Consider the following 72,089-nt stretch of genomic DNA (forward strand, 5'->3'; position numbering starts at 1 on the left):
AATGAGAGTAGGAGTTGAAGCCATGGTTTCCTTGATCTCTTCAAAACTTTTTGAAGCCATGGTTGCCTTGACACCGTATAAACACTTGTCTAAGATGACCAAAAAGCTCTGCTACATCCTTTGAGTATACTATGATATCATAAAGGTATACTAACAAAAACCTCTCAATCATATTTTTGAAGGCCATCTCCATTGCTTTTTGAAATGCAAATCTACATTTGTTAATCCAAAAGGCATCTTGCTATAGGCATAGGTAACCCATTTGGTAGTGAAAGTAGTTTTGTATATGTCAGCTTCCTTGACTAACACTTGATTATAACCTAAGAATCCATTCGAGAAGGAGAATCTCTCTAAACCACTAACTTTAGACAATATATGTTCCATGGAAGGGAGAGGGTAATGATTTTTAATGGAGGCTTGGTTAAGATCCCTAAAACTTGCATACAATCTAATCTCTCCATTCCTTTTCCTAACATTGACAAGGCTTTCCACCCAAGAGGAGTGCTTGATAGGGAAAATGACATTGGCTTCAATTAATTTGGATAGCTCATTTCTCATTAGGGGCTCAATCTTGAGGTTTATTGGCCTTTGTTTTTCCCTAATAGGCTTGACATTATCCATTAGATCTATAGTATGTTGAAATAGATTAGGGCCAAACCCCTTCAAATCATCATATGTCTAAGAAAATATATCATTAAATTCTTGACATAGACTAAAAAATCTTTCTCGCTCAGTTTCAGAACATTCCTTTCTTATATTTAGTGTCCTTCCATCAACAACTATAATTGGCACATGGTCTCCTTTATTTGTAGCAAGATTTATGCCTCTCTTCCACACTTGGTCATCAAGGTTGAAGACACTCTCTAAGGTAATGAGACCCTTAGGTAATTTATTGGAGCTAAGGTTGATGATTTGATCACCATATTGGTCATGCAATCATGACTAATTTCTATTTGAGAACTCTACTTCATTCTACAAGAAACTCACAATTTGTGCATCAGACTCAAAAACCTGCCAATTGATATCATTATCAGGGATGGTGGAACTGACCACCATTGTAATATTTTACTTCTTCTCATCTTTGAGGCTCCTTGGGACATCATAAGATGCACCCACTATTGCAAGTCTATTAGCATGCCTATTTTCTTTTCTAGGAATGCTTTGAATATTAAACACACTAAAACCTTCAAGCAAGTCCCACACCCTATGGTTGTAAGATTTGAGCAAACTATTCTTAGTAACATTTTGATTCCTCGCTTGATTGATCACTAGCTCACTATCCCCATATGAACTCAATGCTTGGATTCCTCTTTTTTGAGCAAGTAAGAGGCCCAGAATCAATGCCTCATATTCAGCTACATTATTAGTACAACTAAACTGAAGCCTAAATAAGTAGTACCTTTCTAGTGCAAGAGAAACCAACATCACACCAGCTCCTAACCCATTTTTATTTCTTAATCCATCAAAATACATACTCCACATCTGACTTGTATCTTCTTTGGTTTTCATCAAATTAGGGACAAAAGCATCATTTTCTAATATACAATAAGTGTCCAGGCTAGTCTCTAAGGTATTTAATATAGGATCAAACTAATAAGCATTAGCACATTTTCCCAAGAGGAAATTAGGTGTATCAGCTAAAGAAGTGGTAGGCTCATTTGTTGTATCATTTTCATTTATTTTTGGGATGGTGCAATTCATGTTGATGAGATTAGGAGTATAGGGCTCAATATGATGGAGGGCTAATCGTTCTTCTTTGATTGAAGGCTTGGTTCCATATCTAGTTCTAAAAAACATATATGACCAATTAGAAGATATGTAACCACCTATTTGAGTAGTGAAGTCTCTTCACAAAAAAATGGAAAAATGTGGCTTCACCTCAATAATTGATATATCCTAAACTATAGTGCAACCTAGACATGCATGTAAGGCCATTTCAACATTACTAAGGATTCCCACAGTCTTGACAATATTACCATCTATTGCAACACCTCCTTATAAATAGGTTCATATTTCATTTCTAAGGTATTAACACCACATTTGGGCATTACTAAACTACTAGCCCCAAAATCAATCATACAGTTATGGACTAGCTTATCTCCTATAAGCAAAGAAACATAAAAAGGAGGGGTCTAACCATTTTACTTATTTCTACCTCCCTTGATGGTTGTATTTGTAGAAGTTGATGAAAGCCAACTTCACAGCTCACCAAGATCACCTGCATGCAAATAACCTACTAAAGAGAATCCAAATAAGGGTGGAACTTGGAGAAACTAAACAAATTGAGAGAGAAGATATTGCAACAATGAAAATAAAATTGCTATACAATATGCCTTGAAAATGAGTAATGAAATACAATGAGAGAGCCTGAATATGAAGGCCTCAAGGAGACTTCTAGAACAAGCTAAAAGATGCTAGGAGATAAGAATGACAATTAATCATACGTCCACAAAAAGTGGAATGTCCTTGATCAAGGTGAGGAGATAAGTATGACTTAGATAGGAACAAACTCCCGTGTTGTCAACAACTCCTAGACGACAACTATTAAATAAATGCATTAACCTAAGTAAACTTAAGTAAAAGCATAATTAATAATTATTTACTCGAACACCCCCTTTAAGTGCAACTTAGGGGAATGCACTTAAGCTCACAACAGCTAAGATGAAATGCATAATGGGTCCTGACAACTAGGCCATGTTAGGTACCCTGTTAGAATTCTTTAGAATAATTGAGAGGGGGCGGTGAATCAGTTATGCAAGGTCCAAATGCCCTAATAATACTTTTTCACAAATTATAGTGAATCCATAAAATTTTCATCCATCCAAGCTTAAATCAATCATCCTTAGCAAATTATAGTAAATCAATATGCAGAGATAAAAAATGCAAGATCAACACATGACACAATGATTTACATGGAAACCCAATTTGAAAAAAACCACCAGTAACATGCTATTTGATTTTCACTCTTCTAAAGTGATGCCCTATTAAAGGCCTGCCCTATTAAAGACTTACAACACACTGTTAAATGTGACCTTGTTAGAGGATTTCACCATACTGTTAGGAATGGGCCTAGTCAAAGGACTTTAGAAGATTCACTTGGAATGTCACCCTATTAAAGGATTTACAACATGGCTATTAAACCAACCTAAGTCCATAAGATTTAAACTATCTGTTACAATTGCTAGAGAGTAACAATAATGACTTTTTGATCTGATATGACTTACAACATATCTTGCAAATTTTAGATCACACTTCAGTTCAGTCCTGTTGCTTGGCTTTAATCACTTCAGCTTTGACAACTTGTCATCTCAAGCTTCATCTCTTTAAGTCTTCTTACTCATCATACCAATGCAACCATATATGTGGTCATCTGTTGAAGTAGAGTAACTATGCTTTCTTACTCCTTAGCACCTCCTTCAGCACTTTATGCTTTCATGCTTGACCTCTCCTCACTTTACTTCGTAACCTTATGACTCCTTAAATAGAAATCTGGATTGCCTTTGCCGCTCGATTCTCCCTCTCCAACTTTAGGGTTTCAAATGGATTAGATAAGATACAATGTATCTACCCCATATTTTTCTCTTATCTAGAAACTTCGTCTAGAGTCCAGTTGTATTCTTCAAAAATGTTCTACATGGTTTTCTATGCCACCAGCTCATCACTCTTATCTTCTATTTAATTCACAGAATTCAAGATAATAACCTTTTCAGCTCAGATCTGATGAATCTTTGATTTTTGAAATAATGCAGCAACTTGGCACTATTGGTTTACTGATGTTTGGCATCTCTGTGTTACTCGGCACTTGTATTTTCTCAACACCTGATTTTCGCTTAGCATCTAATCTTTACTCGGCATCTGATCTTTACTCAGAATTTGAAGATCACTGGGGATCTAATATTTACTTGGCATCTGACATTCACTCAGCGCTTGTTGTCTTGACTTAGCACTTGAAGATCACTCGGCATCTGAAGTTGAACTTGCTCAGCTTCAACTAGAAATCTGTTTGGCACTAACTTGCTTTCTCGGCTCTCTCTCTCTAATGAACTTAGTTGACTTAGCTAAAAGCTTACATCTTTGATATGTTTTAGTGTGCCCATTCTCTGTGTCTTAGAGTATGTCATCAATACACTTTTTCATCAATGGCTTAGCTGATCCTTGTACTTCATTACAACATCATAACTTCAACCTTTCTCTAGGTGTTCTAGTTACATCTTATTGATTGTCTCCTCCTTGTCAATCAACCGTTTGATAGTGTTTGGATTACTAAAGCAATTGTCATTCATGCAAGTAGCAAGTTTGACATCAATGACAAAACAATGATTGAGAATATTCTTTACTAGTTCCATTACTTCCATTACTTTTTATATATGATCTCTTCAGTCATTTCCAACAATCTCCCTCGTGATCTTTTCAATCAGTTCCAACAATCTCCCTCTTTGGCATTAATGGCAAACCAAACTGATCAATTGATCAACTTAGTTACCACCAAGATTGTATATGTTATCTTGACTGCTGCATCCATACTACTAATCTCATATATCTCCCTCTTTCATATATATCTCCCTCTTGCTTTGTATTGATCAATTTTTTGTATATTTCTCCCTCTTTGACATAAATGCCAAAGATGTAGCATCTTTATAATGCAAAATATAAGCTTTGGCTCTTATGTTTTTCTCCCTCTGTCACCATGCTTGTGACTGATTTGGAGTTTATGCTCCTGTTGTCATCCTCTGCATCATTCTTTTGATATTTCAATGATTTGTTCCTATTGGTGCAGGACAGTTACCTCATTGCTTTAAACTGCTTGAGTTAGGGGTATTACCCCCAACTTGCCTCTAAGATATTCATAAGCATCCTTGGGCAATGGTTTGGTGAAGATATCTGCAGTTTGTTCCTTTGTATGAATGTACTCCAACTTCACTTGTTTGTCTTCTTCCAATTCTCTGACATAATGATACTTGATTGCAATATGCTTGGTTTTTGCATGCATTACTAGATTTTTGGATATGTTTATAGCACTTGTGTTATCACAATAAAATTTCATAGGTTTGGTTACCTCTTCTTTCATACCTTTCAATAGATGTGTGAGCCACACAATGTTTGTGCAATTGATTGCTGTTGTCACATATTTTGATTCTGCAGTGGACTGGGATGTGCATGTTTGTTTCTTGCTAGTCCAAGTAACTAGCCTTTTACCTAAAAATAATGCACCTCTAATTGTGCTTTTTCTGTCATCAAAGTTACCTCCCCAATCTGCATCTGTATATGCATTGAGCTCAAACTTCTCAAACCAAAGTTATCAGTTCCTTTGAGATGCCTCATTATTCTTTTTACTGCTATGAGATGATTCTCTTTGGGATTAGTAGAGAATCTAGCCACTATTCCAACTGCTAATGCTATGTCTGGTCTGCTATGTACAACATATTGTAGTTTTCCAATGATTGATCTGTACATTTTTTAATTGAATTCAACTAATTCATCATTTTTGGATAGCTTATTTTTTGTTGCCATTGGTGTGCTGACTTGTTTGGACTCCTCCAATCCAAACATTTTAAGTATCTCTTTGATGTACTTTGATTGTGTCACAAATATACCATGTTTTAGTTGATGTACTTGCAATCCAACAAAAAATTTGATCTCTCCAAACATAGACATCTCAAACTCATGTTTCATTTTGTTAGCAAAGCCTTTGCAAAGCACTTCCTTTCCTCCAAAAACTATGCCATCCACAAAAATCTTAGATATAATAATATCCTTACCTTCTTCTAATTTGATGTACATGTTGTTGTTATCATCAGTTCTTTCAAATCCTATTTGTACTAGATACTTGTGAAGTCTCTCATACCATGCTCTGGGTGCTTGTTTTAGACCATAGAGTGCTTTATGTAATTTACAAACCATATCCCTATTGTTCTCATCAACAAATCCCTCTAGTTGTTCAATATAGACTTCTTCTTCTAGTATACCATTTAAAAAAGTAGACTTTACATCCATTTGATAGACTTTAAAACCTTTATATGCAGCATATGCAAGTAAAGTTCTTACTCCTTCCATTCTTGCAACAGGAGTGAATTTTTCTCCATAGTCTAATCCTTCTTCTTGAGCATAACCCTTGCATACTAGTCTAGATTTATTTCTAGTAATCTCACCATTCTCATCTTGCTTGTTTCTGAATACCCACTTGGTGCCAAACACTTTTTTGTCAACTGGTCTGGGAACCAACCTCCAGGTTTTGTTCTTCTTTATTTGATCAATCTCTTCTTCCATAGCTTTATACCAGTCATCATCTTGTAATGCACTATATACTGTCTTAGGTTCAAGTTTGCTGATTAGACATGATTCATGTCTCAGTCTGTTCCTTGGCATTGGTCTTGCATCTTTGTCACCAATTATCTGTTTAGCAGGGTGATGTCTTTTTACATATTTGGATAATTTTGGTTTTGTCCTTGCTTGCATGTTTGATCTTTCATATTCAGGATCACTATGCACTTCGTTGTCAGGTTGTTCTTCATCTATTTCATGTGTATTGACTTTAGAATCAGATTGTGCATTTTTTTCATTCTATAACTCAGCTTCTGAATGTAACTCGACATTCACTGGTTGTGACTCGGCTGAAATTGAAATTTGTTGTTGAATTTCAATTTGATTGACAGCATCCTCGTCAATAGGCATTTCTTTATAAGAATACACAAAGGTTCTGTATTCATTCATTCTCTTTGGTTCTTCAGCTTGGACTTTTGTATGTTCATCAAAGTTTACATCCACACTTTCCACAGTTTTGTTAGAGTTAGTATTCAAAAACTTATATGCTTTACTTCTAGTGGAGTAACCAAGGAATATACCTTCATCACTTTTTGCATCAAATTTCTCATTTCTAGCATCTTTAAGGATAAAGCATTTGCAACCAAATACTTTGAAATGTTTTACATTGGGTGAGTGACCATACCATAATTCAAAAGATGTTGTGTTTGTACCTTTCTTGACTTGTACTCAGTTCAGTGTATGAACAACTACACTTACAGCTTCTCTCCAATATTTTAAAGAAATAGTCTTTTCCATCATTAATGTTTTGCAACAGTCAATCACAGATCTATTTCTTCTTTCAGAAATTCCATTTTGTGGAGGAGTTCTAGGAGTTGACATTTGTCTTTACAAAATATCTCAAATTCATTTGATGTGAATTCACCACCTCTATCTGATCTCAGGTATTTCAAACTCTTTCCTGTTTCCTTTTCAACTCTAGCCACATACTACTTAAACATTTGAAAAGCATCAGATTTTTTTTTAAGAACATAACAGTCATCATCCTGGAATAGTCATCCACAAGCAACATTATGTATTTATCTCCTTTGTAGCTTTGTACTTCCATTGGACCACATAAGTCAATATGAACTAAATCAAGTACTTCTTTAGATGTATAGTTTTTTCTTTTGAAACTTAACTTTGTCATCTTTCCTAGCTGACATTGTTTACACATGATATTGTCAAGTTTTTTAATTTAGGTAAACCTCTGACTTTCTTCATTTTACTGATATTGACCAAATTGTCAAAGTTGACATGACATAGCCTTCTATGCCATAACCACTCATCATCAAATTTTGCAACAAAACAAGAAACATCATCCATATCAAGGTAAAACATATTACTTCTTGTTTGATCTCCTTTTCCTATCAATTTACCATCAATACCATAGATTTTTGCAGTTTTGTTTCCAAATTCTACTTTGCATCCTACATTGCCTAACTGTGAGACACTCAGCAAATTGTAGTTTAATCCTTCAACATAGTATGTATTATCACATGAAATTTTTTCTATAAATTTAATGGAACCTTTTCCTTTTATTTGACATGGAGCATCATTACCAAATCTAATACTATTACCATCATACTGAGTAATGTTAACAAACTTACTTTTGTCTCCTATCATGTGATGTGAGCATCCACTGTCTATGATCCACCTGTCATTTTTATTCATACATGTTACTAGTGATGTAGGCTCTTCTTCATCAAACTGGTCCTTCATGGCTACATAAACAACTTCATCATCATTATCATCAGAATTCTCTTCAGCAATATAACACTTCTTGCCTTTGTCTTTGTAAGCTTTCTTGTCATCTTCTCTTCTATATTTGTATTTGTTGCCTTCCTTGTAATCCTTTTTATGTGTACACCTTGCAGCAATATGTCCTACTTCATTGCAATTGAAACAAATGATAGGCATCTTACTTTTGAATTTTCCTTTACCTCTGTGAAATCTTCTAGCTAGCAATTCTTCCAATTGTTCCACATCTTCCTCATCAGTGCTACTGTCACTGTATACATATTTCATTTTTTTTCCTTTCTTTGATTTCACCTGTTCAGCATCTTTTAGTGATAGCTTAGCCTTGAAAGCAGATTCAACATTCTCAGGTCTGTAGTTGTCGAAGTTAGATAACTCAAATGCAGTGAGTCTACCCACTATTCCTTCAAAACTTAGATTGTTTCCTGGTACACATCTTATTTCTTGTATTGCTGACATTCTAATAGCATAGATAGGGAGCAAGGTTATTAAGAAATTACTATTAATAGTATCTTCATCCAATTGACCATTCAAACATCTTATTGCACTTACCACTTCCTTTATTCTTGCGCCATATTGAGCAACATTCTCGTTTTCCTCCATTTTCATATCATCAAAATTTTCTCTGAGGCTTTCTCTTTTAGCTCTTTGGACATTCTAATCTCCTCCATAGATGTCTGATAGGGTTTTCCACATCTTGAATGCAGTGTCACATCCTTTGATATCATCAAATTTAGCATAGTTGAGTGCAGACGCAATTTCTAGCATTGTCTGATTGTGTTCCTATTTATTTTTCAAATCTTCTGTAGTAAGAGTACCAGTTGGATCAACATGTTCAAAAATAATTGAATTTTGGGCATAATCTCCTATGGATCCAAGATGTAGCTTCATCAAACTTTTCCATGCAATAAAGTTGTCTTTGTTGAGCTTGGGGACTTCTCTCTTAGGCATTTTGATCTTTCCTGCTTATAGTCCCTTTAAACTGAATCAGTAGTTAAGCTCTTATACCAATTGTTAGAATTCTTTAGAATAACAAGGAGGGGGGGTGGGGGTGAATCAGTTATTCAAGGTCCAAATGCCCTAATAATACTTTTTCACAAATTATAGTGAATCCATAAACTTTTCATCTATCCAAGGTTAAATCAATCATCCTTAGCAAATTATAGTAAATCAATATGCAGAGATAAAACATGCAAGATCAACACATGACACAATGATTTACGTGGAAACCCAATTTGGGAAAAAATACCAGTAACATTCTACTTGATTTTCACTCTTCTAAAGTGATGCCCTGTTAAAGGCTTACAACACACTATTAAATGTGACCTTGTTAGAGGATTTCACCATACTGTTAGGAATGGGCCTAGTCAAAGGACTTTAGAACATTCACTTGGAATGTCACCCTGTTAAAAGATTTACAACATGGCTATTAAACCAACCTAAGTCCATAGGATTTAAACTATCTATTACAATTGCTAGAGAGTAACAATAATGACATTTTGATCTGATACAACTTACAACATATATTGCAAATTTTAGATCACACTTCAGTTCAGTCCTTTTGTTTGGCTTTAATTACTTCAGCTCTGACAGCTTGTCATCTCAAGCTTCGTCTCTTTAAGTCTTCTTACTCATCATACCAATGCAACCATATCTGTGGTCATCTGTTGAAGCAAAGTAACTGTGCTTTCTTAGTCCTTAGGACCTCCTTCAGCACTTTATGCTTTCATGCTTGACCTCTCCTCACTTTACTTCGTAACCTTATGACTCCTTAAATAGAAATCTGGATTGCCTTTGCCGCTTGATTCTCCCTCTCCAACTTTAGGGTTTCAAATGGATTAGGTAAGATACAATGTATCTACCCCATATTTTTCTCTTAACTAGAAACTTCATCTAGAGTCCAGTTGTATTCTTCAAAAATGTTCTACATGGTGTTCTATGCCACCAACTCATCACTCTTATCTTCTATTTAATTCACAGAATTCAAGATAACAACCTTGTCAGCTCAGATCTGACGAATCTTTGATTTTTGAAATAATGCAGCAACTCGGCACTATTGGTTTATTGATGCTCGGCATCTCTGTGTTACTCGGCACTTGTATTTGCTCAGCACCTGATCTTCGCTCGGCATCTAATCTTTACTCGGCATCTAATCTTTACTTGGCATCTGAAGATCACTCGGCATCTGATATTTACTCAGGATTTGACATTCACTCGACACTTGTTTTCTTGACTCGGCACTTGAAGATCACTCGGCATCTGAAGTTGAACTTGCTCGGCTTCAACTAGGAATCTATTTGGCACTAACTTGCTTGCTCGGCTCTCTCTCTCTAATGAACTTAGTTAGCCTTTACAAATGACTTAGCTAAAAGCTTACATCTTTGATATGTTTTAGTGTGCCCATTCTCTGTGTCTTAGGGTATGTCATCAATACACTTTTTCATCAATGGCTTAGCTAATCCTTCTACTTCATTACAACATCATAACTTCAACCTTTCTCTAGGTATTCTAGTTACATCTTATTGATTGCCTCCTCCTTGTCAATCAACCATTTGATAGTGTTTGGATTACTAAAGCAATTGTCATTCCTACAAGTAGCAAGTTTGACATCAATGACAAAACAATGATTGAGAACATTCTTTACCAGTTCCATTACTTCCATTACTTTTTATATATGATCTCTTCAGTCATTTCCAACAATCTCCCTCATGATCTTTTCAATCAGTTCCAACATACCCATGTACAAATGCAAAGAAATGCAACCTCTAAAAATAGGGAAAGAGAGAAAACCATATGGGAAAAACCCTCCCCCAAAAAGAGGTAAGAAACCTAGTGAAGGACTGAAGAAGCCTCTAGCTAGTGGAATGTCCTAGAAAATAGGAACAAGAGAAGATCATGAAGAGCATCACTAAAGCTTGAAGAAGTCACAAACTCTATCAAAAAGAAACTGCTGATCTAAAGATCCTCCATGGAAAATAAAAGGCACAAACTGAGAGTTTATATATGGTAGATGATCCATCTCACCAAAATGCATAGGTAGCCAGCCACTACAATCGCCTAGTGTATAGGATTAAATACTAAATACATAGCTGACATTGTCAAACCATCAAACCAAGGAAGCATTAGGTAGCCAACCATTGTAATCGCCTAGTATATAGGATCAAATATTGAATACATGGCTCACATTATCGAACCATCAAACCAAGGAAGCATTAGAAACAACAGAATAACTCCCCCTTAATGCAGACAAGGTGAGATGATAGACAATTGAGAAAGTGGGCCAAAATCCTCTATAGAAAGAACTAAGAATAGTAAGAGAGAGGAAGAGGTACAAACACCTATAAAGGCACATGTCACCAACACATCATGGGGCTCATGGAAGGAACACTCACTTGACAAAGGAAGAGGGCACAAAAATGGCAACAACTAACCCCTCCATGGCACTTTATAAAATAGTGCAAGTACAACTATCTCAAAACAACATTCATGAACCCAAAATGCAAGAGTGACACTTTATGTTAGTGTGTTTGCATAAAGATGCTTACAAATGATATCAACAATGATTAGAAAGGGAAAAAAGCTAATACAACAAATAGTACAATCGAAAACAAAAGATCCTATGCCATGAAAATGATCCTCAGACCTAGAACACCCAAGATATCCACCATAAAGAAAAAATGCCAAAAATATGATAGAAAGAGCATGGGGTAGAATCTAAAGGAAATGACAACATTTTTGAAAAGATGAAAAAACTAGCTTTCCAAAAATATAACGTTTTCAAAATGAATATGGGATACAAAAGATATGCTTGCTGGAGTGAAAAAATAGAACTTTAAACTTTGACTACAAAAATGAGCAATAAAATTGCATCAAAACCTAAAAAATACCTACACCAATGTCTCTGTCTCAAAACTAGCTTTTCGATGCTTCTTTTGAACCGAAAAAATACCTCCATATGGTCAATTTATGGCCAAAAAACTACAAGTAGGTTAAAAAATGGACCTAGAGTGCTTGCAAGAGAGGTTGATGATGTAGTGCTAACATTAGCAAATCACTGGTTTAAAATTGATAGCCCGATGGTTGTCATGGAAAGAAAGAAATTGCCACATGGTGTGCCACATGGCAGTACCATGTGGTAGTATGGTTAACTATGTGATGATGTGGTTGGGGCCACGTGTTAGGTGCCAATGTGGCACCTATGCCACATGGCACCTGAAGAACCTGCCAACTACGCAAGTAGCAGCGGAGGTGGGAAAAGGTCACAGAGTGAAGCATTGGTGGAGAAACCCTAGCAGAGGTAGAAAAATCTTGTAGCATTGTGGGCTTTGATAGCCAGTAGGAGGCTCGAAAGTGGTAGTCAAGCCCTAGTGTTTCTATGGTGGCTCTGTTAGCTATGGCAGTGCATAGGCTGTACACTAGCAGGGCTGCGGTGGTTGTTGGCCGGTGCCGCAGTGGTGCAGTTCTATGTATTTGTTTTGAAAAATCATGTTTGTATGATCTATATGGCCTATCGAACAAAAAAAAATTCCTCCTAGATCAACTGTGTCCAAAATGGACAAATTTTATATGGGTCCTGATTGTAACAGACCTTTTGAACTCACTAGAAGTGTCCATTTTGGCCCAAAGTGCTCCTAAAAAATGCTCTTCCACCAAATTGAAGGAAAAAATCACAAACAAACTAGGGTTTGTGTCTCCGAATCGTGACTTCAAAAAACTTTCAAACTAGAAGTAGTAGGGAGGCTCTGATACCATGTAGAAGTTGATGAAAGCTAACTTCATAGCTCGCCAAGATCACCTGCATGAAAATAACCTGTTGAAGAGAAACCAAAGAAGGAAGGGTGGAGCTTGGAGAAACTAAATAGACTGAGAGAGAAGATATTTCAACAATGAAAATGAAATTTCTATACAAAATGCCTTGAAAATGAGTTATGAAATACAATGAGAGAGCCTGAATATAAAGGCCTTAAGGGGACTTCTATAACAAGCTAGAAGATGCTAGGAGATAAGAATGACAACTAAGCATATGCCCACAAAAGGTAGAATGTCCTCGATTAAGGTGAGGAGATAAGTATGACTTAGATAGGAACAAACTCTTGTGTTGTCAACAACTACTAGACTACAACTATTAAATAAATGCATTAACCTAAGTAAACTTAAGTAGAACCATAATTAATAATTATTTACTCTAATAGTATCAGACTTGTGGCATTCTCCATGCTAGGTGGCTAATCTCTAAGTTCAATGCTTTCTAGCTCCTACTGAAGTAACCTCCTTTGTGATAGTATAGTAGTTATAGCATCCCACATAGAAATGTTTGTATTGGTCTTCCCCATTTGATCTAGCACGCTAAAATAAACATTAGATGTTCTAGTAGGAGCCTTAGAAGTAGAAGTTTGAGGTGGGACAATTTGTGGGTTATTCATATTATCTCTGCTTTCACCTTGCTTTTGTTGTTGAGAAGCATTGGTGGGCTAATTTACATTTTGATGTTGTGTGACTACTTGTACATGTGGTGTTGCACTTGATGTGGAAGTTTGATTAAGAGGTTAAGGAGCAACATCTTCAACAACTCTTCTCTTGCTCCTAGTATTGTAAGCACAGGAATCTGATTTACATTACCATGCTCTTCCACCAAGTGGTTCATAAAAGAACAATCATCCTACTAAAAAGTATCATTTGGTTGATTGGCATTGTGTTGCTTGCAAAACTTTTTCTCTGGTATAGTTAAAGCCAAGAAAGATTCTACCTTCTAACACATGCAATATCCATAGGAGTAGTTACAAGAAGGGAAAAAATCTTGATCTTGGGCAAGGTTGTTCTGAGGGACTAAAGCCCTATTTAGGTTGATGTTTGAAGATTGGGGGTGGTCAATAGGTCTATTATGATTGTGAGGGTGGTCGATAGGTCTATTTTGATTGTAGGGGACATGACTCTGGTTTGGAGGTCTACCATGAACAAAACCTTGACTCTGGAGTTGGAGAGGCTTATTATTTTGAGCTTGTTGCCTTTTCACGGTCACCAACTCATTTCCCATTTTTTCCACTATTGCACTATTATCCTCCATCTTCCTTTCTTGATCCAACATCCTTATATCTACATTCTACATTAGTGTCTACATCATAGCCTCAATCCTATCAACTCCATTAGAGGATGTAGAGGCTATTGGGAGCACAAAAAAAGGTTGACTTATAGAGGAGACATGAATAGGGGCTACAGTGGGCTAATGATTAGGCATGTCAAGGAAGAAAGACATTGTGGGTCTTGGAGCTAACTTCCCTCCTTGTATGAAAATAGTTTCAGCTCTTTTGGCAACCTCATAAGCATTTGGTAAAGTGTCTCCTCCCATAGATTGCAAAGTAGTAGCAATATCACTATTGAAGGCTTGGAGATAATACAAAAATGCATTACCAAGAGAGGGCTTCACCATTGTAGATATTCTATCCCATGTCTTTTGAAATCTATAATTGAAATCAGTCATACATTCATGGGGGGCACTCTTGATAGTTGTCAATTTCTCTAAAAGTGATAGGTGGTCACTTTTGTCCTCAAAATGCTTGCATAGGGCTGCTCCTAACCTACCCCAATCAGTAATAGAGTTATGAAGCAAACCTCTATACCATTGTAATACCTTTCCTTTCAAGGATGAGGCTAGAAGTCTAACTACTACATCATACTTGGTAATACTATGAATATCATAGACATTAGACACCTCCTAAATATGCTTAATAGGGGAGACAAAAGTTTCGCCAATAAACTCAGGTATACTCTTGAGAGTTGATACCGGTATGTCATGCCTTTGGGCTAATAAAAGGGGTCTCCCACCATTAAAGGTGGCAAAAGCATGAGCTCTAGCCATATAATAAAGTGTTCTATTGATATGAGAAAATGGTATTCTAGGTTGAGACCTAACAATAGAAGGAGTGGAGGTAGATCTTGTAGGGGTATGTGTTATTGTCACACTCATAACTGGTGATAATGATATTCTAACCATTCTTCTTGGACTAGAAAGAAAAAATCTCTTGATATTGAAAGTTTCCTCTGGAGGATGCCCTTGTGTGTCTCTTCGGCATGAATCCAACAACTTTGGTCTAGAAACTAGATTGTGTTTGAAGCTTAGAGTCACCAACTACTTCTGAACAATGACCCTCTTGAAGGCTTTATACTAAAGGTAGTACTATCTCCTCAGCATGAACCAGGAATCTTTTCTCGATGCTAGTGAACTTTAAATATTTCTAATATGAGCTCTCACTGGGTGCACCAAAAACTATTGTCACAAAAGCTTGCACCCTTGTCCAAAGTCTTACCTAAGGACAACCTTATGAAACATGGAAACAACCTCTAAGTTGTGGGACTTGAACTATGAGGTTGAGTCTCTAAACAAGGCCGACTTCCTCTACTATTAGGATGCACTTAAACTATTCTTGAAGAGAAAAGGGAGAAGGAATACATGAAAGTAACTACCTAATCTATTCTAAACAGGTGATGCACCAAAATAGGGTGTTTAGACTAGTCACTGCCCATACATGCATAGTGCTATTATTATGATAGTCCAAAGATATATGGATTTAAACCTGCTTTAATCTGTAAACTACATAAAGATCAAGCAACCACATGAGTGACAGAAGGAAAATACTTCACTTCTTATCATTCACAGGCGAAAGAGATTACAAATGTTCACAATATGTCAAAGAGAGGAAAACAAGCTTACATAATACGACGATGGTTGAAAGAGATAAGGAAGAAAGTCATATAACTCAAAGGCAAAGAGGGAATTGATAGTTGCATGTCAAGGAAATTCAAGAGAAAATAGAGAAGATCCGACCCTAAGAAAGAGTAGAATATTTCCTTTATAGTGCAAGCATAACTTAGATGACTTCTATTATAAGACAAAAAATCAACCACTACAATCAAATCTCCAGAGAATAATCACTACAAAATTGAAAAGATCTGAGTATTGCTTATATCGATACATGTAAAGATCACTCCTCACCAAACAAATCTCTGAGAGGTCAGGAGCGATAGTCATTTAATCTCTAACTAAATGAATGGATCAAAAAAATTTAGTGGAGTATCTCTTTGTATTTATCAAGCCTAGGGATCGATGAAAGTGGTTACAAGGAATCAAAAAGATCAGATTCATCATTCAAGGAACTACTTTCACTAACACCAACTTCCAACTTGACTATGACCTTGGTCAACTAAGGTTTGACCATTTAGTCATGCTACATGGACCAAACATTTCTCACCATTATGCCACCCTATCAGTGGTCCAATCTTTATGCCTTGCATTTGACCATTCGCAATTGCAACCTCACCACCACCTTTTAATAACTATTACTTCCTATGAAACCACAATCTAGCGATCATCATTTCCTTGCCACCTACATTAGCATTCTTTACTAACCATTGTGACCTTTCAAAGGTTGAGATTAGACCATATTTGCACCATCGCCCTCTTAAATTGATGTTACTGTCTGACCCTTTCGATCAAGTGAAACAAAGGGAACTGCTACTTCATAACTCAAACCTTAACCATTTCTTGACTCGTGGTGATCATGCACTGACTGTAGATTTGGATGATCTAACGATGCAAGATATGTTTGAAGCATTGAAGACCTACCCTTTTTGCATCATTGTAGCTTAAATTATAGCATGTCAATATAACAATGCGATCAAGCGAATACAAAGCAAAGTGCACCTTCACCACCTTGACCTTGGTTAAGGCTCATCAAACTACGACCATGCGAATCACATGGTCACAACTTAAAACCTTCCAAGGTGTAATATGAAATAAAGAATATGGCCAATGCTAAATCATTTCATAAGAAACCCTTGGTGACCATTGGGTGAATTATCATTTAAATTTGATTTTCTAGTGGGACGGTATTTTAGTTAACAAAACCCATAGACACATAATCAATCCAAAATCTTAAAAGTCAAAAGTCAAATTATAGGTATAAGTAGTTTTAAACTATAATTCTTACTATCAATTAGAACTCATTGAACATGTGTAGGTAGATCACACTTAGAGAGTTCTAATGTGCATTACATTATCACCAATAATATTTAAGCAACATAATATTAACATCATCACATGAGTGGTCATAATACATGGCTACTTGTTAGGTCTTCAATTAATGAATTAAACTATTAAATTGTTACACAAAAATTGAACAAAGGAGAACTATCCTATTCTAGTAGGTTTTAAGTGTTAGGAAAGAAAATATATTGTACAATAATTTCAATGTAGTTTAAATCTAGATATGAAAGTTTTAAATATATGCACAATGTTCATTTCATTGTAGAAGGATTAAATTAGTGAAAGTGGATATAACCCTATAAATAAGGAAACAAATTTAAGCATTAAAAATTAATTTGGTTGAAATCTTAGAGAAAATGTGACATGATGAGTCTTAATTAACTCATAGTGACAAGTCAAATGATATAATTTGTTATGATCAATTCATCATCTAATGCAAAACTAAATATCTAGCCTAAAGCTGCATATAATCTCATTATGGTTTTAGATAAACATTACTTTTTATTATATTTTGCATTACACATGCACACAATTAATTACTAATAAATCTAATATGAACAATGACATCTAATCTAAAAAGGGTTTAAATAGAATAAGTGTCAAGAGAATAATATTTTTAAACACTTCTACATAAATTTATCTAAATTTGTATTAGTAGAGACATTATATGCTTAGGAAAGAGCCTACAACACAACCTCTCATGTGAGAAGTCTTGGGTTCAAATTTCCTTAACACATAAAAATAATTCATTACAATAAATAGCAATAATTAATCTAGGCTTGGTTGTTTACCGATAATAATAAGAAGAGATATTATATGCTAAAAATATATAATTATATTGATAAGTACCAAATTTCATTAATGAAGACATGATTTTCTTATTGCCAGTAGCAAATTACAATAAATCTAAGACATAAGCTTATAGAAAATAAATAGAACCAATCAAGATACAACTTTATAATACAACTAATCTACAAGTTATTCATAAATTAGAATGTTACAATATATTTTGATATTTTGATATGGTCATATACAATAAAAATGTTGAAGCATGTGTCCTCATATACAACATTCTTCACACAACCAACAACAACATAGGCCTGCTAAGCTGTAATCACAAACCCAAATAACAAATGTAAGAATATAACTTTATTTTATTCATAGAATAGTTGCAAATTATGAGTGGAAATGAGAAGCACATACCATCCTTCAATAAAGCCTTTCTCTCCTCTACTTTGTGTTTTGACAGGACCCACTTCTACATGTTGTGATGGTGGAGCTTGAGTGGGATACCCTAAAAGAAAGAAGACATGTTTTATAATGTTTGTTAAATAATAATAATAATAATAAATCTATTACAAATGAATATTACTTATAATTTATTAATATAAATTTAAAAATCAATAATATAATATTAGTAATCCTACAAAATATTCTACTTTATAGATCTTAAAATTTGTAATTATAATTTATTAATAATTTTACAGTATGTAATAAAGTTAAAACAAAAATGAATTATCACTCTTGAATATTTCATTTTTGTTTATAAGATCTTTGAAGACAAATATGTATTACACATAAGTGAGATTGATATTTCATTTAGATAATAACTTTCTTGTTTCTTATTTATTAATTTATTTCGTATAGATTTATATATAATTCAGAATACGGTGAGTGATAAAGGAAAAAAAACATAATAGACACAACTTGGCACATAAAAATATCTTCCATAAAGAAAGAATCTAAATAAAACTAGTTGACTATAATACTTGGAGTGGAAGAGGTTCCTTATCTTCAAGATATTTTACACAATTCCTAAAACATCATGAACAATAGACTCCTAACCAATAAAACATCCTCCTCTTTAATAATATCTTCTATGGTAATATGATATTATAACAAATACTAAATATGGATGAAAATCACTCTTTTAAATTTGATTAATTATTTAATTTCAATTGAATGGATGTTTTATATTACACCTTCCAATTTATTATTAAGATAAATGGCCAAAAAATCACTATAAAAGTAACATAACAAGGATCAAAGTCTTGTTGAGTGCAAAGCTTTGACAATATAAGGAATGAAGCGAGGATTGCAATGGATAACCACACCGTAAGAGATAAGGTTAGGATCATGCAATGGATATTGCTCAATTTCTGACACCATAAGGAATGAGATTGAGAGACCATGCAATGAATACCACACTATAAGGGATGGCATGAGGGTCTGCATCATAAGGGATGAGGTTTAGATCATGCAATGAATACCACACCATGAGGAATGAGGTAAGAATTGTGTAATAAATACTTCTTAGATGTTGCTCAATTTTAGACAGCATAGGGAATGAGACTGGGATCATGCAATGGATACGACACCATAAGGGATGAAGCAAGGGTCCATATTATAATGGATGAGGTCTAGATTGTGCTATACCACACCATAGTGAATGAGGCAATAATCACCACTATAGACACCCCTCAATCTTAGACACCATTAGTCAGAATTGTACAATAGATAACTCTAAGTTATTACAACTCTTAACCTAAATAGTTTTAGCCTACAAACTAGTGCTCCTATATTAGAACTAAGATGACTTTATAAATAAAAATTCCTCCAACATGATAAATCACAACCCTCACACATATATTCTTATTGTTTAAGACCTCACACTTAATATCAGGATTATGGGCATCCTTTTAATTGTGAAATCTTGCCTAGCTAACTTCGACCCCCCATTCTCCACTCGAAAAAACACCATTTCTGACACACAAGAATAGAAAAGTATTTTCTTCTCACACAATAACTTGTGAACTATAATTTCGAAATTCTTCTTGACGGATCTGAAGTTTGATTATTCCTTTGGCAGTTGCATAGACCATTAATGACCATTCACTGCAGATTGAAAAAATCTTATATAAAATACTACAAAATGAGAGAAAAGAAGGGCAAAACAGGTTTACCTGGAGGAGGATATCCTTCTGGATAAGCTGCTGGTGGAGTCATAACAGTGGGCTTCTGTTGTTCAGACATACTGATTTCACCTCTTCACTTACAATATCTCTTCTTCAATCGGGTTCTCTCTTGACCTTGTCTTCTTCAATTGAGTTGGGTTTTCTTTGTTCTCTTATTTGTAATGCAAGATGAAATAATCATCACAAACACCCCTTTCTTAATGTCAAAGATGGTGATCTGGAAAGTGTTAAAATCTACCAAATACAATGAAATAAAGTTGTTTTCGTTTGACACACGGCCATATAAAAAGAATTTGAAAGAGACAATATGTCGGCTGGTTGAGGTCATTTTCAATAATGGATCCAATGGGGTTGTAGCGATGAGTTGGGAGTAGTTATTTGTGGGATCATAGCGTGAATTACAAGCTGAATACAATGAAATAGCGTGGCCCCTTCATTGCCTTAGCATGACACCATTTAGATTCCACTGGCTCTTTTCTCTTTCATTATCTGTCCACTAAAGTTTAGTCGGTGATAGCATTAGCTGGAACGCGTTTTCCTTGCTATTCAAGCCGCATATGTGTAATGTTCAGTATTAGCATACTTAAAAATTTAATTCAATTTTTTTTAAAAATAAGTCAAGAGGTATCTAATTTCAAAATAAATTATTGTATTTTTATATATATATACTATGTCTTGATATTAATATTTATCACACTAGAAAATTCAGCAAATCAAATTTAGACAATGGTTTATTTCACCATGTACAAATTTTTAAAAAATCATATTCCACAAAAATCATAGCAATAAAAAATGCATATCTTATCGAAAAAATCAAATTAAAAAATATCATAGCAATAAAAATGATTCGAGACTCTTGATCTGCCTCACTGGAAAAAATGATTTGAGACTCTTGATTTGCCTCATTTTTACTTCCATTTCCTCTCTGTAATTTTCATGATTTTAATTATATTTAGTCTATTTCTACTTTATTTTTCAAACATGCAAATGGGCGTCAATGCAAATGGTTGTCAATTTTTTTCAAAATGAAAAATGTTTACATTGAAGATTGTTGCCACTGATATATATATATATATATATATATATATATATATATATATATATATATATATATATATATATATATATATATATATATATATAGGTCATTCCTAAATATCTAAATATTGTCTAAGTAGTGCTCGGTGGCATATGTAGCCTTAGAAGTTTGTATTCTGCTTTTAGTTTTATGTGGTTTATTTCATATTCTATCCATTATAGTCCTATATATGGCAGTTCTGATTGCCATTTGCTATGATTGCATAGGATGCAATTCTTGATAAATAGTTGTTTAAATATACTTGAAGAAACTAATTGCATGCAATTCCAATGAAATAGGTATAGGAATTAGAATGGTGGCACCACATGAACCAAATTAAGTTCCGCCAATGATTATAATAGTAGGATTTGCATTTAATTCCATGAGTAACAACTATTTAAACTTTCCGTCCATTTGCATGTAAAATATTAGATTCCCAAAAGCTCTATAACTTTACTTAAAGTAAAGTGATATGACTAAGAATCACTTAATAACACAAATGCTTTAGCTTTATAGGAAGTGTCTTACTTTGCTTCAAAAACTGGAAAGCAGATATACTTGATAATGTTAACATGAGAGAGAGAGAGAGAGAGAGAGAGAGAGAGAGAGAGAGAGAGTTAGCTTTTTTTTAAACTCATTTTCCTTCTATCCAGGATCACATCACGGGGAGTAATCCTTTTGCTAGCTTGTGCACTTCATTCTTTCACTTTCCATCTAAAGCTTTTAACACTGCATCTTCTTTATATCACAATCGCATTTCTATCACTAACTTTTCCAGAAGTATTTCTTGAGCATCTCTGAGGAATATTCACACTTTAGAGTAACTTGACTTTCTATTTTCAAGGCCTATAGAGAAGCGACCTTTTTCATTTCCTTAGAATGGAAAACTCCTTTCTCAACAACATTTCCCAGACTAGAGCACAACTAATAACACTTCATTCTTGCACTTCAATCTGATAGCCTTGAAGCTTAATCTTAAGCATGCCTTATTGATTATGAGCCCATAAATGGTTCATTCAACATCGTGCTCACACTATTTGATCATTGGGACTGAGATTTGGCTTAAGTTTATACAACATCAGAATTAGAACAAAACAACTTGGCTTCCATGAGTGCATAGTATAAAAAACTCATTTGCATGTGTTCCTTCGTAGGGCTTGATCTTATCTCCACAAATTTGAATGAGATTCATTCTAGCTTTGATCTCCAACATGACATAATCATTTTCTCAGCTTGTTGATCATTGTCACAACTTCATCTTTTGAATTCGCACTTGATGTATTCACTCAAGTAGAAAAATAGCTCGTAAGCACAAAATTCGTGAGAAATGAAATGTTAGGGAAAGATAGCATATTATGAAATATTAATAACTTACTTCTCATCAAGAGGACTCCGGAACACATCTCAGCCATGCCTAGATCACCTAGACCTCGAGTGCACCAAAAAAATAGGAAACCCACTCACATGGTGGTTAAAGGTAATGCAAAGGGGAACTAACAAACAAAGAAAGTAGATTACCTCAAGAAATATGAGAAGTGACCTAAAGGACACCTAGAAATCACACTTGGACACTGATACAATGGATGGTGGTTGGTAAAATGGTCCAAATAGAAAGAGCAAGTAATATGCAAGTTTCAATGTATTTTCAAAGGGATGGAATGACATACAAAGCCTCCAACACCAAGAATGTTTAACACAAACCTAGCCCTATTCCAAGGTGATGGAAGTGGTCTTAAAACATCCAATCCAAGATGAATCAATAGGTTTTAGGGCCCTCAACAAGACCCAACACTCCAAACTCAAAACTAGCCTTTCTAGGCCTTAAACCTTAAACCATAATAGCAGCAATTGTTTTTAGCCCTTAACTCCAATGCTTTCGAAAGGACTTGGAAAATAAAAAATAGATTTGGATAACCTTTTTAGAGATACATAACATATATAAAACTTAATGGTGGTTGTTTTGGACCAATATGGTCGTTCTACACAATAGTCCTATCTTTAAACACATAAAAGAGGTCACTTTACAAAGGGAGTATATGATAAACTTATCCCCAAAGTTTGAAACCTTCTATAGTCTCATAAAATGATTTGAATCAAAAGAATCTACAATCAATTTGACTCAATAAACCCTGCAAGTGCAAAAGCCCCAAATTGTGCTTCAAAACCCTCAAAAACTAGGGCTTCTTCAATCTACACTTCCCCAACTCTTTCTCCAGCAACTGATGGATGGAACACCTTGTCTCTAAAATTTATGGATTAAATCCAACATAAAAGAATCCCCTCCTTAAGGCAAAACTCCTACTGCTGCAGCAAACCAAGAAATTCCAATGAAAATTGTTTCAAATCAGCATGGTGATCACCATTAAACTCTATCTCCTTCCTTAAAATGCATGTAATAGGGTTAGTAGGGTATAATGAAAGTGTGGTTAATGGTATTCCATTAGAATCAGTCAAACATTCATGGAATGACCATTCTTGCAAGATTTTTATCAAGTTTCTTCAAGAAAATTTGAAAATGTTGTTTGTAATCAACACCAAAAAAATGTAAGAACAGTGAAGAGCTTCCAAACCAAGTGTGTGATTCAGTGTAGAACCATAAAACAATATTCTTAATTCTTGCAAAGTCCAATAGGCTTCAAATAGCACCAAAAACCAAGAAAAATGACTCATGAAAATAGAGGTTTTCTTCCAAATCTGTGAAAATCAGTACAAATGTTGTCCCCTATTCATACAATGACTTTCCCTACATTATAAAATGCTCCATATAACTTTCCTAACCACCTTTGGTCGTTTTAGGAATGATTAGGAGTCTAAACATAAAGAAAACAACTTTTCCCTCCAAAACCCAACTAACTGTTGTAATTCAAAAATTTGAATTAACAATATTACAAATTTGATATTATAAGAACATTTTGAATGTTCCAAACTTTCCAAAAGGCTTAAATAGTCTTATTAAGAATTTCTAAAGAAAAAATAACTTATTTTAAATCCTTATTACATCCATATGCTCAATTAGTCCTTTTTTTGACTTCCAAGACCTAGGAATTACATCTTCTTGCATATTTGATGCCATAATAGGCTTTAGAACTTCATAGTTGATTTTACCCTAATATGAATGAATAATCTTCATACTTGGCATCTTTTGTTTATCCTTGTGTCCCTTGAATGGCTTAGGTGCTCCTGCACTAGACACACACTCACTTTCATACCAATGACTTCAAGCTTTAAATGGGTAAGACTAAAACTTGGCAACACAATAATGATTATAGAACTTAGTTAAAGTTAAATAGTTCAAAGCCAACCACTCATTTTATATTTAGCGTGTATTGATATATACTATATTTGATGCTCTTTGATGATTTGAATTTTCATGATTAGATTTTTTTTTATGTTTATCAACCTTTAGGAACAATATAACTCAATTCTATTGGAAAATCTATATATAAGTTGTGCTAAAGATAAACTCTATCATATTTGTTCATGCTAGAGTTCTACTCTTATAAAAGAGTCTTACTATTTGCATTTTAGGCAATCACATTCTTCTTCTCTTACCTCATTAGGAACTTTTTCTTGAACTCTTTTTTTCTTTCATGGATATAATTAAGAAATTGTGTTTATACTATTTTATATTGTTATAAGATGTTATTCATTATATTTTCTTTTTAAAAAGTGTTTTAAAATATCATCTTTATTTGTTATGTAATTGTTTAATTTATTTAAATGTATACTCAAAGTGGGATTGAATGGTACAGAGGTGAAGCTATCACTTTTTACCTTTGTTTTGGATTCACTTTGGTTTGTTAGTTCCTAATACTTTTAGTAACAAAAATTTAAATGTTTAGTATAACAATTAGTGAAATACCATAAAGTTGCCTCACATACCCTCAAAATTCAAGAGTTCATTTTCAAGCTTAATCTTTCATCACCTTAAGTTGATTTTAAGGTGAAAATATAAAATTTATTTAAACCCATAGACACATAATCAATCCAAAATCTTAAAATTCAAAAATCAAATTATAGGCATAAATAGATTTAAACACTAATTCATTACTATGAACTAGAAATCAATGAACACGTGTAGGTAGATCACACTTAGAGAGTTCTATTATGCATTATATTATTACCAATAATAGAAGCAACATAATATTAACATCATCACATGACTCGCCGTAATACATGACTACTTGTTAGGTCTTCAATTAATGAATTAAACTATCAAAATTGGTACACAAAAATTGAACAAAGGAGCTATCCTAGTCTAGTAGGTTCTAGATGTTAGGAAAGAACATATATTATACAATAATTACAGTTTAGTTTAAATATAAATATGACAATTTTAAATTTTGTACACAATGTTCATTTCCTTGTACAAGGACTAAATTTGTGAAAGTGAAGATCAACCCTAAAAAATAAGGAAAGAAATTTACACATCAAAAATTAATTTGGTTGAAATATTAGAGAAATGTGTATGGGTCTTAATTATGTCATAGCAACAAATTGACATCATTTGTTATGATCAATTCATCATCTAACATAAAACTAAATATCTAGCTCAAAGCTACAGATAATATTGTTATGATGTTAGATAAACATTAGTTTTTACCTTATCTTTTGCATTACACACACACAAAAGTAATTACTAATAAATCTAATATGAATAATGACTTCTAATCCAAAAAGCATTTAAATAGAATAAGTGTCACAAGAATGATATATTTAAACACTTCTACATAAATTTATCTAAATTATGTATTAGTAGAGACATTATATGCTAAAATTATATTACTATATTAATAAGTGTCAACTTTCATAAATGAAGAATTTTTTTAATTACAAATAGCCAATTACAATAAAATCCAAGATATAAGCTTATAGCAAATAACTAGAACCAATCAAGATAACTTTATATTACAACTAATCTACAAGTTATTCATAAATTAGAATGTTACAATATATTTTGATATGTTCATAAATAGTAAAAATGTTGTCATAGAACCAGCAACAACATAAGCCAGCTAAGCTGTAATCACAAACCAAAATAACAAATGTAAGAATATAACTTTATTTTATTCATAAAATAGTTGCAAATTATGAGTGGAAATGAGAAGCACATACCATCCTTCAATACAACCTTTCTCTCCTCTACTTTGTGTTTTGACAGGAGCTACTTCTACATGTTGTGATGGTGGAGCTTGAGTGGGATACCCTAAAAGAAAGGAAGACACATTTTATAATGTTTGTTAAAAAATGAATAATTATTTCAAAATAATAAGAAATATATTACAAATTAAAATTACTTATAAATTTTTAATATAAATTAAAAAATCAATAATATAATATTAGTAGTCCTACATAATATTCCACTTTGCAAATCTTAACATTTGTAATTATAATTTATTAATAATTTTACAATATGTAATAAAGTTCAAATAATAATAAATTATCAATCTTGAAGGTTACAACCCACTTGTAGTGCAAGCTCTTTCAGGACATAGAAGACTTATCTAGTAGCTACCAACAATACACTACTCACACACAACTATCTACAGCCCTTGAAGTGTTTATATAATGTGCTTTCCATTATTAGGGCATCTTCCAAAGGTAGCTCTTACGTGTCATAGGAATCTGTCATAACCGTTCCAGTCATGATTTCCTTACACACAATTAAATCTTCCAAAGATAGTTCTTACATGTCATAGGAATTTGTCATAACCATTTTTAGTCATGATCTCCTTACACACAATTAAATATTCGAAAGATAGCTCTTACACATCATAGGAATCTTTCATAATTCAAGATGTTGACACATGCAAGTGGAGTGATACATCAACATGCCAACTAGACATGTACACTCACACTTAATTACATTATTTGCAAAAATACATTTACAAAAAAAATAATAAGAATAGGAATTATCCAAGGTTGAGACACCTTATTCCTAACACTGAGAAGTGTGGTGGTACTGGAAGGTTGGAGCCTTCTACGTTGCTACTTTGAGACAATATTAATACCTTGAATCTTGTTGATATCCAACCCAACAATGGTCAGTTCACCTAGAACAATCGTCGAGTTGGTGAGTTTTGCATTGTAGAAAGGTTAGATTGGTTTCTAGTTTCTTGTTACTAGGTTGGACGGATGTGGTCATCTTGCTCTGAGATCTTGGATCGGAGAGGATCAGACCATTGGCCTATTAAACTTGCTATTGAGTCAACTTGTATGCCTCATATGCCCTCTTTTAGGTTCCAACTCATGTGGTTGTGGGACCCCTCTTTGAATGACTTGGATTCTTACTGGTGGAAGAAAGGTAGACCAACCTATGGTACATCAATGCATGTCTTTGCTAATCTACTTCAATATGTTAAATTTGAGCTCAAATGGTGGAATTGTCAGTACATTGGGAATGTATTCCATGCAAAGGCATTGGCTTAGGTAGATCTAGATGGTATCACAAGCAGGTTAAGGAAGGATGGGGTCACATCTATGTTGCTTTAGGATGAGGCTCAAGTTGTGAAAATGCTAGAAGAATGGGAACTAGGAGAGGAAATGTATTGGAAACAAAGGCTCATATTGAGTAGCTTCAAGAAGGGGATAAAAATATAGCTTTCTTCTTCAATTTAGTAAAAGCTAGGCATCATGGCAATTCTGTCTCTAGTCTAGTGAATGATAGGGGAGACCATCTTTCCTCCTTCTGAGAAATTTTTAGGGAGGCAGTGCAGTACTTTGAATCTCTCTTTTGGGAGGACTCGCAAGGGGTCTTTTGAGGAAGCACAAATTCTTTCTTGTATCCCTTCTCTCATGTCTGGAGATATGAATCAACAACTCATGAGTAATATCTCACTTGAAGAGCTTGAAAGGATTGTTTTTAATATGAAGAAAGGAAAGACGCCTGGTCCTGATGGCTTCCCAATTGAGTTTTTCAAGAATTTTGGGATATCATCAAACTTGACCTCCTAGCTATGGTTCATGAGTCTCAACACAATAAGCAGATGTTAAGGGCTCTAAATGCTACTTTTCTTTCTCTTATTCCCAAGAGTGAGGGGGCTGATCGATTAAGCCAATTTTGGCCCATTTCTTTATGCAATGTAATCTATAAAATTATTTCTAAACTTATTGCTGATAGGTTGAAGAAGGGGCTTGAGGAACTAATCTCAGAAGAACAAAGTGGTTTTGTAGTTGGTAGGATCATTATGGATGGGATTGTTATTGCAATTGAGTTCATTCATTCTATGGCCAGCTCAAAATAAAAAGCTATGTTTATCAAACCAGACATGGCTAAGGCTTATGACAGAGTTAGGTGGTCCTTCCTTTGGTGGGTTCTTGGTGCTTTTGGCTTTGTTGAAGAATGGATTCAATGGATTTTGAGTTGTGTTACTTCAGTCTATTTCTCTGTGCTTATTAATGTGATTCATAGTTAGGGGGCTCCATCAAGGAAATCCTCTTTCCCCTTACTTGTTTATTCTTTTGGTTGAAGGCTTGGGAAGATGGAATAAATGGAGTGTGGAGTCTAGTCCCATTCAAGGTTGGAGGTGGGGTGGTATCTTACCTCTGCAAACTCACTTACAATTTGTGGATGATACTACTTTGATGGGGATGGCTATAATGTGGGAGGCCTCTAATTTACAAAGGGTCTTGGATGCTTACCTAGTTGCTTCTAGTCAACAGATCAATGAGGAAAAATCTTCCATTTTCTTCTTCAACACTCTAGGACCCATTCAACAAAGGATTTGATGAAGGGCCACACCACCATCCAACTCATAACCAAGAATGCAACAATATGGAGAAAGAGAGATAAAATACTTCCCAAGAAATTTTATTATACTTAAAAGTCCTTACAACATCCACAAGATGATATCATAGATATGACTTCTTCAGAAAGAAGTTTACAAATTCTTCAACATAAGAGAACTCCCAAATAAGAATTTCCACAAGAAGAGTCTTCACACCAAGAGCTTCACCAAGAAGAACTTCCCAACTAAGAGCCTTCACCTCCAAAGCTTCCACCCAAGAACTTCTACTTGAAGAGCTACACCTTAAGAGCTTTCACACCTTGAAGCTTGACATTCCAAAGCTTGATTAGAAATTCTCATATGCCTTGCTTAAATAGGCACTTACCACCCAATGCATGATTTATCCATAACCTTCTAGAATTCCACCTACACACCTTGATAAATGGAATGACAACCATTTTTATTTTATTTTTTCTATTATGCCACCTATGTACCTCGAAAATAGAAATTCCTTTTTTTTTCCTATTCTCCTTTTTCACTTATTTTATTTTTTATTATTTTTCCTTCTCTTTACATCACTTTCTCTCTCCTCCACTTTTTTTTTTTAAATTTTACTTTCAACATGTCCCCTTTATTTCAGATGCAAGATGCTCCTGCATCAGACTCCTTAGGTCTAAAAAGATGTTCTAGTAACTGGAAGAACATCTTCTAGGATTCAACAAATAAATCCCAAACTAATTCTTCACATATATGTCCTCCAAGTATTCAACTTGCACACTCTTTCCCCTATTTTTTTTCTTCTCCTTCACATCCACCATAGGTGTTCCATAGGTCTCCTTCCCATGCTAATTTCCAATCTTCTTAGAATCTGCCAACTCAACTTGACTACCAATACTCAAGTTCCTCCTACCAAGCTCTTCATTCTGCAAAGGAATCAAGGAAAACTTCCTACCACCTTTCTCAATAGTAAACACATTCCTAACACAATCATGCACAACCCTGCAATCTTATTGCCAAGGTCTACCAAGTAACACATGATAACTATTCATATCCACAATATCACACAATACTTGATCCTTATACTGCCCAATCTGGAAATCAACAAGGCATTGCTCCCTCACTTCCAAAGCATGATGACCTTGCAACCAGCCAATCTTATAAGGACAAGGATGTCTTAATCTCTTCAAACCAAGGTTTTGAACCATCTCCTCAGCAACAAGCTTATCAGTACTACCACCATCTATAATTACCTTGCAGATTTTGCCACTAGACTTACAACAAGTCTTGAACAATCTAGTCCTCTGACAAGAATCCAATGTCTTCTTATCCATTAGTACTCACCGAGCCAATAAACTTTCTCCTTCCTCAGGCTGACTTTCTTGGACTTCAACCTCATTCACAAAAACAACTGTCCTACCAATAGGAAATTCGAAAGATCTATGCCCTTCTTGACCACACTTGAAACAATTACCTCTGAATACACCTCCACATGTCATTCTTCTTTATTCAATAGGTTTTGGTTCACCTTCTGCTTTTGGTTTAGCTTGTGCCAAACTATCTTGCTTCTCCTTCCCTTGAGAACTACCTTGATTCTTCCTCTTTAGCTTCTCCTCTAATCTCAAGCATACTGATAAGCATCCTCAACTAAAGAAATATTCAACATACCAACCTCATCCTAAATATTGAATCTCAAACCATTAATGTACCACGCTACCTTCTCCTTTGATAATTCTCTATGCCCAAACTGAATAGTCAACTTGTAGAACTCCTTGGTGTAATCCTTCACAATCATATCATTCTGCTTCAAATTCAACTTCTTAAACAACTCAAGTTCATAATCAGCAAGAATGAACTTAGCCTTCAACTTAGTCACCATCAATTTCCATCTAGTGATCTTCATTTCACCTTCCTCTTCTTTGTCTCTTTGCAATTCCTTCCACCAAAGAGGAGCATGTCCCTTCAACTTAGTTTTTACCAACCTTACTCTCGATGGGTCTTCAATACCCTCAAGGTCAAAGTAGTCATCTAATTCACCAATCCAATCAATCAAGTCTTCAGGATTCAAAGTACCTAAAAAATTAGAAACCTCCATCTTATGCTTTAACTTCAACTGAGATCCAGGTCAAGCAAATTGATTAGCCCTAATTCCAATAGGTATCTCCTCGTGATTATTTTTGTCCTTACTAGTGTATATGAGAAATATGTTAGCAAGTAATACTAATCTATTCAAAAACAAAAGCATTAACTAGCATAAAAGACATAACATATATGAGAGACAAAGTGAAACCCTCAAATGAGAATATGAGCCATGGAATGGCTCTCCCAATGAGGATAGTCACTTGATTTAGGGATGAGTCTAATGGATTAGTTTGTGATGTATGTTCAAGCTTCAAACTAGCTTCAATGGAGATTTTTGGGATTTTTGGTGTGGATGCATGCAAAAGTATGGATTTGGCTTCAAAATGGCATTATAACTTTACTTGATGGATTGTGATTGAAATGGCTTGGGAGGGGATTCAATTTATAGGCTAAGGGCTTGAGAGATGGAGGGCTAAGATGGAAGGAAAGATGAAAGCTTAAGGAGGGCTAGGATGCACTCAAAAGGGAGCACATGGATTGTGCTTGTTTAGCACCAATCAGGGAGTGACACATGTCACAAGGTGAGTGGATGGAGGAAAGGGGAAGGATGACTCAACAAAGGAGGCTCAAAGGATAATATCTTCATAAAGACCCTTCATTATGGCTTGTAAGAGCTTGTAAGAGTCTTTATGGCTTTTGTAAGAGCATTCATTGTTGGGTGGTTGGGATATTTTGAGGGGAGTTGAGATTGTTGACTTTCCTTGGCTTAAGAAAGTCTTAAGCTTGCTTAGGGAATGTGACAACATTAGGGGGTGGATTAGGCTTGGGTTTAGGATTAGATTAGGGATGTTAGAGATTTGCAAGTGGATGGCATTCATGAGGGTGGGTGAGTTAGTGGCTAAGCTTGGTTAGTATGGGTGGATGGGGTGGATTAGGCTAAAAAGGGAATTTAGGATAGGTTAAGGGTTATTAGATTTGAGGGTTTTATTTATCAAATAGGTTTATTTAATAAATGGGGATTTTGGGTTTAGATAGAAGAACAGGATTTAATTGATAAATAATAGGTTATTTGATTTATCAATTAGGACTATAGATGATTAATTAAATTAATCAACTAGGGGATGGCAAAGGATTAATTAAATAGGAATTTAATTAATGATGCCTTTTGAGATGGCTAAATAGGATTATCAAAGTGGTGTAATCAAATTTAGGTGTCTACAACTAGCAGCTTCAAAGTCTTTGGAAACTTTGTCATAATTTCCTTCAGTAACCACATACCTAGGTATACCACCCAAAGCACTTACAATTTTAGCAATCATGTCACTCTTCATCAATGCAATCTCAAATCTAAGCTCTGCTCTTATCTTCTCTTATATCTTTTCGTCCACAACATCACTAAGGTCATTAATTTCTTTAGGGTCCAATCTTTTTGGAGGCATCTTCTAAAATTTTAGCAAACCCTAAGCAACAAATCCACCAATCTAGAAGGTCAATCAGCCACAAGATCAACCTTCTTTACAAATTCTGGTGTAAACTGCCTCACGTTCGGTGCTCTATCAACACACTCAGGAACTCCTGCTCTAATACCACTTGATGAAGGGTCACACCACCCTCCAACTCATAACCAAGAATGCAACAATATGGAGAAAGAGAGATAAAATGCTTCCCAAGAAATTTTATTATACTTGAAAATCCTTACAACATCCACAAGATGATATCATAGATATGACTTCTTCAAAAATAAGTTTACAAATTCTTCAACATAAGCGAACTCCCAAATAAGAATTTCCACAAGAAGAGTTTTCACACCAAGAGCTTCACCAAGAAGAACTTCCTAACTAAGAGCCTTCACCTACAAAGCTTCCACCCAAGAACTTCTACTTGAAGAGCTATACCTTAAGAGCTTTCACACCTTTAAGCTTGACCTTCCAAAGCTTGATTAGAAATGCTCATATGCCTTGCTCAAATAAGCACTTACCACCCAATGCATGATTTATCCACAACCTTCTAGAATTCCACCTACGCACCTCGATAAATGGAATGAAAACTATTTTATTTTTATTTTTCTATTACACCACCTATGTACCTCAAAAATAGAAATCCCTTTTTTTTCTTTTCTCCCTTTTCCCTTATTTTATTTTTTATTATTTTTCCTTCTATTTTCATCACTTTCTCTCTCCTCCACTTTTTTTTAAAAGAATTTTTACTTTCAACATGCCCCCTTTATTTTGGATGCAAGATGCTCCTACATCAAGATTGCTCATACTTTGAGATTTCAAATTAGGACTCTCCCATTAACTTAGCTTGGCATTCCCATCTCGGTGAGTAGGCTACCTAGGGAGTCTTGGTAGATTATTTTGGATAAATTTTGGGTGAAAGTTAATTAGTGGACTCATCGATGGTTATCCTTTGCTGGTCATGTCCAGTTGATTAAGTTGGTGGTGCAGGCTTTACCCATTTATAGATGCATGCTCTAGGTTGCCCCTATGGGCTTTCTAAAGGACCTTGATTCTATGGTGAAACAATTTTTATGGGATGGTTGCTTGGATTCCTCCAAATGGAGTTTGGTTATATGGGAGGTTTTTTTATAGTCTGAAACAATATGGTGGACTTTGTCACGACCCCCATACTACTCATTTGTTGCAATTCCAATGAATAATTTGTTAAAGTATGATGTGACCTTATTATCAAATTTTATTTAAAATGTAATTCCTTGTGATTTATTTATCAAGTTTTATTTTAAATATTTAATGTGTTTTCTTTAGAGATAAATTACTTAAAATTCTAATAAATATTTAATGTGTTTTCTTTAGAGGTAATTTAATTTAAAAAATTGCAAGTATTTAAATGAATATTTAATGGGATCTCGAAGAAGGTAATTGGTTGGAATATTTTTTGTGATTATGTAATGAAATTGATTTTTAAATTTGGAAGTCATTTTAATTTATTCATTTATTAGTATATTTAGAAATTTTTATTTTAGATGTTAATTAATAAAGTGATTATTTCCTAAGTAAATTAATTAATCATTTTTTTAATATTAAAGTAGTAACCAAGAAAATTTCTTAGAAGTTGAATTCAAACAATTATTAAAAAAATTATTAAACACTATCATTTTACTACCTATGTCCAAATTACCTTAGCCCACACACACACACACACATATATAATGCTTTACTTGGCTATGAAGCAAAAATAACCCATGTGGATATTAAAGACAAAAAAAAAACAACACTCTATAAAACAAAATTTATTAAAAAATTATATAATAATCAAACCTTTGTGTAATAGCATCCAACTCATTTAGATATATAAATTCATTCCTTGCAAAAAAATAAAAGAGAGAAACATATGTATCTATTGGGAGGAGAATGGAGAATGTTCTTCAACATTGGGAAGAGATGAGACGTGTCCAGATTTGGACTGGAGGGAAAAATGTTGCAGGCCATGAATGAAGGGAAAGGAGGCAGTAGAAATGTGGAAGCTTGGGGAATAAGAAAATTGAATTTGAACTAATCCAAAGGAGTGCAACATTAATGAGAAGAGAGTCTGGCCTAGGGTTTTTGCCAACAAAAGAACTAGGAATAAAAGGAGAAGAGTGCACCCTCTTGAGGGGTTATGGGGGATACTTGCAAGGAATCTCTGAATTTGGGAAGACTAAACCTTTCTTAGTATGGTGCTTCATTGACACTTGCACGAGGAATCACAGATACATACAGAAGTAGCAGCAAGAAGGAGAAAAACATCATATTCTAGGTATCTTTGGTTGCTATTCCTTTTATATTAGAAAAATAACCTCCAAGTATTTCTCAAATTTTCTTGTTTTGTCTTCTCAACCTTGTTCTGTGTTAACATTCTGGATAGCTAGGAAGATTACATTAAAAAAATTGCATATGCACTCATGATTTCCAAAAAATATATATTTCAATTCAAATCTTGTAGCTGTAGGTTTAGGAAAAAATTAGAATTTAGAGGAAACTAAGATAACTGAGTAATGGTTCTTGTTTTCAATTCTAAAACTTAGAAATTAAGATAGCTGGTTGCTTTTGTTTTCTCCTTGTTTTTTTTGTATTAAAAAAAAAAGCCCGAAATGGTAAATTTCACCAGTATTTAGCAAATCTAAAAATATCTGGAAGAAAGGTATTTGTGTTACTTTTAAAATAAATTAATCTGAGCTATTTCTATTTCACTCTATATGGGATTCTGCAAAACTGGTGTGTGATTCTAAAAGCAATTAGTTATTTTTCTAAGTTCTCTTCTTTAACTTCTAAAAAAAAAACAATCTGGAAATAATTTATTGGTCTAAATACCTATTGTTCTCATTAATGCCTTCTCTATTATAATATTTAGTTAACTTGAGAACTATAGTGGTACTCTTTAGAATGATAATAGAGGAATGCCAACTACTTGACAGAATTCCCTATTGTTATAAATGATTGACTGGAAGCTATAAGAAAAGTATTGCACCTTGCTACACCCAAATTATGGGCTGTAAGTTGTCTAAATATGAATTGTGAATCATTTATCACTATTTTAATGAATCAATCAGTTTGTTGGAAACGGTCTTATGATAGTTCCTTTAATTTAGGGAAAGTTCTGAAAATGATAGTTGTTTCCATAAAAAGGTTTTGTTCATGGAATAACAATCAGTTTTCTAATTTGAGGTTCTAGCTTTTTATTTTATTTATAGCCTGTAGAAAAGTCTAGGATTAATTTTAGTTAATACTTCATTAGTTGATTAAAAAATAAAATTAAAAAACTAGAAAAATTTTAATGTGTATATAGCAAACAAGTTTTGGGTATAACCTCCTAACTTGAATTAAAACCTCAACACCAAGTTGTTTAGAATCTCTTAGGAAATAACAAAACTCTGAATTTGTTTTTTGTCATTAATAGCATTTGAACTTATAACCATTTGCAGCTGAAATAGGTGAATTGGTTTGCTAAGAGTTAAAACCTTAAAGATAACAATATATGTTGTATCACCTTCAGCTTAATTAATGAAAACTTTCAGCTGATAAACTCTAGATATCAAATCACTAAAACCATGTTGAACTATTAAGAAAAAAATTAGGAAAAATGAGCTTGGTAAATGATAATGGAAAGGAGTAGGGCACGTGCACATGGGCAAACCCTTCACATAGTATAACTATGTTTCGAAACAAAATTTTAGTTGAAGTTAGGAAATATAGTATGGCTTACCACCTGATTCACCTGAGTGGGTATATGATGGCGAAGAACTACTCATAAATGAATCAAGCCCCAAAAGGGTCATCTCCATAGTAGTTGCATCAATCTTAGTACAAACAGAACTACATATCAGTAGCGAGTGCATGTTCCATTGATATCTTGATCTGGTGGATATGGGTATGTAGGTAGCTTGGGAGGTGAAGAATACCTCCTGAGCATAGATACTTTGGAAATAGGTGTTTTGGTTACTTATCCCTTGTTAAATTATAATTAATTCCAAAGCTTAAATAAAAAAACTTGGTAACAAAAATTAAAGATCCTCAGGAAGGTACCTATACCTGGTCGGATGCTTGAAACTCAAGAAGGGGTATAGGACTTAGTAATTTTCTCGGTGGTCTTACACCTAGCTAAAGGCTCAAAATCTAAGGAAAGTTGTGGATCTATTGGTAATGATACACCTTGCAAAGAACCTTGGCTTAGTTTTGAGCAAACTGTGTAACTTCTTGCAAGCCACCTAGACCTGGATTGGTCCCAAAGGGTGAAAGACTCTGATCAGAGCAATGTATATTTCTATCCTCTATAATAACCCATCTTGGTAAGATAGAGGTACGAAATCACAATCACTTACTTGTTAGCCTACCCCATATGAGTAGAGGTATGACCAAAGATGGCCGCTTAAAATGCTTAAGTACCTATCTCAGTGAGATAGAACATTAGCCTGATAGACCGATTAGTTGGCCCATGACAGAAGAGCTCGGATTGGCTAATTAATACTAAGTCCTATGTGGACATTATGAGGATGAAAATATCTAGAGCAATCTAGTTTAAGAGAAAAAACAAAAGAAAAAAAAAAAACAAATCTATTATAAGTATAAAAAAAGATTGGTAAATTGTGCTAATAAGATGGGTTATCTTTCTAAATGTTTCATATTTTATTTTAAGGATCGGATGGTCCTTACAGACTTGGCTTGAGGCAGTTGGCTTTGACTGGGGAAGCTTTGGCTGCTACACTATATTAGTGGTGGTCTAATGAGTAGGATAAGAGTTGGGCCAAGGTTCTTTCTCAAAAGTATCTCCCAGGGATCCCTTAACCTGATATTTCTAGGTACCCCCTTGTGGGGAAGGGCTCTGTGATATGGGGCACCCTCAAGAAAGGGGTTGTGCTTACTAAGGATGGATTATTTTTGATCTACAAGAGGGGGACAGAGGTCCAATTCTTGTCTGATTCTTGGGGTGGTTTTCCTCCCATCACTTCTCAGTTTTCCAACTTGTTGAATCTTTGCCAAATATTTCTTGAGGCTAGTTGGTCATGGGTGAGTGATTTTAAGTCCTTTTTACCCTATGGTCAAATGGAGAGTGCCAAATGGAAGTCCCCATATGAGTAGCTAGTTGTTGGTTTGTAGGAGGAGTGTGGTGTGCTACAATGTCTCCTCTCTAGTTGAAGATGTAGTTGTTAGTTTGTGGTGACTGATCAAGAAAGTACTATACATTGAAAAAAAAATTGGGCCATGGCTAACGTTGTGGTCGACAAATGGCTGACATATGGCCAACATGTTATAACTCTAAAATGGCATAAAATATTTATATAAAAGGGCTTAGGGTTAGGGATTGTTTCATTGTGGTGATGCAAAATTGCTTCTTGTGGCAGTATTGAGCTATAAGGGATTATAGATTGTAGTTAGGTTGTAATCATTGGATTGTAATAATATTAGACTTGCTATTTGGTGGATGTTGCCCAGGGATTGGGTGAACCACATTAAATCTTGGTGCCTTGTGTTCTTTTCTGTGTGATCTATTATTCTCTATTATTGGTCATATTTGCATGTAATTGTTATTTTCTGTCTCTGGTTTAATCCTAACAAGTAGTATTAGAGAGAGGGTGTTTTTCTCAGTTATCCTCTGCAAGAAAGTCTCATGGCTGAGTGGGTTTCTCATAGTTGAGTGGGAGCAATGGCAAATGACGGTAAGCTGAGGGTTGATAAGTTTAATGGGTAGAACTTCCAGTTATGGAAGACTATCTTTATCAAAAGGATTTATGGAAGTTGTTAGAAGGTAAAGCCAAGAATTAGGGATCTATGTCAAATGATGAATGGGATCTTTTGGATAGAAAGGCACTTGGAAGCATTTGATTATGCATGGCACCATCTGTGGCATTTAATGTTACAAAAGCGAAGATAACAAAAGAGTTGATGAAAACCCTAGCAACATTATATGAAAAGTCCTCTGCTTCAAACAAGGTATTTCTCATGAAGTGTTTATTTAATATAAAAATGGCAGAAGGTAGATCTATTATAGATCATTTAAATAAGTTCAATACTATTACTAGTTAGTTATCTTCTGTGGGTATCCATTTTGAAGAAGAAATTAGGGCTCTCTTTATTTTGTGTTCTTTGCCTAAAAGATGGAATGGCTTGGTAATGGTTGTGAGTAATGATGATGTGATCAGTGTCATTTTGAGTGAGGAAACTCATAGGAAATCCTTAGGTGGATCTACATCAGGAAGTTCTTTGAATGCACAAAGTAGGGGCAGAATGACTGAGAGAGGAAGTAATTCTGAAAATTGTGGAAAATCAAGAGGAAAGTTAAAGGGGAGTAGGTCTCAATCGAGAGGACTGAACAACTTTTGGTTCTGTAGGAAACCAAGTCATAAAAAGAAAGATTGTTGGAATTGAAAGAAAAATGAAGGAGATAAACCAAATGGAGACAAGGAGGAAAATGTAGTAAGTAACAAATCCGAAGAGGATGCCTTGCTTCTATCTTTAGAAAGTGTTGATGATTCATGGGTTTTAGATTCTAGTGCTTCATTTCATGCTACACCTCATAGAGGTTATTTCATTAATTATGTCCAAGGGGATTTTGGGCTTGTTTATTTGGGGGATAATGAAACCTGTTAGATTGTTGGAAAGGGAAACATTAAGATCAAGTTGCAAAATAGGAATCGTTGGCTACTACATGAGGTAAGACATGTTCCAAGGCTGAGTAGGAATTTAATTTCAGCAGGGCAGCTCGGTGATGAGGGTTGTGTAGTTACTTTTAATGATAAAAATTGGAAAGATTCAAAAGGTTCCTTTGTGGTAGAAAAAGGTGTGAAAGTAGGCACCTTATATCCTTGTATAGGTCATATTGTTCCTTCTACTTTAATTGTTTCATAGAAAAATGAATGTTCAGGAACAATTGCTACAATTGAGTAGGGAGAACAAATAGATGTTGTAGATTATGATACAACATTGTGGCACAATAGACTTGGGCACATGAGTGAGAAAGGTATGAAAGTACTTCATTCAAAGAAAGTTTTACTAGGTCTAAAATGTGTTAATATGGATTTCTGTGAAAGTTGGGTGTATGGAAAACAAAAGAGAGTGAGTTTTGCAAAGATTGGGAAGGAAAACAAAAAGGATAAATTAAAGCTTGTGCATACTGATGTATGGGGACCAGCTCAGGTATCTTCCCTTGGAGGCTCTCATTATTATGCTACATTTATTGATGATGCAACTAAAAAAGTGTGGTTTTATTTCCTTAGAAATCTGATGTATTTCAAACTTTTAAGAAATGGAAATGCTTGATTGAAAATGAGACTGGTAAGAAATTAAAATATCTCATATTTGATAATGGTGGTGAGTATTGCAGTCATGAATTTGAAGATTATTGCTCCACTAATGGTATTCATAGACAAAAAACTATTCCAAGGACTATAATGGAGCGTGCAAGGAGCATGAGGTTGCATGTTGGGTTGCCCTTACACATGTGGGCAGACGCTATCAATACTATTGTATATTTGATTAATAAAGGTCCCTCTACTCCTTTGGGCTGTGGTATTCTAGAGGAAGCATGGACTGGTAATAAGGTGAGTTATTATTTTCTCAAAACCTTCGGCTGTGAAGCATTTACTCACATAGATTTTGAAAATAGAACCAAGCTAAAAGCTAAGTCAAAGAAATGTGTATTTATTGGATATGGGATTAATGAATTTGGTTATAGGCTTTGGGATTTTGAAAATCATAAAATTTTAAGAAGTAGAGATGTCATATTCAATGAGAAAGTGTTGTACAAAGATTTGTTGCAGCAACATGAGAAGAAAGAAGATGATTATGTAGTGTTGGATGATACTCCAAAAGCTAATGTTACAGCCATTCCTCATGATGTACGACAACCAAAACAAAAAATACCACACACACTGGTGAATGTTAGATGGTCAACAAGGCAAATTACACCTCCAAAAAAATTTCTCTCCCTCTTTGTATTCAATTTTACTTATTGATGCTGGTGAACTTGAATGTTATGATGATGTTGTGCAAGTGGATACCAAGATTCAGTGGGAGTCTGCAATGAAAGACGAAACGGACTCTTTGTTGACGAATCATACATTTGATTTATGCAAATTGCTTATAGGTAAAAGGGCTTATAGAATAAGCGGGTTTATAGGTTGAAAGAAGAGGAAGGAGGTAAGAAAAGATTTAAAGCCAAGTTAGTTGTGAAAGGATTTACACATAAAAAGGGCATTGATTTTGATGAGATATTTTCTCTTGTTGTTAAGATGACTTCTATCTATATTATTTTAAGTCTTGTGGCTACTGAAGATTTGCATTTAGAGAAGCTTGATGTTAAAACAACCTTCCTTCATGGTGATTTGGATGAAGAGATATATATGGCTCAGCCATAGGGATTTGCAGTCAAAGGTAAGGAGAACATAGTGTGCAAATTGAAGAAAAGTTTATATGGCTTGAAGCAAGCACCTCGGCAATTACATATGAAATTCGATAGTTTTATGCATGAGCATTGATACAATAGGTGTCATTTAGATCATTGTGTTTATTTTAAGAGGTTGGATGATGATAGTCACATTATTTTATGTTTATATGTTGATGATATGCTTGTACCTGGGTCTAACATGAATCACATTAAGGGGTTGAAACGCTAATTAGCACATGCATTTGCTATGAAAGATTTGGGAGCAACAAAAGAAATCTTTGGTATAAATATTTGTAGAGATAGGAAGAACAGAGCATTGACACTATATCAAGTTGATTATGTGGAGAAGGTATTGCAACATTTCTCTGTGGAGAATGCTAAGGTTGTCAGCACATGTTTACCTCGTCGTTTGAAGTTGACTAAGGAGATGTGTCCTAAGACACAAGAAGAGGAGGATAAGATGTCCAAGATTCCCTATGCTTCAACTATAGGAAGCTTGATGTATGCTATGGTATATGTACTAGGCCAAATATTGCACATGCAGTGGGAGTCATTAGCAGGTATATGAGTCATCCTAGAATTGAGCATTGGAATGCAGTCAAATGGATTCTTAGATATTTGAGAGGAACATTCAATAAGTGTTTACACTTTGGGGGCTCTACTACTGATTTACAGTGCTATGTTGACTCAAATTTGGTAGGGGATATTGATACCAAGTAGAGTACTATAGGTTATGTCTTTACTATTGGTGGGATAGCCATAAGCTAGGATTCTAGGTTATAGAAGGTTAATGCATTATCCACTATAGAGGGAGCCAAGGAGATGATATGGCTTTAGTTCTTCTTGGAAGAATTGGGGCACCCTCAAAGGGATAATTATTTGTTTACAGATAGTCAAAGTGTCATTCATCTTGCAAAGAATTCAGCTCTGCATTCAAAGACCAAACACATATAGTTGTGGTACCATTTCATTCGGTCAATTTTGGAGGATGGACAACTAAAGCTGGATAAGATATATATAGATGAAAATTCAACAAATATGTTTACAAAGGTAGTAACAAGGGAGAAGTTGAACTCCTCTTTAGCTTTGATTGGTCTTTTAGACTGAACATGAATAAAAGAACAACAGAGTCTAGGGTGGTTTGATCCAGTGGGAGCCTCATGGAGTAGTGGCATAGCTATAAGATCAGTCTCCAAGTGGGAGATTGTTAGTTTGTGGTGACTGATCAAGAAAGTACTATACATACTTCATAAATTCTTTGGGGTTCAGGGCAGTGCCCCAAATTTTTTTTTGGGTGTCACCGATGTTCTGGCCGACATGTTGTAACCCTAAAATGACATAAAATACTTGTATAAAAGGGCTTAGGGTTAGGGATTGTTTCATTGTGGTCATGTGAAATTGCTTCTTGTGGCAGTATTAAGCTATAAGGGATTATGAATTGTAATCATCACGTTGTAGTCACTAGATCATAATAATATCGAACTTGTTGTTTGGTGGATGTAACCCAAGGATTGGGTTACCCATGTTAAATCTTGGTGTCTTATGTTCTTTTTTGTGTGATCTATTATTTTCTGTTATTGGTAATATTTTCATGTAATTATTATTTTTTGTCTATGGTTTAATCCTAACAGTAGCTCTTTCTAGGAAGATGATGTGCTTTCTTGGTCCAAAAATCCTATGGGGACCTATATTGTAGCCTCTGGTTATAGTAGGCTATTGTCTCATAGGTTGGTTGGGCCTAGAATTTAGTGGTGGAAGCAGGTCTAGAACATGCTTTCTTGGCCAAAATGTAATCATTTTGTTTGGATGTTGGCCTGGAATAAGTGGTTGACATGGGATAACATTCAAAAGAGAGGTTTCCATGGTCCTTCTATTTGTGTTATGTGTGGGGCTAATGAGGAGGACTCTGTCCATTTTTTTTTTCATTGCTCTTTTGCCCTCTAGCTTTGGCATTTTTGGTGGGGTGTTTGGACAACTCCTTGTGTTCATGCTTCCTCCTTGATTGAGTTTTGGTAGGGGATGGGTCAACCGCCTTCTTTGGCCTCCTTTTTGTAGGAGGTGTCATTTGTGGGGCCTATCTTCTTATTGTGGCAAATTTAGTTGGAACAGAATCAAAGGATATTGTGTGAAGAATAGAGGCTAGTGCAACAAATTTGGCAAAGATTATTGGGCACAGTTCAAGAAATGGTGGAAGCTAGGTGTGAAGTGGAATTCCCTTTGGAAAAAAAGGATAAAGAGTTGGTGGAGAGATTGAGGATTCAAGGGTCATCTTTGGATTTGACTAGGGCTAAGAGAGGGTGTCGTGAGAAGCAAAAAATTGGTAGGGATGGAAAATGGAAACTTCCCCCTTATGGTGTTTTGAAGATCAATACCAATGGATCTTCAAGGGGCAATCTGGGACTAGTTAGTATTGGGGGGATCGGTAGAGATTCTCTAGGCTTAGTAATCTTCCTCTTTTCGATCTATGAAGGGATATAAACCATCAACTTGGTGGAAGGGCTGGCTATTCTTGTCGCTCTTGAGAGAGCTCATGCTTTGGGGTGGAGAAGGATTGTTTGTGAATCTGATTCCCAAATTTTGATCAATTTTCTTATTGAGCATAAAGTGGCTAATATCATCTAGTAGTTGGCTAGTGTTGTGCAACAAATTCTGCAGGTTAGTTATTTGATGGAAATGGTGACTTTTGTCCATATTCCAAGGGGGTGGAATAGGGAAGCTAATTGTTTTGTGAAATAGGCTTCTGAGCATGTTGAGGGATGGATAGTTGAGGAGTGGGAGTTGGTTCCTCAGGAGCTCCATCTTGATTTAATGAATGTTCTTTTTGAGGATAGGGCTGGGAATGGCGATGGATGATGGTGTTGGTTTTTTTATCTTTGTTTGGTTTGATGCTCTTGTTTTTCCTTGGGACCTTAGTCCTCTGTTTCCTTTGTAATATTGCTTTTTGATCTTCAATAAAGTTTTTACCCCTTTTTTCAAAAAAAAAAATGTTTAATTCATTTAAATGTATAGTCAAAGTGGGATTGAATGGTACGGAGGTGAAGCTATCACTTTTTACCTTTTTTTTGGATTCACTTTGGTTTGTTTTTTTACTATGGAAAACAAATTTTAACAAGGCCCTGATACCCAAACAATACATAGATCTGACAAAAAAAGAATGATTAAAGTATCAAAAGAAACTAAAAGCAACCAACTGAAATAGCTCCCCACACTTAAGTATAAAATCAATAAAAAGTCAGGGAGTCAAGACAAAAAACTAGGACTAGCCAAGTAAAGCCAGGGCACTTAAGAAATATCTCTCAGTATTTATGCTTTGATTTCCAACTCTGACAATCTACCCACTGCCTCCTTCATGTCTAAGTGCTCCTGATTAGGTTCCAAGGTGTCCTTCTTCCTCAAGCTGGATCTAGTGCATTTTCTTGAGCTATCATCAAGGGTCTTGTCCTTTGCGCTATGGGGGGGCAGGGTCCTCCTCCTTACTAATTCTTTGCTTCTTTTTTTTGTTAATGAGTAGCTTAATATTCTCATTGGCCTCTTTGAGAATATTATAGCTTTGTTCCACTATAATCTACATTGAGCTCTCCATCATTTGAACCCTGTTCTTGACCTCCTCCACTCTGTTGTCCATGCTCTTTTCTTCCTTTGATATCCTTCTTTTCGAGCTATAGTTCTCTCTTTCAAAGCTTCTCACCCTATATTTGAGCTCTTGGATTTCATGAAAAATCCACTTGGTGGTGCTGAAGCTATCCATCGTGTTATTTTTGGCATTGTTGAGGACATCCATTTCCAAGTTTTCCTTAGTGGTGTTGCTAAAAATAACCAAGGCAGGGTTAATCAAGTCTTCCATTTGGATTTTGTCCTCTTCACTCTCTTTGACCAAAGTTCTAATCAACTCTCTATTGATCACCATTTTAGGAGAAGATGTGTCAAAATTCTGCCACACCACATTACTATCCTTTGGTTTGTTAGTTCCTAATACTTTTAGTAACAACAAATTAAATGTTTAGTATAACAAGTAGTGAAATACCATGAAGTTGCCTCACATACCCCCCAAAAATCAAGAGTTCATTTTCAAACTTAATCTTTCATCACCGTAAGTTGATATTAAGGTGAAAAAATAAAGTTTATTTAAAACTATAGATACATAATCAATCCAAAATCTTAAAATTCAAAAGTCAAATTATATGCACATAAATAGATTTAAACGCTAATTTATTACTATCAACTAGAAATCATTGAACATGTGTAGGTAGATCACATTATATTATTACCAATAATAGAAGCTACATAATATTAACATCATCACATGACTAGTCATAATACATGGCTACTTGTTAGGTCTTCAATTAATGAATTATACTATTAAAATTGGTACACAAAAATTGAACAAAGGAGCTATCCTAGTCTAGTAGGTTCTAAATGTTAGGAAAGAAAATATATTGTACAATAATTTCAATGTAGTTTAAATATAGATATGAAGGTTTTAAATTTTGTAATCAATGTTCATTTCCTTGTACAAGGACTAAATTTGTGAAAGTGGATATCAACCCTAGAAATAAGGAAAGAAATTTACACATAAAAAATTAATTTGGTTGAAATATTAGATAAATTTGTATGGGTATTAATTATCTCATAGCGACAAATCAATTGACATCATTTTTTATGATCAATTCATCATCTAACATAAAACTAAATATCTAGCTCAAAGCTACAAATAATCTCATTATGATGTTAGATAAACATTAGTTTCTATCTTATATTTTGCAGTACATACACAAAATTAATTACTAATAAATCTAATATGAATAATGACATCTAATCTAAAAAGCGTTAAAATAGAATAAGTGTCATGAGAATGATATATTTAAACACTTCTACATAAATTTATCTAAATTATGTATTAGTAGAGACATTATATGCTAAAAATATATTATTATATTGATAAGTATCAACTTTCATAAATGAAGTCATTTTTTTTATTACAAGTTGCCAATTACAATAAAATCTAAGTTTATAGCAAATAACTAGAACCAGTCAAGATAAAATTATATTACAACTAATCTACAAGTTATTCATAAATTAGAATGTTACAATATATTTTGATATGTTCATATATAATAAAAATGTTGAAGCATGTGTCCTCATATACAACATTCTTCACACAACCAACAACAACACAAGCCAGCTAAGCTGTAAGCACAAACCAAAGTAAAAAATGTAAGAATATAACTTTATTTTATTCATAAAACAATTGCAAATTATGAGTGGAAATGAGAAGCACATACCATCCTTCAATACAACCTTTCTCTCCTCTACTCTGTGTTTTGGCAGGACCTGCTTCTACATGTTGTGATGGTGGAGCTTGTGTTGGATACCCTAAAAGAAAGGAAGACATGCTTTATAATGTTTGTTAAAAAATGAATAATTATTTCAAAATAATATGAAATCTATTACAAATGAAAACTACTTATAATTTTTTAATATAAATTAAAAAATCAATAATATAATATTTGTAATCCTACATAATATTCCACTTTATAAATCTTAACATTTGTAATTATAATTTATTAATAATTTTACAATATGTAATAAATTTCAAACAATAATAAATTATCAATCTTGAACATTCCATTTCTTTTTATAAGATCTTGAAATTAAATATTTATTACATATAAGTGAGATCAATATTTAATTTGGATAATATTTTTTTTACTTTTTATATATTAATTTATTTCATATAGATTTATATATAATTCAAAAAAGGGTGAGTGATAAAGGATAAAACACATCATGGACACAACTTGGTAAATGAAAATATCTTCCATAAAGAAAGAATATAAATAACACTAGTTGGCTATAGTGGAAGAGGTTTTTTATGTTCAAGATTTTCTAGACAATTCCTAAAACATCATGAATGATGGACTCCTAACCAATAAAAAACCCTCTTGTTCAATAATATCTTCTATGGTAATATGATATTATAACAAATACTAAATATGGATGAAAATAACTCTTCTAAATTTGATTAATTATATAATTTCAATTGAATGGGCATTTTATATTACACCTTTCAATCTATTATCAAGATAAATGGCTGAAAAATCACTACAAAAGTAACATAACAAGGATCGAAGTCTCGTTGAGTGCAAAGCTTCGACACTATAAGAAATGAAGCGATGATTGCAATGGATAACCGCACCATAAGAGATAAGGTTAGGATCATGTAATGGATATTGCTCAATTTCTGACACCATAAGGAATGAGATTGAGATCTTGCAACGAATACCATGCCATAAGGGATGATGTGAAGGTCCGCATCATAAGGGATGAGGTCTAGATCATGGAATGAATACCACACCATGAGGAGTGAGGTAAGGATTGTGCAATAAATACCACTTAGATGTTGCTTGATTTTATATAGGATAGGGAATGAGATTGAGATCATGCAATGGATACCACACCCTAAGGGAAGAAGCGAGGGTTCATATTAGAATGGATGGGGTCTAGATCGTGCAATACCACACCATAAAGAATGAGACAATAACCACCACTATAGACACCTCTCAATCTTAGACACCATAAGTCTGAATTGTACAATAGATACCTCTTAGTTATTACAACTCTTAACTGAAAAAGTTTCAGCGTACAAACTAGTGCTCCTATATTAGAACTAAAATGACTTTATGAACAAAAATTCCTCCAACAAGACAAATCACAACCCTAACACATATATCATCATTGTTTAAGACCTCACACATAAATACCAGGATTATGGGCATCCTTTTACTTGTGAAATCTTGCCTAGCTAATATCGACCCCCCATTCTCCACTCAAAGAAAACCATATCTGACACACAAGAAAGGAAAAACATTTTCTTTGCACACAATAACTTTTGTACTATAATTTCCAAATTCTTCTTGACAGATCTGAAGTTGGATTATTCCTTTGGCAGTTACATAGACCATTAACTGCAGATTGAAAAAAATTCTTTCATAAAAAATTACAAAATGAGAGAAAAGAAGGGCAAAAAAAGGTTTACCTGGAGGAGGGTATCCTTCTGGATAAGCTGCTGGTGGTGTCACAGCAGTGGGCTTCTGTTGTTCAGACATTCTGATTTCACCTCTTCACTTACAATATCTCTTCTTCAATTGGGTTCTCTCTTGACCCTATTTTCTTCAATTGAGTTGGGTGTTCTTTGTTCTTGTATTTGTAATACCAAGAAGAAAGAATCATCACAAACACCCTTTCTTAAATGTCAAAGATAGTGATCTGGTAAGTGTGAATATCTACGAAATACAATCAAATACAGCTGTTTTCGTTTGACACACGGCCATCTAAAAAGAATATGAAAGAGACAATATGTCGGCTGGTGTAGATCATTTTCAATAATGGATCCAATGGGGTTGTAGCGATGAGTTGGCAGTTATTATTTGTGAGATCATAGCTTGAATTACAAGCTGAATATAATGAATTACCGTGGCCCCTTCATTGCCTTAGCGTGACACCATCGAGGATTCCATTGGCTCTTTTCTTTTCTTTTCTTTTTCATTGTCTGTCTAGTAAAGTTTAGTCGGTGATAGCACTAGTTGGAACGCGTTTTCCTTACCACTCAAGCCGCGTGTAATGTTCAGTATTATATTATATATATTGTAAATACTGGTCATTCCTAAATATCTAAATTTTGTCTAATAGTGCTCGGTGGCATATGCAGCATTAGAAGTTTGTATTCTGCGTTTAGTTTTATGTGGTTTATTTCATATTCTATCCATGATAGTCCTATATGGCATATTTTTATTCTACCTAAGACTTTTAATGGTTCTTATAGTTTGTCTTGGTCTAATCTTAATAGGGTTAGACCTTATTTTATTTTTGATAGAGGAAAAATCTAGGTGGATGTTATTTTGTTAATGTATTAAAAATGATAATATGTTGACAATGCCCTTGTGGTCTGAATAAAGGGACAACCACCTTATTTTTTACTATTTTTAATATCAAAATTTTTTTAATGATTTTTCTTATCAAAATGTCTTATTTTCATTGGTCAAACCTCTTAGGTACTAATCTAGTGAATTTTATAATCTCTGTGTGTGCATATGTATGTATATATGTGTGTGTATAGATATGTATGTGCATATGTATGTATATATGCGTGTGTATAGATATGTATGTGTATATGTATATATATGTAGATATATATTTACATATATACATACATATACATATGTATATGTATGTATATATGTAAATATATATCTACATATATATACACACATATGTATGTATCTGTGTATATGTATGTATGTATAGATACATATACATGTATATATGTGTGCATATATACATATATACGCACACATGTGCACACGTGAGTACACACAACACACACATATAAGGAATCATATAGATAGTGTACTATATGTTGATGCAAAGAAGGTAATTCTTCAATAGTTATTTTTAAATGATTGTGCAAGTAAAAACAATAGGTAGTTCATGATGTGAAAATGAATCAAAGTAATTACTTAAATACAAATCAAATTCCAACAAATATAACTTTTGAAAATATTGATCAACACTTAATAAATAGCATGAAGCATTAGCTTGATCATAAATTTGAAGCTAAAAATTAAAAAATCAAGATTAATTCCCATAAAATATCAAATGACAACAAATACAACTTTTAAAGATTTTGATCAACATATAACAATTAGCATGAAGCATTAACTTGATCACAAATTCAAAACTAAAAAGATAAAAATTTAAGATTAATTCCCATAAATTTTTTAATTGACCTCAATATAATTTTAGAATTCGTAAATCTAAACTAATAAAGAAAATTTGAAATTAATTCTTAAGACTACTTACAAATAAAAGTCAAAATACACTTTTTATATAAATATTACATCACTTATACACTTATCATTACATCAAATAAACATATTGAAAAGTTTTTAATTTAAATAGAAGTAACAAATTATATATATTTTTATTACTACAACCATGCTTCCTAGTCAAATCTTGAAATCTTACTTTATTGATTAGATACACCTGGGTGAAACTTTAAGCATTTATTAATTGAAACATATACAATTATTAAATAATTTGAGAACACTAAATTATTACATCTTGTATATCAAAATGCATAGGTTGACACTAAGATTGTTAAAATCTGAAAAGATTAATAACCCAGAAAGCTAGTGCAAAGAATAGATATCTAAACTATGAATGCAAATGATACAAAATCAAAATAGCAACACAGAGTCAGTCTCCAAGACAGCAATGCAAATTTTAGAAGCAAAATAGCATTAAGAGGATGCAAAAGCAAGAGATGCAAATACAAGCTAGGTAGCATGCTTATATAGGCTAGGAAGAGGGAGGACGTGGCAACACCGACCAATGAGGAGCAACCATCTATCAGACTAAAGATAGCAAAGTATCTTCCCAAGATAGCTAATGGATGCTCACATGTAGGAAGGTGACACCTCGCAACCATTCACCTAATAAGACATGCTTTATTAACCTAAGTGTGATTATTAAAAGTGTAGAAAAAAACCTAGAAATATAGGAAAAAATAAATAACCTACTAGGAAATTAAAAAAACTACACTAACACCCCCCATAAGCAAAGCTTAGGTGGATGTAGAAATGGGTCCTGGCAAGTCAAGCCTGATGAGGTACCTATGTACATAAAATTCTCCCAAAAGAGAGAGAAAAGAGACACCCTCCAAAAAAAAAGTCAAGACTCTGAGTGAGAGGAAGAGACTCCCACCAAAGATAAAGCATCTTGCACCCCTAGTAAAGCTCTCAAATGAAGGAACTTGCTCTTAGTGAAAGGTTTGGTGAAGATATCAACAACTTTCTCGAAAGTCAGACAATAGTGAAGGTCGATGACGTGACCATGGATGAGCTCCTAGATGTAGTGCATGTGGATCTCTACATGTTTGGTCCGCTGATGATGGACCAAATTTCGTGAGATCTAAATGGCACTTTAGTTGTCACAGAATATGACTGATGGTCATCTAATCTGGATACCAAACTCAATGAGAAGATGTTGAAGCCAAATGGCCTCAGTGGCAACATTTACAGCCCCCCGATACTCAACCTCAGTAGAAGATAGAGCAATAGTAGACTACTTTTTGCTTGACCAACAAATAGGACCTGAACTAAGTGAGAAGTTGTAACCTAAAGTAGACTTGTGATCTTGAGAATCACCTGCACAATCTAAATATGTGTACCGCACCAAATTAGGCTCAATACCTACTGTGTAGTGAATCCCACAACTATGAGAACCCTAAATGTAGTGAAGGATCCACTTGGTTGCTTTCCAATGCAGCTCATAAGGCTCTTGCATGAATCAAGAGACCATGCCTATAGCATATGAGATGTTAAGTCTCGTATGAGTCAGATAAATGAGACTCCTAACAAGTTGGTAGTACAAAGTTCCATCAACAAGTAGAGAGGAACATTAAGCCTCAAATTTGACTGTAGAAAGGAAGGGAGTCAAAGCAGGCTTACAGTCAGCCATATGAAACCTTAAGAGTAAATCTAGAGCATACTTAGACTGTGTGATGATGATCCTAGAAGGAGACTAAAAGATCTCAGTCTTGAGAAAGTAATGCAACAAGCCCAAGTTAGTCATCAAAAAACTGTCATGAAGGGAAACTTTGATAGCCTTAATGGTGGGTGAAGAAATTCCTATGATCAGCAAGTCATCAACATACAAAACCGAAAATAGAAGTGAATCACCCTATTGTATAATGTATACATTAGGATCAAAATGGCACCGAGTGAACCCAACTAATAGAAGGAAGGAGTCCATCTTGGCATACCAGGCCCGACGACCCTATTTGAGGCCATAGAGAGACTTCTAAAGATGGCACACAAGTGAAGAATCCCAAAGGAAGCCCTGCGGCTGCTCCATGTAGATCTCCTCATGAAGGTCACTATGAAGAAAAGCACTCTTCACATTCATTTGATGTACTTCCCAATGATTAGTTGTGGCAATAACAAGAACAAGTCAAATGAAATTCATTCAGGCAACTAGTGCAAAAGTCTCACAGTAGTCAATCCTAGGAACCTGGGAGAATCCTTTCGTGACTAGGCGAGCCTTATGTTTGTCAACTGACCCATTTGCTACAAATTTTTTCTAACAGATCCACTTACATCAAACCAATTTTTTTCCCTTAGGAAGAGGGACAAGATCCCAAATGTGGTTCCTCATCAAGGAACTATACTCTTCCTGCATAGTTGTATCCCACTCAAGAATATGAGAAGCCTCATGAAAGGACTATGGATCTAAGGCAATAGCAATGAAGACATGTGGAGCATCCTAGAATTATGAACGAGTCTACCTGGTGTCTGATGGATCCCCTACCAAATCACTTACAGACTGCAAGGTCTGTCTAGCCCAAAGTGGACTAGAAGATGGAGAATCTAGAGAGGAATCATTATCCTCTAAATGATGACTAGGAGTGGAAGGATGTGAGTTCTCTGAATCACTCTCTGCATTGGAAGTGGAGGTAGAAGATTGCTCAAGTGAATCTAACTCATTAGAAGATCTCTCATGTATTCCAAGTGACTCAAATTTCAAAATAGAAGGAGTTTGAGAAGTGATAGAAAGTGAGCTTGAAGATCCCTCCTCAAATTGGAAACTCCTCTTAATGAACAACTCATGTGTAGTAGGGTAGAGAAACTAATAACCCTTTACACCATCAAGATAACCTACAAATATGCAAGGTCTGCTCTCCAAATCCAAGGCCATGCATTTCTCTACAAGAACGTGGGCCCATGCAGGAGAGCCAAAAAATGAAAGTGCTTAACTGATGGTTTTTTACCACTCCAAGCTTCAAAAGGAGTAACTCCCTTCAAGGCTCAATGAGGAACATGGTTATGGATATAACAAGCATAGTTAATGGTCTTTGCCCAATACTGTGGTGCAAGAGATCTAGAGTGAATCATATAGTTTGTCATTTCCTTGAAGGATCTATTCTTCCATTCTACAACACTATTCTGCTGAGGATTGTATGGAACTGAATGTTGTAAATCAATCCCCTCCGAAGTGCAAAATCTTTCAAACCAATGGTTGACATACTCATCACCATTGTCTATGCACAAAACTTTGACGGCTTTCTCAAATTGCTTTGCTACAAAAATTTTGAAGTCCTAAAAATGATCAAATACCTTTGACTTTTGTTTGAGAAAGTACACCCAAGTATATCGAGAAAATTCATCAATGAATGTGAGGACATAGCGGACCCTGCTGAAAGAAGGATGCTGAAATGGACTAGCCAAATTATTGTGAACTAACTCCAGTATTTGCGAAGCTCTCCATGCCTTACTTTTGTCAAACTTTGCCTTAGGATGCTTACCAAGAATGCAACCTTGGCAAACACCACCTAAGAACTAAACTAAAGGCAACCCTGTGACCATGCTCTACTCGTTGAGCTGATGCTAATAGAAGAAGTTAAGATAGCCAAACCGCTCATGTCATAATTTACACACATCATTAGAGTGAGTGATAAAAAATAGTCAAAGGAGGATCGAAAACAAAGTGAGAAAATAGATAGAGTCATGACTGATGATTTGCTCTCCCAACTAGAAATGTAGAACCACTGTGCAACTTAGGTATCTCCACTAAATCAAGAGTGAACTCAACCCGCTTGCCTAAACCTGTGTGAGTGATCTAGTATATCGATAGAAGATTAGTTGATAATGAGGGTACACAAAGAACATCATGGAATGTGCCATCCCCCACATCAACAAACCCTCTCCCACACACCTCAATTGGAGTGTCATCACCCATCAAAATAGAAGGCATAGTACACAGCTCCAAGGATGCAAGTTCTTCCTTAGATGAAGCCATGTGGTGCAAAGCACCCGAATCAAGAACCCAAGTGGATGGTGAGGAAGCAACTACAACAAGGGCCTTGTCCTTTCCTTTCCCCTTGCTATTTTATTTTTCCTTTTTAGACCCTTCATTAGAACTTTGTTTGATAGACTCAAGAACATTGATATTATTCTTCTCAAGAATGTGTGTCAAGTGATCAATTTGTTTCTTCAAACATTTATTTTCATCATGACCAGGTCTTTTACAATAGGCACATTGGATCCTTTCTTTCTTAGGCTTATCACCCTTGGGAGATGGGGTATCAATAGTTGCTTTTGAAGTAACTGATATCTGATCCTTCTTCTCCTTGCTATTCTTATGTTTCTTATCCTTACTATTGTTGTTACTAAGTTGTCCTTTTTGTTCTTTTGTGCCTTGGTTGGTAGCCAGGGCATGTGACTTAGAGGACTTAAGAGTGCTCATTTGGATTAGCTTGTCCTATTCTTGAGTGAGATTGACAACAAAATCATTTAAAGATGGCATGGTGAATTGAGTACCAAGTGTACCCTTAGTAGCATAGAAGGTAAAGACAAACACAAAATATTATGAACTTAGCTTAGAAAGAATATTAAGAATCAATTGTTCATCTTTCTTTTCAATTCCACATTGTTTTAATTGTAGCCAAATAATGTTTCTAGCTTTGTCCATATTTCATTTGGTGTATCCAAAGACTCAATGTGAAATAAAAAATCAAGAGAAATAAAAAAACACAATGTTCCATATGCCTCATCACATTTGTTAAACCACTTATGCTTATCTTCATCTTTATCAAGTTCAGTTTCAAGTCGCATAGTTATCCTCTTTAATCCATCTTTCCTTAAGTGAATTTTTATGCATGATTTCCACTCAAAGTAATTGTATGGAGTTAGGATAGGCATATTTTTTTTATCCATGATGAAGAAATGCAAAGAAGAAATGCTAAAAAAAGAAGAGAACCTAGCCACGATAATGCCCTCCCTTTTTACTCAATCAAAGAACCACCCCAAAGAAATATGATTCAGCACTTTATATTAGTGTGTTTACAACTACCACTAGCAAGAAATACTAAGTGGTCTTGATTTCAATGCATTACAAAACCGTCATGAAGAGCATATGCTGAAAGTGAAATTTTGGCACAATACTCAAAGAAACAAATAGCACCACTATGATCTACTCAAAAAATTATGCACTTTCAAAAAAAGAATCACCTCGATACAAGGTCGTATGAGAAAGTTATGACCCTCCAAAGTTTCCAAAATGAGAACTATGCAAAGTCATCACTAAGAATCTGCAATTTCTAAAAAGTAATGCATGAAAATCATAAAACAACTACACTAGTGGATAGAGCACAAAAAAATAGCCAAGATCATAACAAGAATTTTCAAAATCAGAGTCTATATGAGCAAGAATGAGGCATTTGAAAACTATGTTCAAATCTGCAACTGCCAATGGAGAGGGGTACAACTGTAGCTTTCCATGCTTGATTCTACAAATTATACAGATTGCATGCAAAAACTAAAAGATATCCAAATGGTTTTTCAGTGTTGTGAACAAAACTCAAAAAGTGTTTTTCTTGCTGATGTACAAAAGTTGTAGTGTAAATCAGATGCCTTTAGCAACAAAAAATGGCCCCAACAACCAAAAATGACCTGAGCAACCAAAAGATGTCATGAAAAGATTGAATTAGCTACCCAAGTCAATAAATGGCATGTTGGAACCTGCAATATTGATTAAAAACACCAAATATGCAAGTTGGTTGTCAGATTTTAGATTGAAACCCTAGTTTTGCAACTTGTATGATGATCTCTAATCTTGGTGAAATGAAAGCCAAATCTAACTTTCTCAAGCCTCCTAGACACATTGGAACAACCAAAAATATTGCCAGTATAACCAAAAAAGCTGCAATCACCCAGATTTCATAAATGTGTAAACCCTAGAGATTAAAAACATTTTTGTCAAACTTTTCTGATTCTCAAGATCATTTGAAGATGCTAGAGAAGAGCATACTAGGTTTTTCAAAAACTTACAATAAGATTTATTAGCCCCCCCTAATCTCTCAAATAAGGAAACTAAAATCTACTCTTGCACATAGAAAAGCTCTGATACCATGTTAGAATCTGAAAAGATTAATAACCCAAAAAAGTAGTGCAAAGAATAGATATCTAAACTATGAATGCAAATGATACAAAATCAAAATAGAAACATATAGTTAGTCTCCAAGAGAGTAATGCAAATGCTAGAAGAAAAATAGCATTAAGAAGATGCAAAAGAAAAAGATGCAAATACAAGCCAAGTAGCATGCTTATATAGGCTAGGAAGAGGGAGGAGGTGGCACAACCAACCAATGAGGAGCAAGAATCTATCGAACTAAAGATAGCAAATTATCTTCCCAAGATACCTAATGGATGCTTAGATGTAGGAAGATGAGACCTCGCAACCATTCACCTAATAAGACATGCTTTCTTAACCTAAGTGAGACTATTAGAAGTGGAAAAACCTACCAATATAGCAAAAAAATAAATAACCTACTAGGAAATAAAAAACTACACTAACAAAGATCCCCCTCCATTCACAATTAAGCTACATTAGTCAAATTTGATTATTACTTTTTTTAAAGAATAAAGAAACTATACATTATAGATCTAATTTAATGGAAATATTATTGTAACATAGGAGTTGTTGAAAGAATTAAAAATTCATATATAGAAGAAAAAGGTTAAATAAATAAATATTTTGATTAAATTTATGATTCTATCTTTTTAAACATAATTATTAACGTGTTAAATGCATTGCTGGACAATTGTTTTACTAAGGAATCAAATTTATAACTTATTTCCTCTAAAATAATTAATTCATATGTAAATTTTTTGAATAAGGGGAGATGGTCATTATAAATCATGTAAATTGTGTGAAGATTTTATTCAATTTGTCAAACTTTAAATTCTACTATATTATTTATCTTAATGTATTAATTATTTTCTATATATTGTCTATTTATATTATTTTTTGTAAACATTAACTCTCTAGTCTTGAGCAAGCTATGATATTTGAGGGTAAACTCTTTAGGTCAAATCCTGGATAGATTCTTGTAACCCTCTAACCAAGGCATTTCAATGTAAAAACCCAGTATTGATTGCCTATGCCTTAGTGATGTACAAATTAGATCTATTATGTGTAGTATATTATTGTAACAGATTATGTAGTTGGATGTCTTTTCTCTTATAATCATAATATATATTGTTGGTACATATATATGGTATTTGGTAAATGTAGAAATGAGTATTCTTGGATGGATATTATTAGCTATTGTGTTTTAGAGTTCTTCTAGATATCTCTTCTACCTAAACATTCATGTAGTTTATCAAAAAAAATCACATGATAGTTGTATTAAAATTTTGACATGTCACATATTGTGTTATTCATTAGTTGGTTTAGATTGTTTTTAGATTAAGACATGGTCTTGGTTGTAGCATTCCCATCGGTCCAAAATCAAGGATAAACCCCCTTTGGAAAAAAAGTATAAAATCTTGGTGAATCCAGCATTATTTTAGGGGAAAAAATTAATAGCTATTGGCAATTTGTTTTTCAAACTAGGAAAAAAAAAAATTATTGGTGATTTTGTTTTTGTTGCATGAAAATTTTGTAAAACCCTGGTGAATCTTTAAGTATTGAAGAAACTCATGACCAAAAGAACAAATATCTAGAAACCATATTTTTATATCATATAAAACACACTAACCCATCTTAATAGTCATTAGATGATCTTAAATCAAGGGTATAAATCTTATTTTGGGCCAAAATGTTAAAGGAAAATAAGTTTTAGATAAAGTCTCTAGAACAAAGACATGTGTCCACAATCAAATCTATTTTGAGTCAAAGAATAAAAGGATAAAACATTACTTGGAAAATCTTTGGAATAGAGACACATGTCAAGTATATCTACTTAACATATAACCTAACTAATTTTTTACCACCTATTTGTGAATGTGACCATCGAATAAGACAAGCCTAAAAAATTGTAGACAAAAATATTTAATTTAGCATGTGGAAAGATTAAATTGCATTAGCAAAGTCATCAGCAAAATAAAAATAATTATGTATCATTATTGGAATTGGTCTTTTCATGGGACCCAATTTTCATAAAGTGCAGGTGACACAACCACCCCAAAAGTACAATTTTTTTACCAAATTAAGGGTCTCGAATGAGTGAAATTTTCCATTTGGTGAATATTTGCCACTAAAGATATCCCTATCCAAAATGCACTTGTATTTTGGTGTTTGTGATATGTAACATGCTTATATTATGTGTGACTTATATTTAGGTGTTGTGGTAGCTTATAATGAATATGTCATATCTACAACTGGTCAATCATTTTGGTTAAGTGCTAGCATTTTGAACTATATTGAAATATATGTTTGTAATCCAAATCAATATGATTTGTTGCTAGGATGACATGTGTATTTTTCATCAAATATGTATATATAAAGAAAATATACTTAGATCCAAAGGTATGAGAGTGCATTGTATGTTGAAGATGGTGCAATGTAAGCATGATATGTCAGTGTAGTATAGGTGGTCAATTGTGCAAGAAGAAATAAAAAGAGATAAGCATTGTTGTGAAGACATAAAAAAAGGCTTGCAACAAGGAAGAGTATTTAGATTTGTGGAAGGTTAATGTGTATTGATAGAAGATTTCTAACTAGATTAGTTTCCATTAGTTACTACTATGCTACCAATTGAAATTGTTCCAAGGATATGTAGATGCAACTATATTAGTTCACATTTTGTTTTTAAGACTTTTTTGTAATAAATATTTTGCATCTGGGTAGTGATCCCAATCGATAGCAAGCCTTACCTGCAATGAAAAAACTAATAGTGATCCATTTTTTAAAAAACACTTTAACCATGTCACCATGATTGGCCTTCTATTAACAAGAATTAATTTATATGTGGTTTTTCACATCTTTTCTTTCCACATTAATTCTAGTGTTATGCTGTTTGGTATGTGTGTACTTTCAAGTTCTTATCTATTTTAATTATCTAGAAGTTTTAATTTTTTACTAGAATACTTAAGTTTGTGAAATATATTTTGGAATAATTGATTCCCTCCCCCCTGCCTCTCATTTTTTCATCTTTTTTAACAAATGGTATCATAGCTTGGTCCCTTTTACTTAAATATTAACCTCTTCAGGGAGATCTTGGCAAGTTTTGAATAAATGGTGAGAGGATACTTACATGATGAGAATCTATGGATTATGTTGGATGATATGTACATAACTAAATTAGAAAATAAAGAATTAAAATATAACATCAAAGAAGCTAACTCTTGTATCTCCAAGTAGAACATGATAAAATCCATAAGTTCAAAGCAACACTTTAGCCTGACTTGAAAACCTCAAATGCTTTAGTTTGATCTCTTTGTTGATAACAGTGAATATCAGGAGTTGAATCACATTCTTTTAATGTTGGAAGCTAAGAATTGAATGGATCAAAGGAGAATGTGGAAAATCTAAAATAACAACTAGATGACTACAAAAATATTGAATGATTTCTCAAATAAAGGATCTGATTTGGGAAAGACTCAAATGGTTATAGCATTGAGAGATTATGAAAAAAAAAATTGTTCCTAAGAATAGAGCATATAAAATCTTGAGAAATAGAATTGAAGATATTGTTCAAGAGATCAAAATTGTGCGAAAAAAAAGATTTTGGGCTAATGCCAACACCAGTGGAAGAAGAGAAGAAGGAATATGAAGGAGTTAAGTTGGACAACATTGAATATTTATATAGTGATGTAGAATAATTGGTGGAAATTATGGAGAAAATGGCTCAAGGTAAGTAAAAATAGATAGAGAAAGTCAACATTGAGGATGAAACGCCTGCAACTACTTTTCCCAATGTGACTATAGAGCTAGAAAAGATAGTGCCTACCAAGAAAGTAAAATAGGACTAAGCTCTAAAATCTATTAAAGACACTCTGATAGAGACTACCAATCCAGTTATTGTGTACATCATAGAATATCCACATATTGGTAAGACATATATGGATCAACAAGTAGTTGTGACTATAACTGAAATACTTATCATCATTATTGATTATAATGCACAATTACAACACAAGACACTTGCTGTCAATGCAAAGGAATAGAGTATGTTGGTAATTGAAGAGAAAAAATATGAAGAGCCTACTAAGGAAGATCAAACCATAGAGGGTCATTGTGGAGAATGCTCAAGTAGGTAAATCTACAATAGGTGAAGGAAGGGAACAAGTTTCAGGATCTCTTTCTGAGGGAATAAAGGAGATAGTGACATCCAATGTTGCAAGGACCAAGGAAAAAGGTCAAGAGTCAAAGGAAGAAAAAGTAGAGAAAGGATCGAGTGTAGAACTTCCTGCACAAACTGAATCTTGGGAAAGTGTTACACCTGAACAATAGGTGATTACAACTCAATGGGAGTCAACTTTAGTAAGTGTTGATGTTAGAAGTTCACAAAAGCCAAAGATACCAAGAGTGTATGTTTCATCACACTCACTATAGTTGTCATTGTCGAGTAGCAGCACTGCAAGGAAGAAGATGTTGAAGAAGAAGGCAAGGTCAATTGAAAATCTAGTGACACTTGATGAAGTTATAGAGATTCCCAAGTTTGACACTAATCAATTTACTTATGAGAAAATGAAAATTTTCCAAGACTTATTGGCAAGGAAGACCAAATAGGAAGAATTGAGAAGGGAGTATCAGTAGGAACATGTACTACAAGAGATAAAGGATATCTTTGTTGATGCTTCTTATATCAAATATATTGATGGGAAAGCCCCAATTATGGACCAATTAGCTCATATTGTAGGAAAGATAAATAATGATGACATAGATGAAAATGAGAATTTATTGCAATGGTCTGAGAAAAATTTTGAGAAGAAAGTTTTGGAGAAAGTTTCAAATAAAATTGTCATCCAGAAAGTTGAACTTTCAAACCTTTTAAATAATGTAGAAGTTGTAGTAAAGAATATTCAAACTTTGTATAAAACATTATGTGATGTACCTATTAGAAATAGGGATTACTAAGGCAGGGTGGGGTGAATCTGTAGTCTACAAACTTTAGTTGCCAACTAGATATTATTACTTACTTTAAACCATGCATAACAAAGAAATAAAGTAAGGGTGACCGCAAGAAGTTGGGTCGCAATTCCACAGAAGTCAGATCCGCGAAATTGTACTTCTTAGAAACGGGTACCCAATTTTTAAAAAATTGGTTACCCGTTTCTAAAATTACGCTTCAGGCACCTGAGCCAAATTTTAAAAATCGAGTACCCGATATTTAAAACAGATCAGGTGCCCGAGCCGCTTAACTATCGGGTGCTTGCCTTTTCAAGAATCGGGTACCCAAGTTTTCAAAAATCAAATACCCGATTGCTTAGAAATCGAGTACCCAATTTTTTACAAATCAGGTACCCAATTTGTAAAAGTTTATATAAGCACTTTTTTGGCATTTTTGAGGTCTTTTTCATGACCTCAAAAATGGGAGCCCGATTAGAGATGCATACGGGAGCCCCTTTTTCAGCCCTACCAACTACCCCCTTGCTACTAGTTTTTGATACACAGGTATTTTAATATGTTTTATACTATTTTACTTTTTTTTTTCAATTTTCAATTTAATATGTATGTTAATTTATTGTTTTTTCACTTTTAATATGTACGTAAAATTGTAAATTTACATTGTTAATGAACTTAAATGTTTAAATTTTTGTATTTGTTAATTAAAATATAGTTTCGTAAATGTTTATTTTAAAAATTATTATTTTAGATGTTTTGAAATGTATTTAATTTATGTATTTATTACAATGTTGAATGATTAGATTAGATGTAAATTTATTGTTTAAACATGTAATTTTACAAATAAATATAACCTTGACCTAAAACCATATAACCTCGACCTTGTTTTAACTATAACCTCGACCTAAATTCATTGTTTAAACTATAATCTCGACCTAACCATATAAATAAAACCCTAAACATATATAAAATACTTAATCACATAATAGCCTGCCAAGGGATCCAAACAAAAAACTTATAGTATTTAAAATGATTTTACTTAAATTGTATTGTACTTTGTTTCATGGATCGAAAATGGATGATGTAAACTATTTTATAAATGTATATTCTTTCAGCCTTTCATACCCTGTGACATGTACAGTGGATGATTGTGCATTCCAAATTAATTTGCCAAGTGGCATTCAAAACAAATGTATATAAATTATTTAAATGGATTGAATTGAAGTAGTTAATATGAACTTTCATGTGGATGTGTTATTTATTTTACTTTTAGTAGTTTATAATTATTTAAAAATGAAATGTAAATGTGCTCATTAAGGAATGCAATCTCTTATGTTTTTTTTAAATGTAAATTATTGTATGTTATTGCTTGCTTAGTAAAACTTTTGATTAGTTCTTTGGATCCCTTGGTTGGGCGTCATTTAGGATTAGTTCTATAATGTCAATTTGTAAATTGAATTTAAGTCTAATCATAACCCTTACTATCATCTTAACCTAAGTAATCTTAATTTGCTAAAACCTACACTAGGTAATATATAAATAATTAAATAACTTTCCTATCATACCTTGAGTACTAATTTTATAAATGTCAAACCCTAAGATTGAAAGGTAACCATGTCCCTTAACTAATTAATATTATACTTATAAACCAAATTGAATTAAACCATGATCATAAACCTAATTATATATCCCAACTTAAGAGTAGAAACCTTGAATTTAACCTTAAAAATCCTTTCCCCAACCATTAACCAAATTGAACCATTACCCTAGAAGATTGAACCAAGTTAAACGTTGACCTTAAGACTAAACCAAATCACCCTAAACTAGAACTCAATAATATATTGAACACTTTAAAACAAAATTCAAACCTAACTTTTTTGAATTAATGTTGGTTTTTAATCTAAAAGCTCTAACTATAATTCTATATCTAAAACCAAATTTAGCACTTTAAAACTTAATTCAATTAATTAACTCTTGTCCTAATTGAAACCTAAGCATGTAAACCTAATCAAACAGTACAAACCAAATTGAACCCTAATCCTAAAACTAATTAAACATTGATATCAAGGTCTCAAAATGATACATCATAAAAAAATTAGAAGAGACTTGAACGAATCAGGCATCTAATTAAGTAACCCTCCCTGACCATCAAGAGGTGGAGGTGTCCACATCAGTGCGAGTAGGAGCTCAGACTAGACCCTTGGATGGGTAGCCTAAATGTTTATTACCTTTGCAGAATGGAAGGCCACATAACAAAATATTGCCTTATTCTATAAAAAGAAATACCCACCCCCCTAGTGATATATATAGTAAGATCTTTTTCCTAATTTTACTATCAATTTTTTTGGTTAGAAGATGATGATAATTCAAAATGATTTAGAAGATAGGGATAAAATGAGAACCATCATTCCTAGAATGAAGATGCATTATTCCAAGTGATAAACCCATTTCTATCATAAATCAACTCCTCCATCCAAAAAATTAGTAATGAGAAATCCCTACGTCAAGTAATCAATGGAGGGCTCATAAAATTGATCAAGTGATCAACAAAGAGGCTCATAAAAGGCTCATAAAATCCCTATGTCAAGTAATCAATTGATACCCAAGGGGAGATAAGAATCTCATTAAAAATTAGAGACAGGACACTCCTAAATGTGTATCATACAAAATAATTATTGCCAAGGTCTTAGCCTCTAGACTAGAAGATATCCTACCCAAGATCATTAACCCTACACAAAAGTGTTTTGTTAAGGATATTTATGCATATTGGAGAACTTGATAACCTATTGGAAGACTTTGGATTGAGAAACATTTCTAGGATAGAGTGTAGGCATGCTCAAGTAATTGATTATGAAAATGTCTACAAAAGGGTGGAATGGAGTTTCACTATGATGATGTTGCAAGCCCTCCATCCAATATTAAATGTCAAATGGTGTCCTCTCTTATGATTGGTGTCAAGGTTTTAGTAAAGAAATTAATTGGGTTAGATTATAATTTTTAGGACTCTCTAGATCAATTATGAAAGGGTGTCCTCTTGCATCCTCTTTATTTTTTATTGTTGAACATTGACTCATTACATTATCTCCTTAGAGATAACCAATTGTCTCTAAAAGTTAGAGGATCTACTCTCCAAATAATTAATAAGTATCTAATGTACATAGTTTGTTGATAATATATTTGTATTCTTTTTAAGCTAGAAGAGTGCAACACGAGTCATTTAATGATCAAATTGGACCTCTTTTCTTTGTATCGAGTAGTAAGATTTATGTCTCTACATCTATCTTATTGGGGCTAAATATTGAGTCCCCTACCTTGTGTAGTAAATATGGTATTGTATGGAGATTTCATAATTAAGTGGTTAGGTACCTAGGGATTCCATTTGTAGTAAACCCTAACATATAAATGAAATGTGTCTTTATATCAACAAGAAAATCTTTGGAAAACTCAACAACTGGAACTCTAATTATCTCACTTTGGTTGGTAGAATTCAAGTATGTTAAAAGATTCTCTCCTTGAATAGTGGGTGTAAGTTTGTCTCTTTCTTACTCATTTTATTTAAATCAATTTGGTCTTCTATATAAATCTATTAGGACCATTTTGTGGATAGCCAAGGGATTACTTGGGCAATAAAATGGATAGCCAAAGCTTCATAAGGTAATGAATTATGGATTATGATTAGAATTAGGATTATTATATGGTTAGGGATAGGGTTCACATGTAAATTAGTTCATTACTTGACATTATCTACACTTATAGTTTGCATTAAAAAGTGGATAATAGTTAGGATTCAAACTACAATCATAAATATTTTTTAATCAAATCATAATTCTATCTCTAAGCTTTCATTAGATAATTGTAACCTTAACTCTCCTCTTAGGACCATAATAAATATCCGATACAAGTAAATATAATTTTAACTAAAATCATAATCCTAGGTAAGTTCCCTAACATTAAAGGATCGCAATCATTATAATAATCTTAAGCTTAGCCATCATGAAAACTGTAAACATAACAAAATTGTAAACCATAACCTTGTCATAATCTTAACTTTGTTTCATCCTGAGACATGAACATGTATAATCCATAATGAGTTCATACTTAAAAATTTAGTATTTAATGTTTAATTTGACTTAAGTGTTTAACTTTATTTATTTAATTGATATGATTTTAATAAAGATATGCACATTTATATAGATCTAGTTGATAAATTTTAGATTTAAATTTTATTAAATAGTAATTTTGTCATGTATTATGTTGTGATGTATTTTTGATGTGTTTTATATTTTATGTTGTTTAAATATATATGCAGATTATATTTGATGGACCCACCGCTACCCCCTCCCCCTCCCATACCCCCACCTCTGCCACCTCCACCTCCACCTCCACCTCCACCTCCACCTACACCTCCACCACCCATCGCGGATGAGCTCCACGAGACCATGAGGCATAACCTCAACAACCTCATGAGTGATATAGAGGCTATTCGATGTGAGAGGCACCCCCCCCCTCTCACCTACTATGTCTTGCAGATTAGACATCGATTCATTTAGATCATGGAGGGAAAGCATGCATGCCTTCTACTCTGATGGCTTATCATACAGAAAGGTTTATAACCTACATATAGGTAAAGGAAATTTTCAACATTATTTTGTAAACCCTAAGATGGGTGAACCAATTAGTGAGAAGAAGCCTCACATTTCCATTAGGTGGTGTACACATCTGTGCATAGCAGCACATTTCTGGGAGTAGTGGTGGATGGTATTTGACCATCCACCACACACTAACCATGAGGTGCCCATGTACTTCCTTAGGAATTTATGGGCTGAGTTTGAGTTGGGTTTGAAACCCAACTATTTTGATATCAAAACATTTCAGGGGGTTGGTAGAGGGATGCCTCAGGATAGGCCTCAGCATTTGGTTTAGAGGCACAAGGAATGTTACACTGAGAATTGCAGAGCAATATCAGAGAAATCAGAAAGAGTTGATATCAATATCATACTCAATGTATCATACTCAGTGTAACATACACAGGATATCAATATCATACTGAGTGTAACATTCCCTGTTCCTCTGAACCGAATGATTTTTTGTTTTATCCCCTTCAGCCATTAATGTGTATGTGCATTCCTTTTTTGCCTCTCATTGGTGTATTATTGAGATCTGTAGCCTGCATTCTGTATCTATTTTTACCTACTGGATAATATATAAGTGAGATTCCTCTTTCCTTGTGTTATTCAGTTTGGTTTTCCTGATCTGCATGTGGTTATTAGATCAAAACAAGTCTGCATGTGTATATCCTTAGTTTCATTCTGGTTCAATAGTGCATACATGGGCAAAAATGGGTCCGAACACTCTATTTTGGTGCATCACCTCCGTAGTTTAGGTAGGGTAGAGTTGTTTTCTGCATCTCCTTCTTCCCCTTTTCCTTCTGAGAGTAGTTAGGTGCACCCTGATAGTAAGAGGAAGCCAGCCTTCTCCAGAGACTCAACCTCATGGTTCAAGTCCCACAGCTTGGAGGTTGTTTCCATGTTTCACTAGGTTGTCTTTGCGCATAGGCCTTGGACAAGGGTGCAAACCTAAGTGACAACAGCTACCACTCAAGTATGATATATACATTATATATACATGTTTAATTTATAGTGTATAAAAAATGTAGTGTACAAATTATGTAATTTGTAATTATTCATGTATATTTAATTTTGACTAAATTTTTATGTATCCATAATTTTAGGACTATGTCACCACGAGTGTTGCTAACAGCACAGGACTTAGCCAAATGGAGGTACCTACATTGTCATTTGAGGTCAGTATTGTGATTTATGTACATAATGTATAGTTCATTATGCTCTAAAATCAAATTAAAAAAATGTATGTATTGTAAATTATAGGACCTCACCACTACTACATTTGGTAGTTTTGACAGTGCGCCTCCTCCTGTTACTGAGGGACACCCATCTCATGTGGTATAATTTATTTTATTATGTAGTGAATATTTAATTTATTTGCAAGCTAGATTTTGAGACCCATTTCAATTAAGCAAGTACATGATGAGACGTGCCTCATGTTACATAAGGTGATACATCTACCTCACAGGGTGTTCGACATGATGAGATGACTCATATTACACATGATGATCTATCTGAGCCCTCTTCGTTGTGGAGCAAAGAGGACATTCAATCAGATAGATTAGGTCTTGTTGGCACCTATAGATTGTGGTTTTATGATGTATATATATTATTTATGATGTATGTACACTTTGTGTTAGGATAGTTAAAACTGTATGTTAGACCATGTACTATTTTTTTATGATTTCTTATCATGCTTGCGTATGTAGTACATATATTACTATATTTCACCATGTTTTAAGTATATTCAAACCATTTTCTTTATTCTGACATATTTTATTCATGAACATATGACATATTTTGTAAGTATATATGCAAGATGAACAATAATTTTAACTATCTATGGAGCATTATTGGATAAATATCACATCAAATTTATGCATTGAGATTCGTACAAATAAAATTGACCTACTCGATTAAAAAAGGTATTGATAACGTACCTAAAAATGTATCATAAGTGATCTTAATGTGTTGTTTGGTAATGTAAGACTCATTATCACCTAATAAGACCTATTATGTGGTAGTAAACATATGAATACCTATCATAACCTATAACAGACATAATGACTTATTAGGACTCCCATGTCCCCTTAAGACACACATGTATGGATAACGTACCTAACAATGTACATCATAAGTGATCTTAATGTGTTGTTTGGTAATGAAAGATATAATCAATACAATGAATACAATGAGTAATGATCTAACATATAATCAATATAATGAGTAATTATCTTTAAATTATCATGTGCAAGTGACTTTTTTTTAATATTACAATCAATAGTAATTTGAAACTTCAAATAAACATTAATTTAAACATGCTTGAATGTAAAAGTAATGGAACAAAATAGGAGGTCATTACTTAAATTGACAATTAATTTATAATAATTTATCAAGTGCACATACCTTTAACTTTCAAATAGAAGTAAACTCTCATTTTTGAATTAGTTTGTACAACATATTTCACAATATATGTAAGACAATGTCAATGATATATTTATAGTTCACTGAACTCATTTGAAACATAAAATTGGTTGAACACATCTCTTCAAATGAGGTCCTGTAAAATAAAAATTTAAAACAAAAACACACATGTTAATAAACACATAAATTACTATTCAAGGTATCTGAACTATGTAAATATATATGTGTAATTTGTATGTACTTACTATGTGAATTTGCACAAGATGTTGATGTTCGATCCACTTTAACATTTAAATTTTCATAAATTGGAATTGAGACCTGAATAAGAGGTATATAAGTTCTCTAAATTGGTATTGACAACACAAACATACATGTAATTAAATTATATAAGTACATTTATATACAAATAGTACAATAATGAAAAAACTTACATATGTTTGATTTAAATGTAGTCATCCCACTGTACCATCTGCATCCTCTCTCTTTTGCAATGCATCTATGATTGTCTCATGCTCATCCATTGAAATTTTCCATAATACCTTATTGGCGGGTCTCCCTTTGTATCTTTCTAATTTGATATTTGTTGCCACAACTAAATGAGAATAGTGTAAAATCTTCTTTTCAGTTGGGTAGTCTTCAAATGTTGGCAAACCATTTCTTCTTGTTAGGTATCTATGTAGCTAGGTGCCAGCTACAACAACAGACCCGATTGGATACTCAAAACCATCATCGTCTACTTGATGACATGTCATTTTTTTCTTAGGTTCCACACATCTAGCTAGCCAATACTTAGTCTATTCATCATTATCACTAGGTGCAATAACAGCATAAACATGTCCTACAAGATAAGATAAAGTATAGAAACACTTTAATCACTCGTGTACATATGCAAATTATATAAATTGAAGCATGAGATTGCAAAAAAATCTAATTAAATTGTGCATACCAGGGTCTATGAGGTCTGAAATACGATCATAGTCTTCTAATGCAAAAGTAACATTCTGGCCTTCATTTACTATATCATCTTCAAAATGCGTGTCAGTAGGTGCTAATGATCTTTGTTGCCAATCTTCAACCCATTCTGTATTCTCACATTCTTCCCATTCACCTGCAAGACAAAATTGACAAAAACAAGCAAGTTCCCTAATCCATATAGTCCAAGTGTTAGAATCTGAACTCATAAATGAATGCCATTTAGCTGAACCACTAATTGTATCACAATCATATCTTGAAGAAACATTTGATTGTAGAGTTTTGACTTGATCCTGTGTATAAATATTTATTACACCATTTGAAAATCTCATGTGCATTTTTGAATTTAGCTTTTTCCTCAAATTTTAATTTCTCTTTACTAAGGGCTCTCTTCACACATGCACCAGCACCATCATGTTCTCCTTTATATGTCCAGCCTCAAAAAAACTCCACACATGTTGGATGTTAGTTTGCTTATGTGTCCTACTCAACCAATAGAACATTCTAGCATTCTTGAATTGTCCTGTACAATTATCTGACCATATCCAATGTTGTGTCATTTGAATTTGTCTCTCTTTTAAATTATCATAAAAGACCTTGAAACAATATTGGACAAACTCAGATGAATGGAGTTTATTATCACTTAAATAAAAATGGTACTCTCTCAATATTTTTTGATCCTCCTCTGTACTATCAAGTGCATGCCTATAAACTATATGAACATAAATTGTTACTTGCACTGAATTGTAATATTGTGGTTGTACCTCTTCTTGTAGTGCAAGCGTGTAGTTCTCTACAAAGTCAACAACTGAAAGTAAAGTACCAATTGGAAATGTATTCTTACATATGTGAAATTTTCCATCAAGCCATCTAGAATATTGAGAGTGTTTAACATATTTTGGTATGATCACACTCTTAAACTCATCCATAAATGCATGACAACTAACTTTATTTGTAACTAGATCACACCTTCTTCCAAACTTCCCATCCTTCAATGGATATTCAATAGTTTTGAATCTTTTTAGCTCAACTAATTGTTGTCCAAAAGTAGTCAAAGCATTTCCATGCAAACATTCATCTAACAAAGAAAGATTGCTGCACATATCACATGTACTAGAAAGACATGCATTGAAAAGAAAGTATTGATCATTAGGTGGCTTACAAAACAAACCTGATATGAAATCTTTTATAGTTTGAGGTGGTATTTTTATACCACATTCTTGCAACATTTCTTTACTATGCATGGTACCACGTATAGATTGAAATACATCATAATGGTAACGAAATTGAATATGAGTTTTACAACAACATGTGATTCTTTCCTTGTTAATCCTTACATACCATGGTTTACACTTTTCAAAAGATCTTTGACTAATGGTAATATTTAATACCTTACCATTTACAAATTTTTTAAACAATTCAGTTTGAGTCATGTCCAAAAGGTGTTTAAGATGTGGATCACATATTTTTGACCCAATTCTCAATTTAAGAACATCTCTTGAATTAGGTGATACTCTTGTATTATCATGCCAAAAATTTTCAAACTAGTAAGTTTCATATCACATCTCGAGAGTCTACCACTAGAAGTCCATAAAATATTTGTTGGATCACATTCAAAGTTAACCCTTCTCTTTATAGCTCTTTCTAAAGTCTTATGATTCACATTAAGATATCCACTTATGTTGGTAATCAATCTTTTGATAAGTAGGAGATGATTTCCACAGCTAGTCAAATTGTGATGTGAATATCAGGATTTAACTATGTGATTTTGACTCAAAATCACACAGTTAAATCCTGATATTCACATCACAATTTGACTAGCTGTGGAAATCATCTCCTACTTATCAATTGATGAGCTTAAGGGGCTTTCTAATGAATGGTTCATAAGGCACAACACTTGGTGAAGGTTTTGCAAATGGGGTTGCAAGCTTTGGGTTTAACTGTGGAGGAAACTCCGTAGTTAAGCGCGCTCAGGCTGGAGTAGTACTGGGATGGGTGACCTCCCGGGAAGTCCCGGTGCTTCACCCCTGTGAGCATCACCTAGATCCAATGAGTGCTAAGTGTTCCATTTATTCTCATGAGAGATGGATTCATGTTGAATCACTACTCATGAAACATGGGTCATCGAGTTTGACTCAAAATCACACAGTTAAATCCTGATATTCACATCACAAATCAATCTTTTGTCAGATGTTGATTTGTTAACTAAAGCTGTTGTTATTGCTCATCGTGCTGCATTCTTATCTTTAGACCAACTTCTCTTTCCGATAACATCAAAGGCACTAGCAACAGTGGATACAACTTGTTTTAAAGACTAATTTTTATTCTTGGGTTTTGCATACATTCCCAACCTTCTCATTACTTTTCGCATTTTAGATATTTTAATTGGTTGCAACATTAGCTGACATTGAAACCCAAATTTCTTATTATAAAAAAAATCCCTATACAATCTATTAGCATGTGTCCTAATTTGTCTCCATGAAACCATTCCCTCAAGATTATCTAACACATCATTAGGAATATGAAAATTATGTTCAAACACTTTACTATTATCCTGACATGTTTGTTCAGTAGTTGGTGTTTCTATGTCTACATTCATGCAATTTTTATTTTCAAATTTGAATATCATTTTCAAATTTTCTTGGCATTTCTTTTGGGGCGGGCATTTCAATTGGAGTGTTTTGTGCATGATCGTTTGACAATTGCTTCTCATGAAGAAAATCTAAATCATTTAAATCATAACCTACTTCTGAAAAATCACCAATTTCATCACGAGAGAAAATTCGAGGGTTTGGAGACACACCTGTATTGAATGCATGATTAGAATGTGCACTTGAATTTTCTTATATTGGTTTCTCTTCTTTGACTTCTTCATCCATCGTGGTATCTTCAATGTCTTTCTCCTTTGAAACATTGTTCAAGTCTCTAATTCTCTGTCTTCTCTCTTGTTGACATTGTGCTTCATTCTCTTTATTTGCTACAATCTCCTCATCTGTCAGAACTCTTACTTTCTTCTTTCTTCATTGTTTTGATCCCATGTTTGCACAAATTTTAAATTTGAATCAGTAGCCTACAAATTGTATAAGAGGACAATAAAATAGAATAAGCGTGACAAAATTCGGTGTTGCAGGTCGAAACTATTGTTCAATCATTTCAATCATTGAAATTGGGTCGGTGGGGTAGCTTTTGGGACCCAACGGGTACATTAGAAACGAGTACCCAATTTCTTAAAAATCAAGCACCTAATTTTTTTAAAATTGGGTACCTGTTTACAAATCGGGTACCTGATTTTTAAATGAATTAGGTACCCGATTTTTAAAAAGT

At 33.8% G+C, this 72,089-nt stretch overlaps 2 protein-coding genes across 4 annotated transcripts; both read right to left on the reverse strand.

Annotated features, from left to right (window-relative positions):
- Nucleotides 1-17,910: 17,910 nt before the first annotated feature.
- Nucleotides 17,911-20,331, reverse strand: LOC149553728 (protein CYSTEINE-RICH TRANSMEMBRANE MODULE 12-like). The gene is made up of 3 exons (XM_089789090.1): nucleotides 20,062-20,331; nucleotides 18,302-18,392; nucleotides 17,911-18,206 (listed from the first exon to the last, which is right to left on the reverse strand). The coding sequence occupies exons 1-3, from the start codon at nucleotides 20,129-20,131 to the stop codon at nucleotides 18,158-18,160; spliced, it is 210 nt and encodes a 69-aa protein (XP_089645216.1). The 5' UTR covers nucleotides 20,132-20,331; the 3' UTR covers nucleotides 17,911-18,157.
- Nucleotides 20,332-23,813: 3,482 nt separating this feature from the next.
- LOC149553729 (uncharacterized) lies at nucleotides 23,814-48,014 on the reverse strand. Of its 3 annotated transcripts, none has more exons than XM_089789093.1 (3): nucleotides 47,873-48,014; nucleotides 26,267-26,357; nucleotides 23,814-24,331 (listed from the first exon to the last, which is right to left on the reverse strand). In XM_089789093.1, exons 1-3 carry the CDS (start codon nucleotides 47,940-47,942, stop codon nucleotides 24,322-24,324), a joined length of 171 nt encoding a protein of 56 aa, XP_089645219.1. In that variant the 5' UTR covers nucleotides 47,943-48,014; the 3' UTR covers nucleotides 23,814-24,321. The 3 variants fall into 3 exon arrangements, with proteins under 3 accessions (XP_089645219.1, XP_089645217.1, XP_089645218.1); XM_089789091.1 differs by lacking the exon at nucleotides 23,814-24,331 and adding an exon at nucleotides 25,957-26,171; XM_089789092.1 differs by lacking the exons at nucleotides 23,814-24,331; nucleotides 26,267-26,357 and adding exons at nucleotides 45,787-46,023; nucleotides 46,119-46,209.
- Between the last annotated feature and the right edge of the window lie 24,075 nt (nucleotides 48,015-72,089).

The sequence above is a fragment of the Cupressus sempervirens genome, chromosome 6 (assembly GCF_028749045.1).
Source record: "Cupressus sempervirens isolate cs-2001-9-10 chromosome 6, ASM2874904v1, whole genome shotgun sequence".
Lineage (NCBI taxonomy): Eukaryota > Viridiplantae > Streptophyta > Pinopsida > Cupressales > Cupressaceae > Cupressus > Cupressus sempervirens.

Excerpts from the sequence above, each read along its gene's own strand:
- LOC149553728 (XM_089789090.1), bottom strand. The coding sequence starts at position 20,131 with ATGTCTGAACAACAGAAGCCCACTGTTATGACTCCACCAGCAGCTTAT. Across the intron at positions 18,393-20,061 it reads AGAAGGATATCCTCCTCCAG|GGTATCCCACTCAAGCTCCA; the intron begins GTAAACCTGTTT and ends TCTTTCTTTTAG. Across the intron at positions 18,207-18,301 it reads AAAGGCTTTATTGAAGGATG|CTTAGCAGGCCTATGTTGTT; the intron begins GTATGTGCTTCT and ends TTGTGATTACAG.
- LOC149553729 (XM_089789091.1), bottom strand. The coding sequence starts at position 47,942 with ATGTCTGAACAACAGAAGCCCACTGCTGTGACACCACCAGCAGCTTAT. Across the intron at positions 26,358-47,872 it reads AGAAGGATACCCTCCTCCAG|GGTATCCCACTCAAGCTCCA; the intron begins GTAAACCTTTTT and ends CCTTTCTTTTAG. Across the intron at positions 26,172-26,266 it reads AAAGGTTGTATTGAAGGATG|CTTAGCTGGCTTATGTTGTT; the intron begins GTATGTGCTTCT and ends TTGTGATTACAG.